This window comes from Pristis pectinata, chromosome 22, assembly GCF_009764475.1.
Source record: "Pristis pectinata isolate sPriPec2 chromosome 22, sPriPec2.1.pri, whole genome shotgun sequence".
NCBI classification, from domain to species: domain Eukaryota; kingdom Metazoa; phylum Chordata; class Chondrichthyes; order Rhinopristiformes; family Pristidae; genus Pristis; species Pristis pectinata.
In genome coordinates this window covers 24,604,719-24,676,807 of record NC_067426.1, presented here as the reverse complement: position 1 = coordinate 24,676,807, position 72,089 = coordinate 24,604,719, and the positions used below count along the sequence as shown (strand labels likewise).

The 72,089-nt window shown below is 40.4% G+C and overlaps 2 protein-coding genes across 3 annotated transcripts; both read left to right on the top strand.

The window, feature by feature from the left end:
* Nucleotides 1-19,690: 19,690 nt before the first annotated feature.
* LOC127581701 (gap junction beta-3 protein-like) lies at nt 19,691-33,813 on the top strand. The gene is made up of 3 exons (XM_052036347.1): nt 19,691-19,830; nt 20,106-20,155; nt 29,271-33,813. The coding sequence occupies exon 3, from the start codon at nt 29,297-29,299 to the stop codon at nt 30,092-30,094; it is 798 nt and encodes a 265-aa protein (XP_051892307.1). The 5' UTR covers nt 19,691-19,830; nt 20,106-20,155; nt 29,271-29,296; the 3' UTR covers nt 30,095-33,813.
* Nucleotides 33,814-50,045: 16,232 nt separating this feature from the next.
* LOC127581809 (gap junction beta-3 protein-like) lies at nt 50,046-59,287 on the top strand. Of its 2 annotated transcripts, none has more exons than XM_052036549.1 (2): nt 50,046-50,170; nt 55,485-59,287. In XM_052036549.1, the coding sequence occupies exon 2, from the start codon at nt 55,513-55,515 to the stop codon at nt 56,179-56,181; it is 669 nt and encodes a 222-aa protein (XP_051892509.1). In that variant the 5' UTR covers nt 50,046-50,170; nt 55,485-55,512; the 3' UTR covers nt 56,182-59,287. The 2 variants fall into 2 exon arrangements, with proteins under 2 accessions (XP_051892509.1, XP_051892508.1); XM_052036548.1 differs by lacking the exon at nt 50,046-50,170 and adding an exon at nt 51,151-51,290.
* The last annotated feature ends 12,802 nt before the right edge of the window (nt 59,288-72,089 follow it).

Here is a 72,089-nt window from a genome sequence, read left to right as displayed (position 1 = left end):
CCAGTCAAGCCCCATAAGAATTTTGTATGTTGCAGTGAGGTCATCTCTTTTAAACTTGAGACAGTATAAACTCAGTCTGCCTTATGTCTCATTATAGGATAAGACATTCATCCCGGAAATCAATCTGGTGAACGTTGTTGTACTCTCTCTATCGTATGTATCTCTTTCCTTAGATATGGAGATCAGACCTGCACACAATATTCTTCGACCTGAAACATTAGCTCTGTTTCTCTCCCTCAGATGCAGCCTGACCTGCTCAGCATTCCTTCATTTTCTGTTTTTATTGTAGATTTTCAGCATCCACAGCATGTTTGATTTTGATTGTGAGATTTCCAAGTCTGTTTTTACCAGCACCTTACGTAATCAGAGTCAGAAGTCTTTACTCAACTCCTCTTGCAATAAGCCAGTGGACCATTTGTCTTCTTGTTATAACTTCAAAACCTGAAAATAACTCATTTATTCCAAATGAAAATCAAAAATCCACAGATGAAGGAAAACTGAAACAAAATAAGAAAGTGCTGGAAACACTCAGCAGGTCAGAAAGTATCTCTAGAAAGAAAATAGTTAATGTTTCAGGTCCAAGACCCTACATCAGAACTGGGAAAGAGGGAAGACACATTAATTTTCAGTAGCAATGTGCTTTCTCCCTTGTTCTTTTCAGATGAAGTATTTTTAACCTGAAACATTAACTCTTTTCCACTTTCCCAGATGCTGCCTGGTCTGCTGAGTATTTTCAGCTTTTTTGTTTTTGTTTCAGACTTCCATTATCTGCATTTTTTCATATTATTAATAGATGCTTTCTCATTGTACAATATTAGTTCTAAAGTCCTTCAACCCACTGATGTAGAAACCCATCTCTTACTGTATACTGTATACTCTGTGAATTTGCTCTCCAGACTACTAATGAGACTTTGGTTTGCTCAGTCTAAATGCAGATTGAATCCATGATGATTACCATATGACCCTTGGTACATGAGCCTCTAATATCCTGATATACATAATGAGCTACTTTATCATTGGTGTTTGGGGCTCTTGCTGTTATTCTTGCCGTTTCTTACTTCTGCCCAAACTGATTCTACTTCTTGATTTTCTAATCTAAGTTCCTTTTCTCCAGTGCCTTTATTATCAAGGCTAGTCCTTGTTCTCTTCTGATTTGCCTGCCTCTTCTAAAAGTTAAGTATCCTGGAATATTTAATTCCCAGCTTCGATCATTTTGCAATCATGTATTTGTAGTGGATATGAGATCCATTAATTCATCTGTCTTACTAGGAATGCTGAATGCATTCAGATAAAGAGCCTTTAATCATGCCTTCTTACCATTTTCCCTGCTCTGATTCTAATTCCAGGTATACTTTCATGTTTAAATATGACGTCTTCCTGACAGATTCTGATTATCATTACCCATTTCCCTATTCTGTACTATCCGCCTACCCCACCCTCCATATCATTAGTTTAAACTGCAGGTGTACATTATACACCCCTAGTTACTTGATTCATTGCAATACTGATCCTAAACCAATTCGTTTGAAACTTGCCCCAAGAGAACAGCTCCTTTGTTCCCCAGCATTGGTTCCAGCTCTCCATCAAATGAAACCCATTCCTCCCACACCAGTCCTTGAGCCACACATTCAACTCTCTGATCTTGTTGACCCCATGCCAATTTGTATGTGGCCCTGTTATAATCCAGAGATTATGAGTTCTGACATAGGGTCTTTGACCTGAAACTTAACTCAGTTTTTCTTTTCACATATGCTGCCTGACCTGCTGAGTGCTTCCAGCAACTTCTATTTTATTTCAGATTTCCAGAATCTTCAGTTTTTTTAATTTTCAATTCAGAGATTGTTACCTTTGTGGTTCTGCACATTTTTAAAAAATTTGGACCCTAGTTGTTCAGACTCTTTCAAGAGAACTTCATTCATGGTTCTCACTGTGTTGTTGGTTTGCAAATGGACCAGAACAACCAGGTCTTTCCCCTCTGACCCTCGTCCTCCAGAGCCCTGAGGAGTTGTCAATCCCAGCACTGAGCAGACAAGAAAGCTCTCAGAAGTCACGCTTACAACTGCAGAGAACAATATCTATCAGTCCAACCATACTCCCCTCGATCATCACTTCATCTCTTTTCATTTCCCCCAATCTGTACAACTCCCCGTACCATGGTGCTGTGGTCAGTTTACTCATTGTCCCTACAGTCCCTGTACTTTCCACATAGGCTGCAGAGTTGTTGGGCAAGAACAAGTTGCTCCAATGTGTACTTCTGGATCCTCATACTTGCTTAATTCATAGTTACACTACCCTGTCTCTCATGACTGATCAATTCTGCAATACCTAATCTGAGGATGTTGACTTCTTCCTGGAACAAGTGTTCAGGTAACATTCCCTCTTCCTGATGAATCACATTCGCAGAAGTTGTTTCCAGCTCATCAACTCTGAGCTGAATTTGCTTGTGCTGTAGATATTTACTGCAGGTGTGGTCACATCACATTGGTTTCCACACCACCTGTAACACCTGTCTTATTTTAAAATGTGATATACTTAATTCTTCAAACATAGCACAACACTATTATCCTTAATTCCCCATGTCCCTTACTCATCAAAGTCCACACTTGGTAGACACACTGCACGCTGTGCTAAAACCCACTGTGCCCCACAAACATATATTCTTGGGTTCCACCAGATCTGATTCAGGTGACTTCCACCCTAACAGGTTACCCATTAACTGACAAGCTGCACCCTAGTTGCTTACCACTTTATACTACTTGTATAAAGTATACACTGCAAATGAAAACTCAAGGTTAAGAGAATCTAATAGTTAGCTAAAAAATTAAATATATAAAATTAATCTTCCCTTTCTAAAGTCCACATTCCGTGAACGCAACACTCAGTGGGCACTGAACTCTGTGCAACAACACATCGTGCCTTAGCAAAAACTATAAACCTTTACTCTCAGGTTCCACTAGTTCTCAGTCAGTTGAGAACATCACATGGGGCAAGGTTTGTATTTCATGAGAGTGGAAAGAAATAGCTTTCTTTGTCATCATTCTTTGATGCAAGTATGCTTGATATGTTTTGAAGATTTTGACAGTGTTGCTCTCGGGTCAGAGAGTTTGGTGAAAAGTACAAAGTACATAACCTGGTATATTGCTTGGATTTAAGAATGCCTTTTGTACTGTTACACCTTTACTGTTGCAACATTATTTCAGGTAGCTATGAAAGTGATTAGACAAGCTGACCATTCCACACATTGAACTAAGAATATGGTGTCCCATGAATCGGAAAATTCTTGACCTGAAAGTAGATCTGCACTTCAACACATGAAGTTAGAAGAAAGTGAATGAAAGTAAGTTATTATTGGTTGCCAGACCACCATAATTGAACTGAGAAGAAGGCTCATAAGGAAGAGGTGATCATTTTGGTCCTGGTGATTGAAAATGAGAAATTGCCTGGATCACTATTGAAGAATCATGACTAAGGCACTGCTACAAATTAAGTGAACCCTGTTGGTAAGCATAAAGAAGAATAAGCCCTTCTCTGTCATAACCTCACATAATGAGTTTTCCACTTTACTGGAGTGTCAGAAGCACCAAGCAGAATTCTCCAGAAAACGTGAGAGAAAATCACAGAGTGAAAAGCAACCCCTTTAGGATACACATCAATTTCCAGGACTCCATGTGGGTGTTCAAGTACAGACAGCATATTTTGTCCTAGCTTTGTTTAGAATGGGACAGAGCGGTCTGGTGGTTGAAGTCAGGGAGTGATGTTTGTTGGGTGGTGATGGCGTGTATAGAGATATCAATGCAGAACAGAACGCAAGAGATCTGAATGTCATTGGGCAACGGGAATGATGCAGAGAAGCCAAGAAACAGAATACTAATCTGGCAAGTATTCATTTACTTCTCAGGTAATCCTGACACCCAACTAGATCCTCCACCTGTTCAGCTGATAGCAGCTGTCTATAGGCAGGGACCTGAAGGAGTGGTCCTTCGTCATGAGGAAAAAGGTCCAACAGGATCAAGATGTGGCCTTTGGAGACCTTTGGGCCTCTGGGTGGAACATTCCTGATGCTCCAGGCCAAGAAAGAATTCTCAACATATTACTTCTTTAACACCTTTGACAGTGGCCACCCTCACCAATTTTCAGATGTGGCATCTGTTGTGGTTTTTCAATGTTCACTAAACTCCTGATCTTTTGCAGGCATTTTGTTGATGATTTGCAACTATAAATATGTAAACAACCTGGAAGGCAGTTGTTAAGAGCCAGAAAGGATAATCTTTAGATTTTAATGCCACTCACACAACATTCCTCCTGAGATGGAGAGAGGGTGGTTAAAACCAGTTCTGTCAATCAAAGACATTGGGACCAGTGGTGAATGAGTGGAGCAAATGCTAGAAGCACAAGAGATCGAAGTAAATGGAACAGCACTGCTTTGCTATTATATATGCTTTACCAGCAGGCATTTTAGCAATGTTAGCAGAAAGAAGCGAAAGCTTCAGTTAAATGCATGATGTGTTTTTCTGAAGGTTAGAGCAATTTTCCATCCCCTCAGTTCAATATAATGTAGGATACTCCCTTTTTCAATCTGAAAAGAACTGGAAGGGAGTTTCACCATTAGTCATAGAAGCCATTTTAATGCACAATGCCTTTGTTTCTCAGGGTTGCTTATTATTATCTATCAGAAGCACTGTGGCTGCCTCAAAACTCCAGCCACTCGGGTTCGATCCTGACTTCTGGTGCTGTCTTTGAGGAGTTTACACATTCTCCCTGTCAGCATCTGGCATTGGCATTGATTTTTATTATCACATGTACCAAGATACAGTGAAAAGCTTTTGTCTGCATGCCAACCAGACAGCCATAAATAATTACATTGAGGTAGTACAAAGAGAAACAGAATGCAGAATAAAGTGTTCCAGGTAAAGAGAAATTGCAGTACAGGCAGACAAATAAAGTGCAAGGGCCACAATGAGATAGGTTGGGAGATCAAGATATCATCTTTTAGCATATGAGGTCTGTTCAAGAGTCTGATAACAGCATTCTTGAGCCTGATGGTTTGTGCTCTCAAGCTTTTGTATCTTCTACATAATGGGAGAGGGGAGAAGAGAGAATGACCAGGGTGGGTGGGGTTGATTATGCAGGCTGCTTTCCCAAGACAGCAGGGAGTCAGTGGAGGGGAGGCTGACTTGCGTGATGGACTGGGCTATGTTCACAACTCTAAAATCTTGAGGTCTTGGGCACAGCAGTTGCCATACTAAGCTGTGATGCATCTGGATAGGATGCTTTCTGTGGTGCGTCTGTAAAAGCTGGTGAAAGTCTCCAAAGATATGCCGAATTTACTTAGCCTTCTGAGGCAAGTAGAGCATTGGTGTGCTTCCTTGGCCATAGCATCCACGTGGCTAGACCAGGACAAATTGTTGGTGATATTTACACCTAAGAATTTGAAGCTCTTAACCATCTCCACCTCAGCAGCATTGATACAGACAGGGTCGTGTATTCCACCCTGCTTCCTGAGGTCAATGACATGCTCCTTCATTTTGCTGATATTGAGGGAATGGTTGTTGTCTTAACACCATGCCACTAGGCTCTCTATCACCTTCCTGTGCTCCATCTCATCATTGTTTCAGACCTGGCCCACTACAGTGGTGTTATCTGCCAACTAGGGGATTCCAACTAGGTGTATTGGTTTCCTCCAACATCTGGTAGTGGGTAGGATAATGGGCCACTGTAAGTTCACCTAGTGTAGGGGAATTCAGGGTGGAGATGATGAGCATGTAAGAGAGAATAGGTTACAGGGAAATAAGTGGGGGATTGATCTGAGAGCTGGCATAGAGTAGATAGGCCAAATGGTCTCCTCCTATGTTGTGAGAAATATAAAATGAGATCTTTGACCATGAAGAGTCTGGTGATTCCAACCATACAACTGTACAGGATAGGAAACTACGTGCTGTTTCTGGCCATAAATTGGACAAATGGAACTGAGCAGGATCACTAACAAATCAGGCTTTCAGGAAGGTGCATACTTCAGCCTTTTAAGACCAGTTCAGGGTTTGAAGAGTAGCTGTCAAAACCCATTGACTTACATCGCAAAAATGGAGGCAAGAAACAGAGTCCATGGAAAGGCCAGCACCCAAAGTGATGTGGTAATGTATGAGTTAAGTATGACAAGAGCTGTCATATTTGACCCATGAAGGCATCTTTCTTGGGAAAAAGAACTAAAGCCTTCCTTGTTGTAAAGATAGCTAAGGAGACACAGACATTCACTAATTCTAGCCCAGTGGTTCAGACTAGATACTGATATGCAGGACTACAATAGGTTCCATGCAGAAAGATTTAAATGGGAGAAAGTGATTGGTGTGCAAATACCAGCAATGGATTGGTTGGGCCAAATGCACTGTTCCTGCGCCATACATCATATGTGATCATGTGTAGAGGCTCTTCGTGAAATTAAAGGGTATAGTGGATTCAAAACTGAAGTGCGCCATGATCAGCCAAAAAAGGTAAACTTTCCTGAAACACTTGAGAACTGAACAGGTCGATATGTGATAGAACATCCTCACAGTCTTCCAAAGTGGGGCAATGTTATACTAAGAACACAAGAAGTAGAAACACAGATCAGCTATTCAACCCCTCATACCCACCATTCGTTAAGATCACAGCTAATCTTTCACCTCAGTGTCATTTTCCTGCACTATTCCAAAAATCTGTCAAACCTTGTCCAGAACATATTCAGTTCTGAGCCCTCACAACCCTCCTGGACAGAGAATTCAAAAGACTCACTACCCTCTTGGTGAAGAAACATCTTCTGATCTCTGTCCTGAATAGTTGATCAATTATTTTAAGACTGTAATTCCTGGTTTTAAATTCCTCAACCAGGGGAAATATCATTCATGCACCTAATGTGTCAATCCCTGCAGGAGTTTTGCACAGTTCAATGAAATCACCCATCATAGCTTAAATCATTTGGCAAGAAACCAATAGGAATGGATGGAAGCTCTGTTCTACACCCTGTCCAACGTTACTCTCAATTAACTTCAATGAGTGAACAACTAGAATTGCAACCAACTAGCATGTGCTCATTGAACCTGTCAGTTTCTTAAAAAGTGAGTTAGGTTAAAATCATCCCCTTATGTCTAACATAAGCAAAGGACTTGACTCAATCCCGCTATAATGACAGGTGAAGATTGGCCTTCTGCTTGGTAAAGCAGTCACAGCACTGGCCTCTCCTGACAACGGTTTCTGAGATGTTGTTGGTAAACAAAGCTACAAATTCTATACAACCTCCACTCACAAAGTCTGCTGGCCCCACTGCTTTTTATTTTCTAATCTTTTGTTTTAATTATTTACATCAATTTTAATAGTTTGTAAATGCCAGAGAGCATGGAGTGGGCCAGAGAAATCAGCCCTCTGCATCTTCCCTTGGAATATGAAGTCATGTGGAGACGGAAGGCAGTGATGCTGGACAGTGGGCCAGATTCAGCATCATCCATAGCTGTTTGTGTTAGGAAGGGCTTTGATATCATTTGTTGATAATGTCCGATAACTTCTACAAGGAAATCACCAGACTATAGAATTTCTGTACAAATTGTACATCAGAAGTTTATCTTTTGATCTCTATATTCCATGATAAACACTGAACAGGATTCTGAAACATGTTCATTTTCCAATCCAACGCAGTAATTGGTGCCTAATAGACTTGGCATACAATTTACTTTTTAATATACGTATCATTCACATTAATAATTTCCCATTGGTAAGATTGTAGTATAAAGGCTATGATGCAACTTTCAAATTTTATGACCCCGCTTTTTAAGTATTAATCCTTTTATAGTGGCAGATAAGATGTTGGTAAAGGGTTCATCTCTTCCCACTCTGGTGGTGAAGTCGCCCAGGAAAAACGTATTGTCTCCTTGTGGAACTGGACCAGGATGTTTTCAAGGTTGGAATAGAGGTCTTTGGCTTTGTCAAAGGCTTCCAGGGTTAGAGTGTATGCACTGAGGACTATCATGTGTTGGTCCTGTGTTAGAGGGAGCTGAAGAATCATAAGCTGTCATTAGGTTGAGTTGCTGAGATACCATCATTCTTGATGGCAAAGTCCACTCCATGAAGACGACATTCCTTTTTCATTTGCCGCTCCAGAAAGAGTTATACCTACTGCATTTTTCTTTAAACTGGCCACTTCCTGCCCTTTGTATCGCAGGTTTGTTGATGTTTGTTGATGCCTGCCCTTTGCTGATGTTTATATCAACATCAATGTCAAAGCTTCTGATAGGGGAGCCACTGGGATCCTCCTTAACTGCTTTCTCCCAGTGGCAAAAGAGCAGCTACTTGATTCACAAGATGGATTTCTTCCATCCAGAGAGACAGTGAGCATTATCTTCATCAATGCAGGGAGCAGCACCAGCCGCAGACATGGCCTTTTGTGACTTCAGCAAAGCCTTTGACTCCTTCAATCAGGAAGGATTGAGGAACATCATCCTCAAATTCAACTGCCTACCTAAATTCACCTCCATTTTACATTTGCTCCACAATGGCATGCAAGCCATGATTCTAACCAATGAGTCTACAACAGAATTATTCACAGAGAAGATTGGTGTCAAACGAGGCTGTGCCCTTCTCCAACACTTCTCTCAATCTTTCTTGCTGCAATGTTAACATAACATAAGAAATAGAAACACAGATAGGCTACATGGCTCTTCAGAGCTGCTCCACCTTTCATCAAGATGATGGTTGAACTTCTACCTCTCCACCATTTTCCAGCACTATCCCCCAATCCCTTGGTAAGGAGAGAAAACAAATAGGAGTAGAATAAGCCACACATCCACAAGACCAAGGTCCTCTACCAAGGGGCCCCTGCTACACAACACTGCCCTCCGACAATAAATGTTCACAGTGAGATTATGGAAAGTGTTGACCATTTCCCATATCTTGGAGCCAGCTCTCAGCAATGGGGACATCAATGATGAAATTTATTATCGCCTTCAACGCGTCAGCACAGCCTTTGGTTGATTGAGGATAAGGGTGTCTGAAGATCACAACCTCAGACCTGGCACCATCCCAGTGTTCTACCAGGCTGTAATGATCGCTGCTCCTCGACATGCTCCTGACTACATATAGCAGGCACCTCAAGGCACTGGAATGTACCACAATGCTATCTCTACAAAATCATCCAAATATGCGGAAGGACAAGCAAATTAGCATTTAGTGTCTTCTCGCTGGTCAACGTCCCCAACAGTGAAGCCTTAGTTCCACCCAGTCAGCTGGGAGGAAGGCTCCATCATTTGCATTGCCCACATTAAACTCTCAAAACAGACATTCTGTTCTGGGCTCTATCATGGGAAGAGATTATTGGATGGACTGAGGAATTGATTCAAGCATGTGGTCAAAGCCTCCTTGAGAAGATGCAATATCTCCACTAATTCCCAGGAAGCTCTCATACATGACCATTCAAAGTGGAGAAAGCGCATTCAGAATGGTATTGAGAACCTCAAGGCTATGATCGGGAACACAGAGTCCCTGCATAAGCAGCAGAAGGAGTGGACAATCTCACAAACCACCACTCACTCACCTTGTCAACACCTCCTGTCCCATCTGTGGAAGAATAGTGGTTCCCACATTGATCCTGTTAACCTGCTCGGAATCCACAACTCCACCATCCCAAGAAAGCAACAATGACTCCACAACCAAAGTACTTTAATAACTGTGATGCACTGTATAATCCTTATGAGATCATAAAATGCACTAAATCCAAGTCTTACTTCTTTCTAAACTGGTCATATTCATTTCTGCATCCACTATTTCAGAGAAGGACAGGTTGTAGTAAGCAAATTGAGGCTCATATTAGAACAAGCAACACAGGTATGAAGTATGAGTAACCAACATGTTTTCCTCCTATCATCGCCAACAGGTGTGTTTTCTTAAAATAATGATTGAGATGTGTAGGAGATCTATAGATTTATTTTGAATTTGTAAAACCAAAAATAGCCTGAAATTTTGGATCTTCATCCTTAGTAGATGCAGAATTTCAGAAGATTAATTAAAAGTATTAAATTTGTAATATACAGGATTTCCCCCCATTTCCGAATGACCTGACTTACAAAAATCTGACTTTATACAAATTCTCCCATACATTTTTAATGCATTTTCAAGCCAGTAATAATAATAATAATAATAATAATAATAATATATGTTTCATGGTATTCATTAATGACTAAATATAGTACATCTTCCATTAGTTTAATTATGGATAGTATTTAGGGTGAATATTTGAAGAAATGAAAGAATTATCACAAATGTAGAGCAATACGATATGGTTCACTTTAGAAAATGGAAGATTCTGACTTATAGAGAAATTGGCTTACAGACAGTTCTCAGGAAAGGAAACCTTATGAGTCCTAGGCACTGTCTGTATACCCTATTCATTGATGCAAAGGTGTTTCATTGTCAATAGGTGTTCCATTTTATTGTCACTTTCCATTAGCGCATTAAGTCATCTCTGAAAGACATATTCAGACAAATGAACCCTTTCAGCATGACTCATTCTGTGGTGTAAGGTTTCTGCCTGATACCACTGTCCTCTCAACTTCCTTCCTCCACTTTGATTTTCCTCATTATTTTGGGTTACATCACAAAATCTTGGGGACTGTTAATCATCTTAGAATCTATTTGGTAACTCAGCCTAATTTGCTTTAAACAATCTTTATGATGCAAACATCGGAAGGAGCATACAACTACACAAACCTATCTTTACGAGTTTGCAGTCCCCACATCGGCCTCATCATCCACCTCAGAACCCACAATAGCAACATGGAGGCAAGTCATCCTTTGCCTGAGAAGAAAGACAAAGTTTGTAATGTTAGCAATAAATTCATGTAAATGGCTTTTTAACGTGGCAAAGGTTCCATGCAGGAGAATTCATAAGCACAAAATGATAACAACTGTACAGGTCATAGTTCTCTTTATAATATGAAGAAAGATCTGATTGTATGGGAGAGGATGTAACGGAGATTAATGAGGAAGCTGTCAGGCCTGAAATTTCTTATCTATAAGGAAAGATTGGATAAAATGGGATTGTTTTCTTTGGAACAAGGAGGCTGAAGGAAGACTTAACTGAGGTGTGTAAAATTATAAGGGGCTTAGACAGATTAAATAACAAGAACCAATTTCCCTCAACGGAATGGTCAAAAATAGCATAGGGCATAGCCTTAAAGTAAATAGCAGAAGGATTAGAGGGAGATGTGGAATATCTTTTTCACTTAGAGCCTCTGATACACAGTGCTTTAAAGGGTGTAGAGGAAGAAATACTCATCTCTGGTAAAAAAAAGTCTTTGGACAGACCCTTGAAGAGCCATGACCTGTAGGACTCTGGGCCTTGTGCTAGAAATTGGGATTAAGCTGGATCACTCCATTGCACTGACACAGTGGGGCAAAGACCTCCTTCTGTGTCACAACTTTTCAACAAATCTGAAATCACACAAGGAGAAATTGGAGGTCATGACCCTAACCTTGAATTTAAGTAACATCTTAAAGTAGGAATGAGAGGTAGAAAGCTTCAAGCAGTGAATTTCAAAGGTTTGGGTTTTGGAAGCTGTAGACATACAAACTAATGATAGAGTAAATGAAGTTCAGTGGTGAGTTGGTAAAGAGAGGGAAGATCATGGGCAGAATGAGAATCTTAAAATCAAAGCACAATATGCAGATGAGGAAGCAGAGAGATTACAGGTGAACAGGACATTGGAACAAGTTAGTTGCTGAGTTATGGATGACCTGATGTTCACAAGTAGTAATGCATGGAAGGCTGGCCAAGAATAATCGGGTGCAGAGGTAACTAAAACATGGATGAGAATTTTAGCAGAAGATAAGCAGAGGCAGTGGCAAAGTTGGGTAATGTTGCAGAGAAGGAAATAGGCAGACCTCCAGAAGGCATGGGTATGTGCGCATCCCGTCTTCCCCAGGATTTTACCTATTTTTGTTAAAGGAGTTTTTCAATGTGAGAACAAGCAAGGGAGGGTGGTGTTGGTGGGATTGTTTAGAGAGAGTGAGGGGATGTACTGGTTGGGTATCTGGTTGAGGGAAATAGCTGGAGGGTTCACAAACCATCCTGGTGCAACCATTCAATCAGTAACCTCATCTCCATCTTACACCTGGATGGCCAGAGGGAGTGGAAAGCTTTTAAGGTGGTGCCTCAGAGGTATGGGTGGTTAGAGACTTGACAAAGGAGAAAGAAAACAGTTCTAGTAGAAGGAAGTAAATTCTTTGGGACGAGAACAGGCTGATATGCTGAATATACTGCAACTATTCTGTTTGTGCACTTTATAAAGGATATAGAAACAGGCTGAATTATTTGATGACTATGAGATTGAAGGCTATGAAGGAAGATGGGGTCAGTGACGGTTTGGGGAAACAAGGGCCTGATGTGTTGTAGTGGGGTTCACGAAGCATGAGGAGTTATATTCCTCTAGATGATACACCATGCGACAACAGTGTGGCTTTATCAGCAATTTTAATGATAATGTTAGAATTAATTGTCAGTGAGCAGGGTGCTGGAAGCTCAGTGCGGGTAGGTTAGAGTAAGTAAATGAAGTGAAAAAGTTAAAATGCAAACAGAAAATGCCAGTCAGGAAACAACTGCGGAGAGACTAAAGTAGAGTTTATGCTTCAGGTTACTGAACTTTCATCAGAATTGTTCTGATGAAATGTCGTCAAACTGAAATGTTAATTCTACTTCTTTCTCTTGAGATGCTGTCTGATCTGCAGACTATCAGAATCAAGTTTATTATCTCTGACTTATATGTCGTGAAATTTGTTGTTTTGCAGCAGCAGTACAGTGCAAAGACATAAAATTACTATAAATTACAAAATAAATAAATAGTGCAAAAAAAAGGAATAGCGAGGTCGTGTTCATGGGTTCCTGGACCGTTCAGAAATCTGGTGGTATAGGGGAAGAAGCTGTTCCTGAACCACTGAGTGTGCGTCTTTAGGCTCCTATACACCTCCCTAATGACAGTAACGAGAAGAGGGCAAGTATCTTCCTTTTTTTATTAAAAGCACCTGCAGCTTCTTGGTTTTGGAAAAATTGAGATGATCGATGTACCATCAACAGTTAGTGATGAATAGATCTGGAAAGGGTAAGAGACCAGAGGGAGAGGCTGGGGTGGTTTGGGGATTCTGAAGGCAGGAGAAAGGATCCACTGTATGGGATAAAGACCCCAGGCCAAAGAAATCAGCACTTAGGCAAAGACTGCAGAAGAGGAGCTTGATATCATGTTGGGCTCTAATTCATCCGATGGGGATATTTGGGAATGAAGCTGAGGTCTCTGCTGATCATTTAACACCAGCGAGGGTAAGGTTAGAAGGGACAGTGAAGACACAGCAGGGGTTGAGACTGGGAGGATGATAGGGTCAGAAGCAAGAGATGAGGCAGAGGATATGGAGGAGTGTTTGAATTTAAGAGTTGCTGAAATTGTTGATCCTGGACATATGAATGGAAGGAAAGAAGTATTTTGTTAAAATGTGACCTGTAGCAAGTGGCATGGAACTATGGGCCAGGACTTTGAGAAGTAGAAGGTCAGTGCTGCTGGGGAGAGAGAAAACAGAGCCTGCATTTGCCAACCTGTGGCAGTAGGTGAGGCTTTATTATCCTGTTTCTTTTTAACATCAGTGACATGGCAGTTTGGCCCCTTACCTGAGTTTCCCACCGTAATCTAAGAATTTATATGTGTTCCTCGACAATAAGAAAAAATCCTTGTTGCCTTGTTGGGAAAGTACAAAAAAAATTGGATGAATCACCTCTCAGTCAGGTTCCAAGTATTAAGAGCTTTGAGGAGTGAGGCATTAGCTGTGCCCTTCCTGGAGCTGTCAGCTCTGACAGCATAACAATTGACATTTGTTTATATTGCACTGATTGTTTACATTGATTAACTCATTAATTAACTCTGATTGTTTAATGAATCACCCATGATACTTTTCTTAAACGCCATATTTTATAACACCCATGAAATGCGCAGTTGGCTGCACCCAATTGACGCTAAAAAGTGACTGATGGGTAGATTAGGAGATCCATGCTGCTTCGTCTGGGAGTGGAAGTTCACCCATGTGATGCAATCAATAACTGCGATGGAGAAGAGAAGTGCATAATGGAGGGAAGAAAGAAGCAGATGAATATGGGCAAATATAATGCTCTAGGGGTTATCATTTGTTTTATTGTGCAAGTTAGTTATGAAAAGTAATCAAATAAAACCACAGCAAAGACAATTGATGTCAGTTGATTATAATATTTTATAGTGTACAATTCACATACATACTTGAAATGTCAGTGTAGTAGTAATCACTAGATCATTGATAAAACTAATCAGACTAAACTCACCAAAAAACTTTACTTCTTTTCCAGCTGTAACAAATTTCCACTGATCCTATACCAAAGATTAGAACACAGGAAGTATCACGAGAGCTTAGGAAAGGGTTAAGCTGTTTAAAGCTCAAGCCTATCTTGCCATTCAAAGTAGATCAGAGCTAATTTATTTTATCTGCAGTTACGCACTTTGATTTCTTGACTCGTAATCTTCCTACCCAATGAAAGGTTATTAAGCGAATGCTCACCTAGTGAATGATGCAATATTTTTGTTGTCATCGTGTAATTCGGACTACTGTAAAATAATATAGATTGCTTGACGAAGTGATCATGAAAAATCCTTTCGTCAAAGTTTAACAGAATAATGAAATGACTGTAGTACATTCTATTGCCACTCGGTCGTGAATCACTCTAAGATGGTGCTGCCACCATGAATATTTCTTTTCCTTAGAAGAAAATTCAATATATGTTGTAGGGAATTTAACATGATAGATATGCCCCTTCTCACTTCCTTTCTCCTGTGTACATTTTTAACAACAGGTAAATTAGCCCAAAGAAGTTAAAAATACAAATGTTATTCATGTAAAGGCAGCCATCTTGAAAAGTGCGTCTGGATGGCTGGTGTGGAAAGGATGAGTTCCAACTTACAATGGACAGACACCTAAAATGGGATACAAGGGAGTCGTGCCATCAGGCAGATTCCCTCAGAGCTGGAGTGGCATCTGTGTCCAAGCAGAAAGGTTAACTAGGGTTGTCAATAGTGCTCAAAAACCAACAAGATGGGGAGGCCTATGGTGAAAACCTGAAGGCGATAGGTCAAATTATAGAATGAGAGCAGCATGAACAGTCAGCAGACAAAAAGCAGCATCAAAGAAGGCTTAAAAAATAAAGGAATATGAACTATTAATGATAAACTAAGTCGCCCCCAGAGCTTCGTACATAACATCCAAAATAAAACTGGAGCTCTAATCTGTAGAGGGGAAACAGATATTGTTGAAATAGTTGAAACATTTAAGAGATAAGATAGAAGATATTGTAGTTACAACATAAATTAAAATATTAGGAAAGGAAGAAGAGACATCTTTATTGACAACTAATAAACCAATGGGGTGGCATTGGGGAATAACCAGCAGGAGGTTTAGAAAATGACACCAAGTGAATTTAAATAAAAGATAGATTTAGATCAGTCACATTAATAGAGGTTTAGCGCAGTTCCCCTAATACTGGAAAAAGTAGGGGGAAATTACAGAAAAGCATGAATGGAGCATAAATAATTGTCTTGGATGATTTGACTGCATCATATGGACAGGAAGAGGTAATACAAATCAGCACTAGAGGGAGAACTACTAGAAATGTTGTGCAACAGGTCAAGTAAGAGCTGTAAGTGTATTAGAACATCTGGACAATAGTGATTATAAGATACTAAGATTTTATTGAGAAGAAAATGTAAAACTGAAATGATAAGTTGTGAGATGCGATTTATTTGGTATTAAATAAAACAATGGAAAGTAATTTTTTTTAATGATAAACATTGAAAGAGAATATTGGAAAACATTTTAAACAGTGATTAATAGAATCCAGGAAAACATACCCCACCAAAAAGCAAGGGAAATCTAGCTGATAATGGCACATCTTGGGTGAGCAAGGAAATAAGAATAAAATTGAATCTAAAGGAAGATGTACATGCAATGTACAATATTTACAATGTACAATATAGACAACCAAATAGAGAATAACAAAGGGAAAATTAGTAAGTGAAGAAAGGCAGGACAAACAACAGTATCATGGAATATATATATATAAAAATAAGGCATTCAACACACTCACAAATGACAAAAGAAAAGTGTTTTGTAGCTGAGAAATTGATTTCACCTTCTTGCTATATTTATAACGCAAAAACCCAATTTGATCTGGAAACATTTGAGAAATTAGGCAAAATACATTAAAGGTAGCATTGTGATAGTTGACCCAGAGATTCATGCACTAATCAGAACCTGTACAGTTCCCATTGGGAGCACTGTACCGAGCTCATAGTTGCTACATCATGGCTGTGCTAAGAAGCAGGTCAGCTCTTAAAGAACCCCTCCTATTCCTCCCTATTTTGACAGCAGAAAGGGCTGTCACAAAGGTTGGGGAAACACAGGGAAGGGGACACATGGTGATCTCCAGTGTATCTATATATAAACCTATGTAGCTGAATAACCCTATTGACCCCACAAACGTCCCCATGAGCTGCAGGTTGATCAATGGCCCAGTGATTGCAGCATGCAACTCACCACTATTTTTTTAAGAAGGCCTGCAATCAACAGTAGGAACAACACTGATTCATTCTCCTTACCGCTGACAAGATGACACTGAAACTGGGAACAGATGTGTGCAAGACATCCATGACACAGTGAAGGCCTTGTTATCACTGTCTCATTCCCAAACTCCAAGATGTGAGCTCCTGGTTTCTCTGTGAACAGTGAAGCGTAAGTTACTCCCAAAGGGTCCAATTTCTTGGTTGGATGGATGACTTCCATACGCATTAAAAAAAAGATAGGGAATAGATAGCAGGTGTGTATAATAATTTATTAGAATAGAGAAAATTGACATCCGGACAGCGAATAAAATTACTGTTCAAGAACTTAAGAGGCAGGAGCAGGAGTCAGCCATACGGATCCTTGACCCTGCTCCACCATTCAATAAGATCATGGCTGATCTCATCATTGTCCTCATCTCCACTTTACAGCCTGAACCCCAAAACCTTGTGGTGCAAAAATCTATATAAAATTATTGTCAAAATTTAAGAAAAAATTCATGACAATTGCTTCTTATTCTGTCTACCTGGTGCCAATAAAACAAATCTTAATGCTAGCAACACAACACAGTTGGCCCTGGCTGCCCCTCTTGTAAAGGGATATAGACACGTCATTTGTGATCATTAACCTGTTACTGTGATGCTGGGTAGGAAAGATGATAGAATTGTTCCTTAAACATATAACGGAATAATACACGGAAGCAAAAAATGTGAAAAGAATAGGCAGCATAGATTCCAGAAGGAAAATTATGGCTGTCTGAACTCCATGAAGAATTAATTGGATTGGGCAGATAAACGTAATGTAATTGATGTAATATATTTAAATTTCCCCAAAACCTTTGATAAACTCCCGTATGGAAGAGGTGTATAAGATCTAAACACTTAAGCTGAGAAATTCTATTGCATTTTGTTGTTTTCCTTGACAAAAGAAAATATTTTTTTTCTTTTCAGAAGTAAAGCACAATAATGACCACTTCCGATAATTTCATGTCACTCCAGAAAGTCCACCAGGAACTTCCTGGTATGATAACCATTGTAATTTGGATTGTAATCATTGTAAAGGTATGCATATTCCCCATGCAGAAAGTTCCCCATTCTCCCAATCCCTTTCCTTCTCAGACCTGATGCCCACAACACAAAGTTCCAGTCTCTGTGCAAATATCAGTTTTTCCCTTCCCTAATTCCCTCAGCAGTGTTAGTCTGTTAAATGTATGCTGCCTAATATTCTAATGAATAATCCCCATGTTTTTCATTGGCTGCTCACATCAGCAAATGCCAGATGCCTGGAATGCTTAGTGCTACTTAAAATTAAGCTGTATCTCTTCAAAAGGACATCCATTGTGGCTGTAAGGACTAGTTAGAATCAACTGACTGCTGAGTTTGAGCTCAGATACTTTGATCAGTATCCAACCATAGGCAAAATGCATAAGACATTCAAACTCCTTACTGGAAGAGATAGAACAGGAGTGAGGTATTCAGTATCTACAAGGGACAGGACACTTTCTAACCCCATGGTCAAGCCACAATGGGAATTAGTAGCTGAGATTACTGCAGGAAGTGTTGCTCTAATGTGGACATATTACAGGAAGAAATTCAATGATCAATGTGTTGCCAAGTCTTCAACATCTCAGGTCGAAACCCTGCATCAGGACTTAGAGTGGAGAAGGAAGATGGCCAGTATAAGGCAGTGGTGAGACAGGAGCCCGAGGTGATTGTTGGACTGGGGGTGGGGGGGGTGATGGTGGGGGAGGTGGTGGTGGTGGTGAAAGCAATCTGCCCTCATGACAACCAGCTAGCCAATCACTCTCCTCATCCTAGTTTGTACTTTCTATTGGCTGATCCAAGGAGAATCCTGGACCTTTACATTCCCACTGCCAAAGGTCAAACAGAACTCAGTAGCCCACCTTCTTAGGCTTAGCCTCCCCATCAACACCATAACAACTTCCCAGTTAGTCTAAAGAAATGATGAACTAATTCATTTGCAGAGCAGATTTTAGGACTGATGGGATGGAAAGTTTGGAGGATTAAGGGATTAATCAGAAAACTGGGATCAGAAGTTGAAGATTAGTTTGTGGAATGTCATTGGAAATATGTTCAAAGGGGTAGAATTAAGATTGTGAAGATTTAACTGTTGCAAAGGATCAGGATCATGATTTAGGCTGAGGAGAGGTCCTGGGATCAGGAGTTTGGTCCAAGAATGAGATTCTGAGGTTAGTCTGAGAGAAAGATTAGAAGTCTGGAAACTGTTTGAGGATTGAGATCAGGACTCGGATCATGATGTTATTCCATGATGTGAACTCAAGGGAGATTTATCTGAGTAATGGGATCAGTTATGGGGATTTATTTAGTGAAGTAGGAATAGATATAAGGGGGTTGGATTAATTAGTGTGCTCAAGGTTAGGGTATTACTTTGTGGAGTGGGATTAAGATCAATGCTGAGCAGCTGGATCAAAATTCAAGGAGAGACATTGGGGTAGGCAGGCAGTTCATGCAGAGAATTAGTTATTGTAATTTTTATAAGCATGCAGTGTTACTTACCATTTCACAATCAATTAACATATGATATTCTCCTCCAACCACCTGCAGCACGTAAGGCTTCAATGTTTGCATCTGACAGAGATGACCAAAGCATTTGTCATCACAACACAATAACACTGAGCAGGTACACTTCTCTCTACTCTTAAATCCACATCCACTCAAGAAAAGCTTAAGAGTGGGAGGTAGATAAAATATAGGTAACAGTTCGGATCAAACTTGAGAAATTTTTCCACAAAATGGAGAGAATGACATTTCAATATGAGTCTGGAGGATTTAGCATGCCAAAGGACACGGAGATTAAATAATCAGATATGCATATTAATGCAGCACCAGTGGTCATATGTTAATCTTGGGGAGTGTGAGAGTGGTGGGAGGTACCATGCCCAGCGGAAACAAAGATTTAATCATCTCTTATCACTCCAACGTCAATGTTCCTTTAAGGATTGCTGATAATGTCGTCTGTATAAAGGCAGCATTACTTAAGAACGCCCCACCCCAGAAAACAAGAATAAACTGGAGAGTCAGATTGCCTCATGCAAAGTTCAGTTGAGCAGGCTTGTTAGGAGAGTCTGCTACAGATTCCTCTGAATTAGAACTTCAACACTGCTTCCTTCTTCTGCCTGGGGATATTAAACTTGTAAAGATTTGTTTACTGGTAAGTCTTTCATTTTACTTTCAAAACTCATCAGTATATTTCATAAAATGTAAAAGTTAACTATTAAAAACTGGAAAGAATATTACAACATTATTTTGGAAGTATAATTTACTATCTTTGAATTTATATTGCTGGTGTCATACATACAGGAGTAAAAGAACTCATATTTATACTTCTTTCCCCCACGGTAGTTAATAAAACTATATTTTCAGTTATTGTTATTGTCCTAGAATACATTCAATTAATTCAAAATAATTTTTACTTAATTTTATCAGGCAAACCAGGTACATAAAGGATCTTCAAATTAAAGGCACAGTTAATACTGGTAAGAAATATATCTCAATACAAACTAATTTATTTTAAGGAAGTTTAACTATAATTCTTAAAAAAGACATGTTGAATCACAAGGAGAGTGGAGATCAGGAAATCCATTTCAGAGAGTTGAAAGTATAATCTGTTGTCTAACAGACATGGTATTCTCAATTTTGCGGAAGGAACTCTCCCTGTCATTCTAGTTGTATGTTACAACAACTCATTGTCCTTTGACTGATAATTTTAGTGAGTACCGTACCTTGATGTTCAAAGGGAAATAGTGGTATTGGTATTGGTATTGGTTTATTATTGTCACTTGTACCGAGGTACAGTGAAAAACTTGTCTTGCATACCGTTCGTACAGATCAATTCATTACACAGTGCATTGAGTCAGTACAGGATAAAAATAATAACAGAATACAGAGTAAAGTGTCACAGCTACAGGGAAGTGCATGGTTTATTTTAGTGAAATTACCTTTTAAGGACCGAATGTTTATTCCTAATTCTATTTGTGTTTCTATTTTGAAATATTTGTGCTGTGAAATTATCTCTACTGGAGATATTAAACTTGAAAAGATTTGTTAACTAAGTCTTGCATTTTATCTTGAGAATTAAAAGCAGTAAAAGGGAGCTCAGCAGTATATGTCAAGAAAGCCGAAGGTTAAACATTGGAAGGACTAGGCAATATTTCTTTGGAAATAGAATTTGCAATGTTTGAATTCATACTATTCATAAACTCATTGTATGGTGATCTTCTGGGAATGACACTGGCATGGAGTGCCCTTCAGTTCCATTCAGGCTGACTCTTCACGCACGTTGATGTCAGTAAGAACACAATAGACTATCACAAATGCAATTTTAAATTTCTGGCCATGTGCTTTGTCCAACATGGTATAAAGTTCTGAACAAGCCAGCAATGTCCAACAGAATGAACAAGGATTGGCATCCTGTTGCAGTCTTGCAATTATGTTTGTGTTTGGTACAGTACGGGAGAGTACAGGGAAATCTCATTTCTTGAAGGAGCCTATGTTATAATATGGCACTGGAAGTACCATAATATAACATAAATTATATTGAGCACTAGCAACAGGCAGGCCTTTTCAGCAACACTATCACAACAATTTTATACAACATCCTCAATACTGATCTCATTGCTCATTAAAATGTTCAACTGCATTTCACCGATCCATTAGGTAAAATGGACACTAAGTCAACAAAGGGTTGACCAAAAGTTTGGTTTAATGTAGATTGGTGGTTGCTATTAGAGATGTTTCAGAAAGGAATTCCAATTCACAGCTGTCAGTGATGAGATAAGCGGATGGAAACACATAAGCATTCAGGGGAATAGAAAGGTGGGATGATGATGAAGAGTTATACAACTGGATTAATCCAATACTAGCCTTGCCAGTCTCCTAAAAGCTTGAATCATCCTGTTCTTAGTCCTGCTCACATTAACCTTTCTTGCCTACATTGGTTGCTTGATAGAAGTCTATGGAAAATAACCCAGAGCATGGGATGTTAGCATTTGAAGATGCAGCCACTAATGGTAGGCCAAAAAGAAGGAACTATTCAGAGGCTGGAAATGGAGGAACAGAGAGTAGGAAGGCACAAGAGATTCTGAAAATGCTGCCACACACACAAAATGCTGGAGGAACTCAGCAGGTCAGGCTGCATCTATGGAGGGAAGTAAACAGTCAACGTAGGAAGGGTTCTGGACCGAAAAAGCTACAGATATCAAGAGCAGTAATATGTTTGAAGGGTTTAAAGATAACGATGACAACTTTCAATGAAGCATAGCAACTAACGTACATTGGTAATTATAGTATGATGCTTGGGCAGGACTTGGTCCAAGATATGACAATGGTTGTGGATTTTTAATTAATTTAAACTTATAGTGTGGAAGAGGAGAAACTGACAGGAAGAATATTAAAGTATTTAAGTTTAGAGGCACTTCCATTATGGTTTCACCTGCAGATGGCTGGATACAGAGACCAAAGTGGGCAATCTCATAGAGGTAGGAATAAGGAGTCCTCGTGATGAAGGTGGCCTGGGTTCATGTTTGAATAAGACATCAACACTGACCAGTCTGCTCTGGATAAAACAAAAACTGATTAGGGAGAGAGATGGATTGGTAGCTAAAATGTAAAGTTGATGGCTTTGCACTACACAGCCTGGAGAAAGTTAAGACACACGCCACTCTACATCTTGGACAAGCAAAGTGGCAAAGCTGGTGAAGGTATTGAAAAATGGAGGAGAGTCTGAACTGGCTGTTGTAAGTGTTCACAGGGAACCTCCTTCCATTTCTGCAGATGTTGTCAAGGTCAGCTTGAGGAATAAGAAACAGCTAAAGTAAATCCCTGGAAGGTAACAAGATATGTACTGTTGGCAAATCTTCAGTTATAAACAAATAGGCAAGGGAGGAAACATCGGGGAGAAGCATTGGCACCCAGCGTGGATATACTGAGTAGAATGGCTTCCTTGTGTGCTGTGTCTGTGGTTCCACAAGGAGAGAAAGATCTTGGAGAGATTGAAATCACATTTACGGAGAGTGCCTTTAATATCATTTGGAAGAGGCTTGAAGCTGGATTGGAAGTATTCAACAGCTAGTGGCTTAGAAATGGAAGCAGACAATATAGTTAAAAAGCTGGAAAATGGAAGGAAGGCCATATTCACAATCTGACATCACGGCCTCAATGAAAATATACCAAATTTCAATTCAGTCTTGAAAGTCAGATTCTTAAAAAATCACTGGTATGTGGTAAAATAAAATACGTACAAGATATTTTCCCCCAAATATAATTAATACACTGGACAAAAGGAATGGACAATACTTAAATGTAACTTATGAATAAATAAAGCCTACAAATTAATTTCATTTAGATTAACAGATTTTTGAGACTGAGATTTTAATTCTTTGGTTAATGATTGATTAGTTTATACGTTTATTACCTAATGTTTGTCAGTTGCTCTAACTGGCTTGAAGGTTCATTGGTTTGCTAGCTGAATATATTACTGGCTTGTCAAGAAAGCAAAATTTGCCAGCATCAAATTATTTGAGACACTCTTAATTGTTTAGAAAGCAAAGAATGAATAACCAATAAAGTACTTTCTCAATGGAGAACAGAAATAAGGAAGAATGTTTATCTGGTATTTAACATTTGCCATTTATAAAACTTGTTATAATCTTAGTTATGTATCATATTTATGCAAAAGCTTGCAGCAGTCATTTCAATAACTTGGTTTTAATCATAGTTATTGGAAATTCCAGCAGTACAGCCATGTTCCACCTTGCCATATGAACTTATATTTGAGGAACATGGAGTGAAAATTGTTGAGATATAGATCAGCCACAATCTAACTGATTGGCAGAACAGGGCCAATGAGACTACTTACAGTCAACCTGTACTTCTTAAAGAGGGGTTGCTCATTGGTGGGACTTGCCAAATAGCTCATGGCATATCACAGGAGAGAATGGGTTATGTATTGTTCTGATTTTGCACTGGAGCTCTTGGTTTAAGAGGTGGAGAGGAGAGGAGAGGAGAGGAGAGGAGAGGAGAGGAGAGGAGAGGAGAGGAGAGGAGAGGAGAGGAGAGGAGAGGAGAGGAGAGGAGAGGAGAGGAGAGGAGAAGAGAGGAGAGGAGAGGAGAGGAGAGGAGAGGAAGAGGAAGAGGAATGTGCTGTACTCACAGTGTGAGGAAATAGTTGTGGGAGTGAATGTCAGAAGTCATGTCCTCAGGATGTGAATGTAAAGCTGCAAAAGGTTTAATGACTTTGACCTTGTGGTCCAGTGCAGAGAATCCTATCAAGGGCACCACTAGGACACTCAATGTTCCACATTCTCAACACTCACCTATCAAAGAGCACTATTGATAAGGCTCATGTCTAATGTTCATGAATTCTATCACACCCGCTAACACTTAGCACTGCTGAAAACCTCAAGCCTATATCTCACAGCTTTCACGAATTTCACAAATATTCAAATAGAAACAACACATCTCCTAAACTCATGACCACTACTCACCAACACAGCTAACATTCTTGTAGAATAAGGGACAACAATACCAAGGCAGCAGTTCACAGGCAGGAGGTGGATAGAGGGACAGGCAGTGTGGTGTAGGGGGCTATGGCAGAGAGAATAGTCACCATAATTGGAGCATTTATTATGAAGTCTTGAGCCAGCAACAAAGTTGAAACCATTAAATATAAGAAATCCACTTTCTCTCATCCCATCCCATCCATACCACAACCTAATCTGATTTATCTTTTGCCAGTGACATAAGCATGTAGTTCTTATTTTTCTCCTGAACTCCCAATGACACAGTCCTACTCTTTGAGGGTTACTGAGGCATTGCTTCAGAAGATGATGGTGTTTCTACACAGCATGAATCTGATCCCCTCTCTCAGGATCACTGTATTTGTGATCTTCCCATCATCTTTCATCATCCAAGACCTTGCAGTGCCCCTGTTGCAACCTATAGAGTAGTAAAGGGTGGGAGCACAAGACAATGCAAAGGCACACAACATAGATGAAATGCACAAGAATAATTAGTTGCCATTGGTAAATTTGCTAAGCTTTGATTAACAAAGTAGACTTAGAATATTTGTTTTGGGGCTTTACTTTAAGAATTCAGCCAACGATGGTGAACAACTGAGCAAAGATGAGGTATGGGTTTGTTGGTGAGTGTGGAATTGGAGTTGTGTTTATTGGTAGCAAAGTCAAATGATTTGATCTTGAACCTACTTGATAAGGGACTGTTTAAGTTTCCTCCTTTCTTATTTACTTCATTCCTCTCCTCCCTCAGAGTTGTTCACCTTATAGCTGGCTGTAAGTTCTGAGGCCCCATGATGAGAAGGTTGTGCAAAATCTAGCAGCTCACCTTAGAGTTGGAGTTTCACTTCTTAGAGCAAGGTCCTTCACAGAGATCTAGGCAGTTATTGAATGCAAGTGATCTGTGCTAGCAACTAATGCAACAGTATGGCATTTATTATGACCTTGTACACATAGGATACCAGCCACCCTTCGGTTTTGTGGTATAGCTCAAGTACATACTGGTGCAAAGCAAAGGCACTGTAACACGGGTCAATAAACCAGGCAATGATCTGCATGATGTTCTGTGTATGGTCATGCACCAGCTAGGTGTGGAATCAGAATTTGTTTTTGGTTATAATCCTTTCCCTGGTTCACTTCAAATGCCAAAGAAGCAATACAGCACCATGGGGCAGCCCACAATTCTCATGAGGTCACAAGCTAACTAACTACTGCTCCCAAACAAAGGAAGATGAAATGGAGACAGAGGGGACTGCAGATGCTGGAATTTGGAGCAAAAGAACAAACTGCGGGAGGGACTCAATGATCAGGCAGCATCTGTGGAGGGAAATGGACAGTCGACGCTTTGGGTCGACAACCCTCATCTGGACAGAATGAAATGTATTCAGTTCTCTAGGGCGGATTGTGACAGTGATCATCACTATACAATAGTAGCCAGCAAAATGTCATATTTTGCAGATACGTCCAACTCCAGCCAGGAAGGGACCCAAGAATGCAAATTCATGGGTTTGATGGTTGTGACAGCCAACAGCAAAACACTCCTCGCCCTGCTCCAAAACTGCTGAGACAGTTGCCATATTATACTTAGGACATCCTCGCTGACGTACAGAAGCCACACTTGCTGAGAATTTCTCCTTGAAGATCTCTGCTGTGACAGGGTCCTGCTCAGACCCCTTTCCCCTTCCTCCTGCTTCTTCTAATGACTAGCCCTGCTCTGTCTGCATTCTACTCATTATCCCATTCGTGGTGTACTCCAAGGGGAATGTCCACTAATGCACCCACATCTGGGAGCAATTGATTGGTGCAAAAGTGCAATGTGCCTTGTAGATTAGTCAACATTAAAGGACTTTACAAAGAAACAAACTTTTGTTGAATGGTAATAGCAGTCAGGAGAAATCAATCAATAACTAATAGGCAAGTGGTTGATAATCCCTTTAAACAATTGATGGAAAGGAGGTCTTCCTGAGCTTAACCTTTGTTCAACTGTGCAAGTTAAAGAGTGAGGGTGCCAGCTGGAGGACTGAGTATTGCTGGTGTCAAATCATGTCACCTACTGATATATTATGATCTTTCTACTCTGCATAATTCTGGGAGCCAATAGTCTCATATGGCAGCCAATGCAAATCATGCCAACCACATCTGGCACTATATGGAACAGAGTGTGCAGTTAAATTTGGCAGATATCTTCAATTCCCTAATTAGAATAGAAAGTACAACATTAATATGGTTTCTATTGGGAGCTTTATAAAATACCTTAGCTGAAGTATCTCCTGCATTGGCATTTGTACTTTTCCGATGTAATTTATTTTGCAATGAAGTATTAAGTGATGTGAAATGATGAGGGAAATCTTTCAGCAATACCTTCCTTCCAATGGGTGTCATCTCTTGCAAAGTGAGAAAAGTTTAGTTAGAAATCTGTTTCTCCTACCACATCAAAATTTTAAAACATAAGCATCTGTAAGGAAATGGATTACAGGGTGTGTAGTGATATTATACAAATTGCATGCAACCTGAGATTTCCCAGTGATTTACCTTTAGCATTTTATTCATGGGAGCACACTCAAATGCTGCCAAGTGTATTTAATTGTTCGTAGTCATTTCAGTCTGACGTGTCATTGACTAATTTAAGAAACCCCTGTAAAGTATGAAAAATGTACTGATCTTATCAATATCTCACCAGAAAGTGCAATGTGATGACATCATTCCAGTTGACTGGGTGGGGATACAATAGTGGTACAAAGCTGCATCTTCTGTTCTTCAGTAGATCTAAATAGAACTGTTACACCTCCAGTCTAAACACACTCTACCTCAAGCTCTAGTAAAATCCTAATCAAGTCAGAAGCTATCACACCATATGGTTTGAGGAATTTTATCAACTATATATCTAGGTTGCAACACAATTATGCAGATATTGATCTTATTTTCAAAAATCACATTTTTATTTTGATATGCATTGCAGATTTTAAAACATGGCCGCATTGATATGGAATTTATTACAATCCTTTTGTATGACTTTGACTTTGACATGAAAGAGTTACTGGGGCAAGTTACATTCTCTCTCCTCTCCTCTTCCATCGGGTAGAAGATACAGGTGCCTGAGGGCACGTACCACCAGACTTAAGGATAGCTTCTACCCCACTGTGATAAGACTATTGAACGGTTCCCTTATACAGATGGACTATGACCTCACGATCTACCTTGTTGTGACCTTGCACCTTATTGCACTGCACTTTCTCTGTAGCTGTGACACTTTACTTTGTACTTTTACTGTTTTTACCTGTACTACATCAATGCACTTTGTACTAACTCAATCTAACTGCAGTGTGTAATGAATTGACCTGTACGATCAGTTTGTAAGACAAGCTTTTCACTGTACCTCGGTACAAGTGACAATAATAAACCAATACCAATACCGATTACTTATTCAGTGGTTATCATTCCATTTTATCATTTAAAAGTACTGTTTGGAAGTATGATCATACTGGTGCGTGTTGATCTGATCTGATCACTTCCAAAATCCTGCACATCATAACATTCCAGTTCAGGCATGTGTCCTCTTGCACAGCTGGCAAATGCTAGATGGTAGTTATTTTTCTTCAAGCAGGAAGGAAACATTCCTCAAAAATATCCCTATCCTGTCTATTTTCTCAGCCACAGAACAATAACATGTGAAAAAAGTAGAAAGATTGTTGTGGCTTATTTCATAATGAGAACAAATTCCTGCTCTCAACCAACAATGCTGGGAAGAAAACACATTTAAATCCATGATTTCCTTCTTTCAATCATTAGTGGGCATGGCTTCAGCTCTGGACTCAAAGCTCCAGAATTTCCTCAAAAAAATCGCACTATTTATTCACCATACTCTCCTTTTCTGGGTGGTTCCTTTAAATCTACCATTTTGATCAAACTTTGGTCATCAATCCTAACTTCTCATCAATAATTCAGACTCAAATTTTGCTTAGTTATAATCCTGTGAGGTATTTTTAGATGTTAAAGTTGCAATGTAAATGAAACTTATTCATATAATAACTAACACTGTAAAGATCCCACAGTTAATTGAAGGGACCAGAATTTCAGTTGTGGGATTGCTGCTAAACCCTTAATCCTTCCCTGCTGACTCCTAGGAAATGAGACCAATTTAGTTCCTCTATAGAATCTTTTATGCATGGATGTAATCTGGCCTGAGGTGCATTGTATATATCTCTTCCTGGCACCTTAAACTGATTCTATGCATAGAAAGTCAAGGAGGACTGTGATCATATTAAACACAAGATGCAATGCAGTGTCAGCTGTAGCATTGGACTCAAAATCCTTCTGCAATATTCAGCAGATTTCAAAATGGCTGCTCTGGGGAAGGGCAACCTCCTCACAAGAGTCCAGATCGCTAAATCTGATTCATAAAGATCCTCTCTCCAGTTGCTGTTGGTGGTCCTAACCCAACAGCCAATAATAAAGCAGCCAAAAAAAGCCATATCCTTCAGTGAAGAAAATATTTATTGTTCTAATGAAATAATTGAAAAGCCAAAAAGCAGAATTCTAGTTCAATCATTTTCAGATATAAGTTCCTTTAACCCTTCTGATAGAATATTGTGTTTACACTCCACACAGCTTGGTACTAATGAGCGGCTGCAACACCAAGTTGAAGTGGATCAAAATGGCCCCAGGGCCCAACTTATATCACAAAAGACCCCAATATGTTTGTCTTAATAAAACCCCCAGGATATGCTGTAATTGGCTGGGCCCTGATCCCAGACCAAAATGGTAGCAGGTGTAACAAAAGTGGGGAGAAACCAGGAAATCATAATCGTATATTTTATGTAATGTTCATCACTTGATATACCATTTGTAGACTGTTCAACGTGTGACACACCAAACAAAACAACTTGTACTGGGAAATTAATTTTGTTTTGCAAGAGAATTGAAGCGTTCTTTCTATTTTCACACAACAGTCTAATTCACTTCATAGAGTCCATAGAGAAAATATATAGAGAGTACATTGTTTGAAACAAAATTATTCTGGTACATTTATATGGAATGAATAATTAGGTGGACTTCTTTTGTGTTTGCTTTTTTGTTGTAGATTGAAGGTTAATACCGCCAGATAATATGGATTGGAAAACGTTGCAAGGTGTCCTCAGTGGCGTAAATAAATATTCCACAGGATTTGGTCGGATATGGCTGTCGGTTGTCTTCATCTTCCGAGTGTTAGTTTATGTAGTGGCAGCAGAGAAAGTATGGGGTGATGATCAGAAAGATTTTGACTGCAATACCAAGCAACCTGGCTGCACCAACGTCTGTTTTGACCAATATTTCCCCATTTCCCACATCAGGCTCTGGGCTTTGCAATTGATCTTCATCTCTACACCTTCCTTATTGGTTGTCATGCACGTAGCCTACAGAAAAGACAAAGAGAGAAAGTATCATATGAAGCACCCAGACTCCAACACTAAACTATATGAGGATGCTGGTAAAAAGCATGGTGGGCTTTGGTGGACCTACTTGATAAGTTTATTTTTTAAAACTGTGATTGAAATTGCATTCTTGTATATTCTCCACAAAATTTATGACAGTTTTGATATGCCTCGTCTAGTCAAATGTGATGTTGCACCTTGTCCCAATGTTGTAGATTGCTACATTGCCAGACCCACTGAGAAAAAGATCTTCACCTATTTTATGGTTGGGGCATCAGCTCTTTGCATTGTAATAAGTGTGACTGAAATGATCTACTTGATTGCTAAAAGGTTGTTCAGGTGTTGTATGTTGCATTGTGGGAAAAAAAAATCAGTATTGATCAAAAGTAAGGCAGACTTTCTTGGCCACAGCTTGACTCATACAAATTACATGCAAAATGGGAAATCATTGGACTTCATTCATGCTTCAGCCCCAAATCTTTCTTCAATGTAATGCGCTTTTTAATCTGTAAGTGATATTACAACAGCATTGAACATTGTACGAATGACACACTTGATCAATTGGATGAGTGATTAGGGATTTTTTTTAGACGTGATTGGATTCTCTAGTGTGGGATTTGGAGAGAAGGAACTTTCTCATACCTGTCATTTGGGCATCTTGATGGACAATTAAAGACAAGTTTTGCTGGAGCGTTATGGATGTATTCATGAAGTAGGGTCTTCCACCTTCACACTCAGGGAGCATTTACAGCTCCCAGATGTATCTTGCTTTTCATCGCAGCATCAACAAAGTATGTCAGGCAACAAGGTAGTGTGGTCAATTTCTTATTTATAATTTGTAATATCTTTCCTTTTTCATCTACAAAGAGCAAATAAAATGAAAACCTACCAAAACGGTGCTAAAGAAAAAGTTTATGAGTGTCAAATTATGAAATTAGACTAAAAATTATTACCTTTGTTTTTAAACATTTTTTTCATTTATGCCTGATAATTCAAAATCTTGAGGATAATGTCACTAGCAGAATTAGTGAAGATGGGTTACTGAATCCAAAAGTAGGAATATAAATTCATTCATGTTGAAATAATGTGATGGCTAAAACATTTAGGTTCTGTATCAATTTGTCTCATTTCAATTCTGCCATAATCTTCACTTTTCCAGTCAATAGCTCTGATAAAGTCACCAAGATTCAGTTCTTAAAACAAGATCATCACAAGCTCAATTATTTGAGTCAACACTTTAAAGCTAATCTTTTTTTGTGCCATTACATTTTAAAAAGAATCAGCAGCAGGAGACCAACACTTAAAATAGTAGTTGTGATGACTTGGCTTAGGATCTGTTACAACATCTTCTATGGTAATTTTATCTGCAAGCAGCCATTCAAAACAATAAATAAGAGTAAGGTTGTAAAGTACAAAATAATTGAAGTTCTGGCTACTGGTTTAATAGAATTTAACCGTGGCCACCTCCACTGTTATCACCCACATATGAAACTTGTAACTACTTGTCATGCTAAAATTGCGAGATACTTGCATGTTGAACAAAGAGAAACAGAAGCAAATGAACAAAATATATCTTTTCCAATGGCTGAGAACAAAGGTTGTTTTATCAGGAGAAATAGAACTGAAACGTTAAATTGCACACAGTCTTCCACTATCCAAAAGCCTTTTTGGATCAATTAAATCTTATAATAATGCTCTTTCTCACAGAAATAATACTACCTAGATTTTAGCATTTATTTGCAGGACAAACTGATCCTTAAAACATTAAAAATTACTCATTTCTCAATGTTTGATAGAGAAGCAAACAGTAGGATATTGCACAGCAAGTACTTTAGGGTAATGAGTGCAAGAACTGGAGCAATTGCAACATCAAGGCATAGGAGAGCCAGAACTGTGCCGTTATCCCAACTCCATGTTTTACAACAGGTCAATTTCTTTATCTTTGATGGTAAAATTTCATCCACTGACAAGATACATTTTAATGGATAATCAAATGAATTCTCTAAAACCTTATAGATTTCATGTACTCTTAAATTATTTTGTTAGCAGGCTGAAGTGTAAGTTTGGTATATCTTTTGCTTATTTTAACTTCTGCAAACATGCTGTTGTAGCACATGATAATCAAATACAGCCACTCCATCTGTAGATAATTATAACCCAATTAAGGTTCCCAAATGAATTTATAACTTTAGCTGGCTTAATTCAATTTAATCTTGTTTGAACCAAAGGAAAAAATGATGTTTGCAATTCATTAACTGTTTACATAGCAGCAATATGCATTAATGCTTTTGACATCAATGGTATGACATTAACAATACCTGCTGCAGAAATACTAATGTGTATCATTTCTGGAAGAGAAAATGAATATTTCATAGTTTATGTTAATATATTATGTCGTGTACTTCATCAAATCTTTTCTTGCATTTTGTTATGAGGTTATTTTATTAATTGTTAAACTTATGCTGCCAGAGTTTACAAAGAATCTAAAAATAGTATATTTCATAATATTTTGGCCTATATGAATAAGAGATAAACATTGAAACAGGAACTTGTCCTTAATAATTACTCAAGATCTGTCAATGAGTTTTAAGTCATCCTTATGTTTCAATGCAGGAAAATTAATTGATGAAACATATCATTGTTTGTTACTGTAAAATACTATTATTGAATGTTAAAATGGGAAATTTTATTTAAGTCACACTTTAAAGGTAAGATTGACACAAACAAAAATAAATTAATAGGTTGCAGATTAATTTTCAATTTGCAATCAAGTATGAAACTGGAGATGCAAATCAGACCTTTCGATCTTCATTTCCAATAAAAGATCCTCAAGGGCAGTTTTAAACTGAGGAGCAAGTTAAAAATCTACCCTTGCACTTATTAAATACAAGCATTATTTTGGACAAAGCTATCAGCTTTGGTAGGGCATGAAGGTCAAATAAAGGCTTTCATTTAGAAAAGGGTTTTCATATGTTCAGGATATCCCAAAACATTGTATGTCAAATTAACTTGTTTTGAAGAGCTATTACTGTTGCACGGTCGGAAACATTACACATTGGAACTCAATAAACCTGCCTGATTATTGAGTTGAATGGAAATCCCAAGCTAAAGAGTGCACACTGGCAGATTACCTACCACTGCCTATTTTCTATTCCTGCTGAAGCTAAAAGTTTCACTCATCGTTTCTAAGGGTACTGGTTGTTTACACGCACATCATACTACCTATGACAAGAATGGTACATGGACAACGTCAGGAGTATGAAAAAATGGTTTTATTGTTCACACTTCAAGAGAAAATGATCTGTTGAAAGCATCTTGTGTTTTCATCCCTTTTTTTCATTACATGGATCAAATGTTTTATCTGTGGAGATTAATGTATTATTTATGTCAAAACTTTCCATGGAAATATTGTTATTGAAAGAAAGCATTTGGCAAATTTTCTGCAGTTCTCTTAAATTGTTATGCACTGTATTCCATCCCTTATTTATATTGTGTACATTTTTGAACAAACTAATAATTAATTAAAATAAATATTTTCAAGTAAATAAATGTGTCTTATTTAACCTTTAATTAATCTGAGAAAGAACAAAATTCTTTCCTCCTTTAGAAAACTGATTATTCTCTGCTTGTTTCTCTAAAGCAGAGAGAAAGCCAGCCAACAGATGAGCTATATATCTTATTCCAAAGTTTCTGCCCATATTTCTCCACAGAGAGATGCAAAGACATGTACACAAGCTGACAAAGATGACTCTCCCATTCCTCCTTATCGCCAGCCAGGAAATCTCTGTTGCCCTAACTAAAATTACTGATCTGTCATGTTCAAAGTTGCAAACTCATTTCCACTTCCTTCTTCTCTATTATTCAACTGGTTCATAAAATAAACTAAATGCAAGTAGAAATGTATAATTACATTCTGGAAATACATTGATCTTTCTATCATTAATCCTAATATACCTGCAGACAGAGCAATCACTAAGTACAATAAATAAAGAGGATTAGAAGCAGATAAAACCAGACAAGAAATCCAAACCAGCCTAAATCAGACTGGTTGAAATTTGAAACCGCAATGTGCACTGTTGTCATGAACTCCACATATACTTTGGTTGAGACCTCAAGGCAAATCAGCATGACCATTATGAAAGAATAATCACTCTTGACAGTAGAAATATTATTATAAATATTCATACTATTGTCCCATTCCTGATCTATTTTTCATGGCTGGATATTTGGAAATGATGAGTACATATGCCGGTGTGGGGAACACTGAAACACCTTTCTCCACAATGTTGTTGCATCCGTCAAGAACTCTGTACAATTCCAATTGCACAGTCACACAATAAGTTGCTTGAAGTAAAAAAAAATGGCAGATGCTGGAAATCTGAAAATGCTGGAAACAGGTAGCATCTGTAGAAAGGGAAAGAGTTAATGTTTCAGGTTCAAGACCCTTTGTCAGAATGAGCAAGAGAAAACAAGTTAGTTTTACCCCAATGTAACTGTATGGCATGAATTTTCTATGCAACTGTTGTGTTGGTCTGTTCCCTAATTACATGCCAGGAATATCTGAAGCGATACTACTCCCTATTCTCACTTGGAGTTTTTGCCAGCATTCCCTCCCATGTCCACAGTTGCCAGTACTCACTCAGGGTTAGCTACTGCTAATTTCAACACTGCTGCAGCTGCCTCACGTGGCCCCTGTGGTCACCAGTGCCATCCACTTGCAGGTAAGTCTCTTCTTGCTTGACTCAAAGTCCATTTTTTTTCCACACAAGGTCCATTCTCCTTTCCTCTTCACACATGCCCTATTCTTTAATCCTCATCACCAACTTATAATGTTCATGTGGTTCCCACTCCTAACTGCTTGTAGTACCTGAAATATATTGAATCACAAAGGACACGGAGAGCTGCTAAAATTCATGCATATTATTTATTCCATTCTCTCTATGCACGTAGCCGTATGTCATATATATATCACATATTTAGAGACACTACCTGCATAATGGAGTCATGGAGTCATAGAGTAATTAAGCACAGAAACGGGCCTCATGGCCCAACTTGTCCATTCTGACCAAGATGCCCATCTATGCTCATCCCATTTGCCCACATTTGGCCCATATCCCTCTAAACCTTTCCCAGGCATGTACCTATCAAAATCAGGTAGATAGTCAGAGGCTTTTTCCCAGGGCTGAAATGGTTGCCACAAGAGGTCACAGGTTTAAGGTGCTGGGGAGTAGGTATAGAGGAAATGTCAGGGGCAAGTTTTTTTACTCAGAGAGTGGTGAGTGTGTGGAATGGGCTACCGGCAACAGGGTGGAGGCGGATACGATAAGGTCTTCTAAGAGACTTTTGGATAGGTACATGGAGCTGAGAAAAATAGAGGGCTATGGGTAAGCTTAGTAATGATTAATGTAGGGACATATTCGGCACAGCTTTGTGGGCCAAAGGGCCTGAATTGTGCTGTAGATTTTCTCTGTTCTATGTCTATGTTCTATGTCTTTTAAGTCCTGTTATTGTATCTGCCTGACATTGCCCCTCAGGTCCCTTTTAAATCTTTTCCCTCTCTCCTTAAACCTATGCCCTTTTGTTTATGATTTCCTTTCTCTGGGACAAAAACTGTGTGTGTTCACCCTATCCATTCACCTCACGATTTTATAAGGTCACCCATCAGTCTCCTATGCTCCAATAAATAAAGGGTTAGAGTGCCCAACTCTCCCTATAACTCAGGCCCTTGAGTCCTGGCAACATAATCTCCCAGGTGAGCAGAGGAGGGAGGTAATGCAGGACACTCAGCTAGAGGGATTCTTCTCCCATGTAGCTTGCAAAATCATAATCCCCAATGCTAACCCCCTCCATATTCCAATCATTACAACAGATTACCACTACTCCACTCCTTGTAGACTCATGACTGCATAACTATACTCTGCTCTAACACCATCTATGTGTTTTCAGATGACACCACCATAGTGGGGTGAAGCTCAAATAATGATGAGTCAGAGTACAGGAAGGAGATAGAGAGCCTAGTAGTATGGTATCATGACAACAACCTTTTCCTTAATGTTAGCAAGACAAAAGAGCTGGTCATTGAGTTCAGGAAAGGGGGCGGTGCACACACTCTTGGTTACATCAACGGTGCTGAGGTCGAGATGGTTAAAAGCTTCAAGTTTCTAGGAGTGAACATCACCAATAGCCTGTCCTGGTCCAACCCGTAGAAACCATGGCCAAGAAGGTGCACCAGTGCCTCTACTTCCTCAGGAGGCTAAAGATATTTGGCATGTCGCCTTTAACCTTCACCAATTTTCATCAATGCATCATGGTTATGCATCATGGCTTGGTATGGCAACTGCTCTGCCCGGAACAGCAAGAAACTGCAGAGGGTTGTGGACACAACTCAGCACATCACGGAAACCAGCCTCCCCTCCATGGTGTACACTTCTCGCTGCCTCAGTAAAGCAGCCAACAATAATCAAAGCCCCACCCACCCCAGACATTGTTTCTTCTCCACCCCCTCGCCCATCAGGTAGAAGATACAAAAGATTGAAAGCACATACGAACAGGCTCAAGGACAGCTTCTATCCCACTGTTATAAGACTATCGAACGTTCCCCTAGTATGATAAAATGGATTCTTGACCTCACAATCTGCTTCGTTATGGCCTTTCACCTATTGTCGGCCTGCACTGCACTTTCTCTGTAACTGTAACACTTGATCTGTATGGATGGCATGCAAAATAAAGTTTTTCACTGTACCGCAGTACGTGTGACAATAAAAAAACAAAGTATCACTTTACCAATTTACCAATAATCAGCTGGGAGAGCCCCATTGTTGCAAAATATTCTTCTACATCCTGCTTTGTAATTCCACCTCTACTGATTGTAATGCATGAATAAATGAATCCTTGTTCTATTTACCTAAATGGCTTGTTACTATACTCAGTATTTCCTGAAGAGTGGGCAAAGGTTAAAGGACTCTGTCCTCCACACAAAATATATTAGGCCGATCTCCACTTTACAGATATAAACCATTATCAAGAGCTGCACAACATCGGTGATGGCTATTTACCATTATACTTGATGCAATGGACATCACAATATTTTGATCAGATTAGCACAAAGTAGGGAGATGCATTGACAATCTAAGTTTTTAAGACACATACGCAAGACCACCCTCACTGAAAAATGCTCCATGGATTCGAAATTTTAAGCCGTTTTACTAATTGACCATTGTGAGGTGCACAATAGAACAATGGAAGTAGGGTGACACAGCAGCACAGCGAGCAGAGCTGCTGCCTCACAGCTCCAGTAACCTGGGTTCAATCCCGACCACCAGTGTAACCTCTTTGGAATTTGCACATTCCTCCTGTGACAGCGTGGGTTTCCTCCCGGTGCTCTGATTTCCTTCTAAGTCCCAAAAACATGCGAGTTGTTAGTTTAATTAGCAATTTTCAATTGCCCTTTATGTACAGATAAGTGGTAGAATCTAGGGAGAGTTGATAGAAATGTGAGGAAAATAAAATGGATTAAGGTAGGTTTAGTAAAAATGGGTGTTTGATGTTTGGTGCAGATGCAGTGGGTCAAAGGATTGGTTTCCATGCTGTATCTCTCTGTGACTCTTTCTGTTGCTTTCAATCCTGTGCTTAATGAGGGTTCCTGAAGAATGAGTGATACAGAGCAGGTGTTTAGTTTAACCGTGCAGCTTTGCTCATATTTCACAGCCTCTCATCAGAGGTTCCCCCACCTCTCCACAGATGTTGCCATAAATATTGCAAGAGCACTCCAAGTGGGAAGGAAAAATTTCAAGATTTGACTCAGCTTCTCACTACGTCAGACTCATACTTTACCAGAATAGCAGGCAGCTCTGACTTCCACCAAACCATGTCATTACCACGTACTGCACTGTGGTGAAGCAATCATTTTCATTGGAAAAGTATTATTCACAGTGTAGTGACAATCAACATTTTCATAGAGTTAGGGCTTTTCTCTTTGCAGAGAAGAAGGATGAGAGGTGATTTGATAGAGGTGTACAAGATGATAAGAGGCATAGATCAAGTGGAAAGTCAGAGACTTTTTCCCAGGATGAAAATGGCTAACACAAGGGGCCGTAATTTTAAGGTGATAGGAGGAAGGTATAAGGGGCAATGTCAGAGGTAAGTTTTTTACACAGAGAGTGGTGGGTGCGTGGAACGCACTGCTGGCAGAGGTTGCGGGGGCAGATATATTAGGGACATTTAAGAGACTCTTAGATAGCCAGATGAATGATAGAGAAATGGGAGGAAAGGGTTCATGTTTGAGAGGGAAGGATTAGATAGATATTAGAGCAGCATAAAATGTCGGCACAACATTGTGGGCCGAAGGACCTGCACTGTGCTGTAGTGTTCTATGTTCTTTGACATGAACTGCATGATACTGGCAACCTCTCCAGCTGAGACATTTTGGGGTAGACAACGATGCCAGCAGCTGCCACACCAACCTGTCTTATCTGAGAGAACTGAAACTGAACTCAATGAGAATGTATTTGAACGCTATATTGTATTGAGAATCATTTATGTCAAAGCAGAATCAAATAATACATGAACAGTCCATTATAACATTTGTCTGTAAATTAAACACCTTGGTGCCTTTTTCTTTTCACAATCTTATTTGTGGATTTTGCCATCCTGGGGTAATATTGCAGTGTTGCCTCTATGGCAGCAGTATAACTGCTGGACGCTTGCTCCCTTTCACTTTGATTTTTTTATGGCTATGCTTGATGAACAATGGGAAGCTCTTGCCCTGGATGAGTTGGCTTTAAACTGCTACCCAAGGCCAATTGATGGAGCAGTCCAGATTGGTGACTGTGGAGCACAGGTGAATATGCTGAATGAAAGGCTGTGACAGAAGGTTAAATGGCATTCTCTCTTGTTGGGTCAATAATGTCCTAAACTTGCACACCAGGCAATCTCTCTGGTGGACACACAAGAGACTGCAGATGTTGGAATCTGGAGCAAAAAACAAGATGCTGGAGGAACTCAGGGGATCAGGCAGCAACTGTGGGGGGGAAATAGACAGTCAACATTTTGGGTCGAGACTGTTCATCTGGAAGATAGTAATCAAATGATCTGCTGCTACCCAAACCACACTATCATCATTTCAACCTCCAGACCTGGACACAACCCTGAATAACCGGTGTCAGTTCCCTTTTCCTTAAGCACCCTGCAAGTCAGAATGGGACCCTGCTCATGATGAAGAGGTGTGTGAGTGGGAAGGGGGGGGAAGCAACGTACCTTTGTTCTGGCTAGAATTAACTGTAACAAGGTTTTAGTGCAGCAAAAGTAGGAACAATCAAATTTCAAGGACCATGTACTTGTCTACATTAGAGATATTAATTTTTCATTGTATGTAAAGTATGTTAAGGTGTTCATAAAGACAGAATAAGGTATTTTAAAAATGTGGGTCTTTAAATACTATTTTGAACACCACAGTGTATTAATGATTTTTAGTGAACACTACAATGCTTTAATGTTCATGAGCCTTGTAATAGGGCCAAAATTCCACTGTACGTACCCTAAATTGCATCATCCTGTGTGCATTTATCATTCCTGTGTGCATTGGTCTATATTGCTTCTGCTCCGGCAACCGCTTAATTTTAACATTCTCATCCTTGTTTTCAAATCCCTTCATCGACTTGCCCCTCCCTATCTTTGTGAGCTGCCTACGCCTGTTTAGCCTGCCATACAACTCTGTCGTCTTTGCTCTTACAATTCTGGCCTCTTGTCAGAAAACAATAAGGTGTACAGACAAAGAAATCAGGCCAGGAGCATGAAACTGGTTGGAAAGTACCTTTAATGATCACCCGTAATGGGAGAGCCCAGTAAGCTTGATTAATTATTAATTACATGTTCACCCACGAGTGAATAACATTTTTGGCAGAATGTGTTTAATCAGATATTATTTGCAAAAAGCAAGTGTTAGAAACAATGATCTTCACAGTGTAACTGGCTCATGCTGCAGTTCCAAGACTTGTGAAATTCCAGTCTGCTCCATTGCCAGAATTTTACACTGAACCTGACAAGTTGTAGTTGTACTCAACTAATGAAACTAATCTATCAGTTAACAATTTTTGTCTGCATACTGTTGACAGTTTTTGCAGCATCCATAAGTCTATTAAGGAAAATGACAGATAAGACAACCGGGTTTAGAAATGTGCGGACTCTGTCTTACACTCAGGGAAGTATCGCTTAGTTTTGTCTGCGGCAAACAGAGTAAATAGGTAGCTTGGCTTTGAAGCCAGCTTGAATGTCATTAATTGGTTCCATTTCATTCTAGCCCAGTGTCTGTCTATCAAAGATCAGGCCAAATCCACTGAAGTGGAAGACAGCTTTTAAGTAGAATTTGTAGAAACGAAGAGTGATTTTTGAGTAATTGGTTTTGGTGCTTTGGGACATGAACGATATTTAAGCACATATAAAAGCTTCACAATTTTATTGTGCAGTAAAATTTTTTTAGACAGATCTTATCGGAAAGCTGCTTGCTTAGCCATTGGGTACATACAGTACTTTGTCACCAACCAGTAAAACGGATCACTTACATTTTTTGTACTAATCATTTTTCTGATCTTTTTTACTGTGCATGCTCAAACAATGAATACCACAGGCCTTAGCTATCATAACCCTACCTGACTTGTCTCCAGGGAACCCAATAGTGAAGGTTCTCTGAGGATCCGCTGATCTAAATTCCTACATTCTCTTCACATCTTCCATTAACCACTTCCTACATCTCAGAATCAGTCTCTACTTCCTTCTGATGTCCTCCGTGGCTCATTGGATCTTTTCCCACCAATCTTCAACCTGTCTCCACCACATTGATCATTTTCTGCCCCTTTCCATGATCTTCTCAGAAATGTCCCAGTCTTCTCCTCGAACACCTGATCTCCTCGCCAACCTCTACCCTGAATTTCTCAGTGTCCTTCCATTCTCCTCCCAGCCCTCAAGAGCTCCTCCCTAGGCTCTCCAGTCACCTTCCCAGCATATTCTAGTGATCCCCCCCAGGCTCTCTGATCATCTCCTAGGCCTCCATACTACAATCTTACCACCAATTTCCCTGAGTTATACTCTACCGCACACACTCTCTCGTGCCAGAGAATCTCTCCCCACTGATCAACTGCAGCACAACCATTACCCCCCATCACCGGTCTTCTCCTTATTGCCCCATGGCAGTTGAAGACTGCAGAGGAAAGGCCTCCACAGGATAGGAAGATGCTGTTGAGAGGCAAAGTCTTGGTGAACAACCCTCCTGGAATTGGGAACAGGTAACAGGTTGCCTCCCACCACCACCATCAGCAACCACATGCCTGCCATCTCACACACAAAAGGCAATGGTTTTAGACCAGATACGCTAATGTGTGTAAAAATGCATGTTAAAGTGATAATGGTTTGGAGGCCCATGTTGGTTTTGTGCAAAGCTCCCAAGCTTTCATATTTTACCGCACATAAGGATAAAGTTGTGAGAAGAACAGAACCAAACAAATATGCACAAAGAATTTTCCTCCAGGATCTCCCACCACTAGGGAGAATGAAGTTCATGGACAAAGTGTTTTGGAAAGCAGAATGAAGCGTTAGTAATGGGTACATGATTGAGGAGTTTTAGAGACTGTTCCATTGTGTCTCCAACCTGAAAAGTTAACTGTTTCTCTTTCCACAGATGCTGCCTGACTTACTGAGACTTTCTATCATTTTCTATTTCTATTTCAGATTTACAGCATCTGCAGTTTTTGATTAACATACAAAATGTTGCATTAAACAGATAATTTCAATGTCTTAAACTTTCATACAGATACAGAGTAAGTGGACTAATGCATATCATATTGGTCATGAATTTCTTAATAACACCTAGAATCAATGGATTTAGTAATGTGTAATGGACTTTATTTAATAATGGTCTAATGATGTTTGAGCATTTATCTAACTGCAATCAGAATATGATTGAGCATACGGAAGAAACACAAAGCTCTTACTGAGATTATAGACACTAGTAAAGCTGACTATAATGCAATGGAGACAGAGATTATCCACATTATACTGAGTAGACTTACACGTTTACAGATTCCTGCAATTTTCTGATAAGCAGCTATGTGTATCAGACCCTACCAATATCACAGAGGGAGCATTATTCTCTAAATAATATCTCACAATAACATTCATGAGTAGCACACACCGTCTTACCTGCACAAATGTGTTTTACTCATTATGAGCTCTCATTTACATCGTTATCCCTTTGATGATTCTCTTAATAAATCAGTATTATGGACTGTGTACCCAGAGGAAATTGGGTTCATTTCCTAAAACTCTGCAAACCTTTTATTTTAGAAATTTGTGCTAACCTCAAACCCAGACATGAGGAATACTTGGACGTTCTGTCACCAAGTGTTCTGTAATTACATGTACACAATACATAGGTGGAGTTAAATTTCTACAGTATTACAGAGCCATTGTTAGATATGCTAGCAACCAGCTTTTGCTTGTCAAAGACACGTCATGATGAAGAGCTCTTTTTGAGGTGTTTCACCAGTTATACTGGACATGTTTCCTTGAAATCACTAGGCAATAAAGAATATCTGTGAGTTCTGGAATAATAAACAAATTCATGCTCCAAAGGAATTGTAAAATCTTGTTTGACAACTAGAAAATGCATTTGTTCACCTACAAACTGGGGCATGACTATTTGCACTGTTGTCATCTACAAAAAAAATGCTTTGTAAGTCCTATGCCAACCAAAGCAAGAGGAGGAACAAAAGAAGCCAAGATTCCAAATCAATCTGATTGATAAAACTGACGAATGGAAATGTTATGAAGTGACATCCTTAACCCTTATATGACATACATGTACCTAGAATTTAGAACCATTTGCACCTGAACCATTCTGCACCTTCTTTGAAGAGTTTGTGTCAATTTACTGTTGAAGTCTTGCCCGTCAAGAAAATGGACCAAGCTCCTCCTGCCACGATTCACCCTGACACAGTGTTTATTCCATCGTCGTACTGTGTGCATGAACATGCAGGGCCATGTCTTAATTATTTAGCAACACAGGTTTGAACAAAAGGACTTACAGCCTTTGTAAATATCTCACAATAAAATGAGGAGTACCTCACAATAAGCGTAGTAAATTCTGCATGATTAAAATAACATCCCCACCCTCCCCATTAACCACATGCATGCAAGCGCACACACGCACGCACACACACACACACACACACACACACACACACGCACACACACACACACACATCATTTTTATTTGTGAAATAGCATCCTCTATCATTTTTATTATAAGGAATCAGTGCTGGTAGTCCCCTGTAAAGATTGAAGAGTCTGTAAGCTGGTAAATGCAACTCATAGACCCATTAATCCATGATCCTGTTATACCCCTGGACACCTATGAACACAGAGCTCAATCACACCCATTCTATAGTCAGTGATATCAAATCCAGAATGCGTATCCCTACAATTATTCCATCCCACCCCTGTTTACTCCCTCCATTTTCCACAATCCAACCACAAGCCTATCCCCACCATTCCCATGCCAGCTAAGGCAGCCTTGGAGAGATCTCTTGAAAAGCACCAACCCACTTCCCAAGGTGTGCAGGTGAATGCTATTGCTGGTGCAAGTCTGGTGCGCAGCTGCCATCTGTGAAACACATAGGCTGGGGTTTAATGGAGGGGAGGAGAATAGCAAGTCCCAGGAAGGAGAACAGATCTTTCTTCAACTTGGGAGCTGGCACCAGGCACAGGACACATTTAGAGTCCTAAAAAAAGACCTAAAGGCCAATGTCTATGCATAAGAAAGTGATTGATAGCAGTAATATAATTCAGGGAAAAGAATAAGCAACCGTGAGGGAGAAGTATTCCAAGATCATCTGCAGTATTAAGTTACAGTCATTATAAGAGCTAGCATCAAAGGGTCAGGATTAGGAGGGGGATCGGCAAATACAGTTGGGAAATGGATGGTGCTGGGACATCACCTGGAAACACCACAGGAACGTGGCAAAAGTGATTGTTCAGTACGTCTCCAGAAAGCGAGTCAATCGGCATTTGAGCCTTGAAGGCGAATGATCAGAAATGAGATTTTGCCGGTGTTCATTTTGAAAAGAAAAGCTGAAATAGGTACAGTATCTATGGAAACAACAGCCAGGAATGGATTACAGGCTGTCTTCTCTTATGGACACCCCCTACATATGAACGAGGTCCCATAATATTATTAAATTCAAAAGTCCGACATGCGTTCATTCCTACTAACTGCAGAACTAGTTTCCTCTCCCTCTCTCCACTTTTAGTAATTGTTCTTTCTTATCAGTCTTATGTACTTTTGATGCCATTCATTACAGTACTGTGGAGGTATCCAGTGATTTTGTGTATTTTCTGACATATGGACAACAACGCCTTAAGGCTGTTTGTAAAAATGGAGCCCATTGGTAACCTCAGAACGGCCTGTAGCTGGTCCAACATGCCAGGCTGCACTCTTCCTGCTGCAGGCTGGAGCACCTTGGCTGTACTTGTCCAAATCCCCCCAGCATGTAATCTTCTGAGCAAGGCAAACTAAAAACAAGAGACAAAGACAACACCAGTAGGGGTAAAGAAAATAGCCAAGAAAGTTTCCTTCCTTCTCCCTCAAGCAATCAAAACCAGTTCAGGAGATTACGTTACCTTTGTTGTGGCAGAACCTAAAGTCTGAACCGTGAGTCTGATGAAATCCTCCATTGGCGCAATCAATAAGTTTTCTTTCCATAAATTTTAAACTAGCTTAAAATAGTTTCCACCATCCAAGTCTGTGAATATCCAGCCCAAATTCCTGCCTCTGCTTCAGGCACAAATGTAGGTGCCCGAAGAGGCCCAGGAATTCGCAATATTGTCTTACTTAACTAACACAGCTTCCACGTGCTGACGGTCCCAGGAACTGTCAGAGTGGAGCCAGAGGCGCAGGATAGTTGGGAAAGTAGCTCCCATGTCTTAAAGGGACACCTACATTGATTCTATTGTAAAAGTGTAGTTGTCGGTCACTATTGCTGAGGTTTGGAGAGTGCCAGAGAAGAACAGGAAGTCCCAGGGAGAGAACAGATCCCTTTACAGACACAGCGCAGAGGCAATGTAAAGGATGATTGTACTTTTAGCTTGAAAGGGATTAGGCTAATGGTTGCCATATTAGATAACAATGGATTGAACAACAAGAAAATTCACTTTGGAAAAGAAAATGCAATTCAGCAGTTAGGAGGCCCTCATCTCTTTTTACTTATTAGGGATCTAGCTTGGCCCATATCCCTCGCAGGGTCACTTCAGAACACAGTTAATCCTCACACTGCTGTAAGTACAGAATCACATGTCAGCCACATTGGGTAAGTCTGAGAGATTTCCTCTCCTGAAATGAACAATACTTTTTATGATGATGACACAGCTTTATATTCACCATTAGTGAACCCATTTCTTTATTTCAAATGTATTTAATTATGTAGATTTAAGCTCTCCCAGCTACCCTGGCAGGATTCAAATTCATGTCTCCAGATCAATGGACCTGGCCTCTGGAAAGGATTTCAGTGAACATGTTACCACGTAATAATTGTTCCCACTGTTCTGATGTGGCATAGCAGCACACTTTCAAAAGCTGTATCCCCTCCACACTCTGCTCTAAACTAAGCATCTCGTTTTCATACATGACATCCTTATCCAAGGAAACCTTTCCATGATGACAGAGTACTTTAAAACTCCTCATCAACAGTAACAAGCATTTTGAAACTACTTTTACTCATCTTGGGGATTCAGAGGGAAATCATATGGCATAACAGAGCTCAGCTGTGATGGACAGTTCACTAATCTTCATGATTGCAACTACAAGAACACAGATAAGATGAGAGAGATATCTTTATTAGTCACATGTACATTGAAACACACAGTGAAATTCATCTTTTGCGTAGAGTGTTCTGGAGCCCGCAAGTGTCACCACGCTTCTAGTGCCAACATAGCATGCCCACAACTTCCTAACCTGTACGTCTTTGGAATGTGGGAGGACACTGGAGCATCCAGACGAGAACATACAAACTCCTTACACACAGTAGCCGGAATTGAACCTGGGTCGTTGGTGCTGTAATCGCATTATGCTAACTGCTACACTACCGTGCCTGCCCAGGACTGAAGCAAGAGGTTGGAAACTGTATGTGGGACAAGTCAAGTCGAGTTTATTGTCATATGCATAAGTACATTGAGGTACCGGTACAATGAAACACTTGCTTGCAGCAGCATCGCAGGCATGTAGATTCAGACAACACACAGACCTAAATTATACATAAATTATACAAGACAGTGAAGAAAAAGACTGTGCAAAATAAGACACACTAGTGTGAAAAAAACACAATCAGGTAGCGCAATAGGTGTCTGTAGTGTTCCAGTGCTGAGGTAGGGTTAGGGTTCTGCAGGTTGATTCAAGAACCTGATGGTTGTAGGAAAGTAGCCATTCCTGAACCTGGTGGTGTGGGACTTCAGGCTTTTGTACCACCCACCCAACAGTAGCAACAAGAAGAGGGCATGACCCAGATGGTGGGGATCCTTGATAATAGGTGCCACCCTCTTGAGGCAGCCCCTCCCGTAGATGGTGTCAATGGTAGGGAGGTCTTGCCCGTGATGGACTGGGCTGTGTCCACCACTCTCTGCAGCCTCTTGCATTCCTGTGCTTTGGAATTGCTGTACCAGGCCATGATGCAAACGGCCAGGATACTTTAAATAGTGCATCTGTAGAAGTGTGGTAGAGTACTTGGTGACATGCCGAATCTCTTTAAGTTTCTAAGAAAGTAGAGGCACGGGCGTGCTTTTTACATCATTGCACCTCTGTGTTGGGCCCAGAACAGGTCATTCAAGATGTTAACGCCCAGGCTCTGAGCCTATTTTTAAATTGGAGATTGTATGGGAGCACAATCGATATGAACTAATAAAGCTCACCATTGTTTTACCAGTTTTAATGACCTCAGTACCTCCAAACAAATATATTACCTTTGAATTATCTCCACTAATATAAGATCATAAAACTTAAACCAAGGTGTTGTCTACTTGCTCAGGCATTTGTGAAAGATCCCTTGGCACTGTAAGGAGAATTGAGTTTGTTTGTTTATGATGGATAATATTTATTTCCCAATCAGTGTAACTAAAATAGAATTTTCAGTCAGGGTGACATTGCTGTTTTGGCAGATTGCTGAGTACACTGTAGCTCCCATGTTTCTAGACAACAACCACTTCACTTATAGAGTCATAGGGCGATACAGCATGGGTTCAGGCTCTTCGGCCCAATGAGTCCATGCCAACCACAGTGCCCACTCAGCTAGTCCCAATTTCCTGCATTCAGCCCGTATCCCTCCAAGCCCCGCCCCTCCATGTACCTATCCCAGTGCTTCTTAAATGATACTATTGTACCTGTCTCAACCACTTCCTCTGGCAGCTCATTCCATATACTTACCCCCTCTGTGTGAAGAAGTTACCCCTGAGGTCCCTTTTATATCTTTCCCCTCTCACCCTAAACCTATGGCCCCTAGTTTTGGACTCACCTACCCTTGGAAAAAGGCTGTTACCATCCACCTTATAATTTTCATAATTTTATGAAAATTCCTCTCATAATCTTAAACATTTCTATCAGGTCACCCCTCATTCTCCTGCATTCCAAGAAATAAAGACCTAGCCTGGCCAACGTCTCCATATAACTCAGGCCTTCTAGTCCTGGCAACATCCTTGTAAATCTTTTCTGTGCTCTTTCCAGTTTAACCACATCTCTCCTATAACAGGGTGACAAAAACTGCACACAGCACTCCAAGTGCGGCCTCACCGACGATTTATGCAGCTGCAACATAATGTCCCAACTCCTATACTCAGTGCCCTGACTGATGAAGGCCAGCATGCTAAATGCCTTTTTCATGTCTACCTGTGACACTGCTTTCAATGAATTATGCACTTGTACTAGGCCCCTCTGTTCCACTACACTTCCTAGTGCCCTCCCGTTCATAGTATATGCTGGGTTCACTTTCTAAAATGTATCATCTCACATTTATCTGTATTGAAATCCATTTGCCACTCCTAGGCCCACTTCCCTAACTGATCAAGATCCCCCTATAATCCACGACAACCTTCTTCACCATCAACAACACCTAATTTTGTATCATTCGCAAACTTACTAATCCAGCCTTGTGCATTTGCATTCAAATCATTTATATAAGTAACAAACAACAAGGGTCCCAACACCAACCCCTGTGGCACACCACGAGTCACTGGCCTCCATTCTGAGAAACAACCCTCAACCACCACCCTCTGCTTCCTACTTCCAAGCCAATTTTGAATCCATCTAACTAGCTCTCTCTGGATTCCATGGGACCTACTCTTCCAGACAAGCCTATATGTGGGACCTTGTCAAAGGCCTTGCTAAAGTTCAAATAGAAAACATCCACTGCCTCACCCTGCTGCCATTTACTGTATACCTTCCTCTTACATCTGACCTCTCAAAGTACAACACCTCACTCTCGTCCAGATTAAATTCCATCTGCCATTTCTCTGCCCATATTTCCAACATCTATATCCTGCTGTATCCTTTGACAACTTCCCTCACTATCTACAACTCTACTATTTTATTTTTGCAGAGTTTGCATGTTCTCTCCGTGACCATGTGGGTTTCCTACCACATCCCAAGGGTGTGCTACCAGGTTAACTGGCAACAGTAGATTGCCTGTTGGAGGAAGGGGGAGAAGTATTTGACATAAAGAGGGAAGTTAATGGGAATATAAGAGTGAACACATTAAGATAAGATACTTATTTATTAGTCACATGTTCATCGAAACATACAGTGAAATGCGCCTTTTTGCATTACTGAGAACGTGCTGGGAGCAGCCCACAAGTGTCGCCACTCTTCCAGCGCTAACATAGTATGCCCACAGCTCCTAACCTGTACATCTTTGGAATATGGGAGGAAATTGGAGCACCCGGAGGAAACCCACTCAGACACGGGGAAAACATACAAGCTCCTTACAGACAGCAGCGGGAATTGAACCCAGGTCACTGGTACTGTAATAGCGTTACGTTAACCGTTACACTGCCATGCCGGCGTTACAAGGCTACAAGATGAGGGAGAGCAAAAAGCAAACTGCTGGAGGAACTCAATGGGTCAGGCAGCATCTGTGGAGGGAAATGGACAGTCGACATTTCAGGTCAAGACCCTTCTTCTAGACTGTTTTTTGGTATCTGTTATCACTTGTGTCTCCAAGATGAGGGGGAACTAGATTGATAGGATTGCTCTCTTGAAGCTGGTATGGGGTCATTGGGAAACATTACTTCCAAACTGCCTCAGTAAAGAATTGTCGAGCAGGATGACTCTCATCTTATTTACATGTTTCAGGGATCCTAAATAAGCTTCATCCATAACTGAGTCTATCCAGCCAGAAAGTACCACTCTACCTTTATAGCCTTCTAATTCAGCTGTTGATCTTTTTGCCCATCTGTGCTCACCATTCATTTATGTGACCAGTCTATCGGAGCAGAGAAGCCCTTCACTCCCAACATGATTGAGTTCCTATGGGTGGCATTGCTGATCAATTGGAAGTCACTACATGCAACAGCACCACCAGCAGGAACGATGCAATCTTTGCAGCAGTGGATTGAATATACTTAAAGTGACTTTGCATTTATATCATATCTTTCACAACCTCAGAAAAATCCAGACTGTTTTACTTTTCAAATGTAGTTACTGCTGGAGAACAGGGAATTGTGACATTCAGTTTGTATGCAGCAAGTTGCTCAAATGGCAGGATGGAACATCATTGGTTGTCCTGTTTCTCCTGGTGTTACATAGAGATACCGCATAGAAACAGGCATTTTGGCTCTGCACCGACCTCAATCACCCATTTACACCAATCCTACATCAATCCCATTTTTACTCCTCACACATTCCCATCAACTCCCCCCCCCCCCCCAATTCTACCACTCACCTACACACTAGAGGCAATTTACAGTGACCACCTAACCCATCAACCCGCACAAATGTGGGAGGAAACTGGAGCACATGGAAAAAAACCCACATGGCACAGAGAGCAGCCAAGGTCAGCATTAAACCCGGGTCTCTAGTGCTGTGTGGTAGTGGCTCTACTCGCTGTGCCACTGTACAGCAAGGGGTGGAGAAGAGGATGTGGATATTATTCAGGGCACAAGGAGAACTCTCCTAATCAACTCTCCATGATGTTTTTTCTCTGAACTGAGAAGGCAGAGAAATACTCCATTTACAAAATAATCAATACAACTTCATCTAATAATAGTGCTTTCTTACTGAATACTTCACTGAAATGTGAACCTCGATTATGAGCTCAAGTCACTGGCATGACTTCTGGCTCAGATATGGGATTACTGCTACTAAGCCCACACTGACACACTTAAAGGTTTTTTTTCACTTCCTGGATCATTCATCTGTTCCTGAACAGGGACTGGCAAGGGATAATTTCAGTTCCTCAAGGATTCTGAGAACAAGAGGAAGCACACAACAATGAACTTAAAAGGAACCTAGTAGAAGCCACCTGTAGAATCTGATACCTGGGTAAGTTATTCATGTTACAACAGCGTTCTGAATTTCAGTGGGGTCAGACTGAAAAAATATCTTGGTAACTGATAGCCCTCTTAACACCACTGTTCCGCAAATGAAAGTTGAAGCTTTCTTAAGGTCTCTAAAGTTAAACTTCTCCTAATTCATTAACAAAATACAGATTACCGATAAGACTTCTTTGTGCTGTTTGAAGAGGAAGTGTATATTTTTGAAATAGACTTGCTATTGTAGCTTTAAATTGAAAATGTGGAAATCAACATAAGTTCTTTAAATTTTAGGATACTGACATGTTTCTGTTCCTTATCTGCTGCTTGTAGCAAATCTAAATGCTATTGGCAGTCTCAGACAAAGGGGAAAGATCCAAAGCAATAATTAAATGCCACATACTCAAACCTATGTTTCTCCATTTGCTAATTTGAAAGAAAAGTACAGAGACAGAGGTACTATAGGGGGAAATTACCTTGTGCTCATCTTCATTTGAATGGTAAAAATGGGAACTGTAGATTGATAGTAAAAGGATGGCAGGTTCAGGAAATAAAGATGGTTAACCGTCATTAAAGGAGGGCCTCCTTTTGAAAGTGGATTTGCTGCATTTTTGGACAAGGTAGAGGAATCTTTGTCAAGCATTGTATCACACTATCATTGAACAGGGTGTGTTTGAAACTACTGCTCAATATAAAGTGTTAATCGTGAAGATCGAGCAGCACTAAGACTGATAAGATCTCAAACTATTGCATAAAAATATATATTTACAGGCTAATTTAACGGTCAGCAGTTTCAATTGTTCATTTCTGTAATCTGAAGCAAAGAAACAACTCATGAGACAATGAGTTCGAAGTGGAATGCAGGGAAACGACTCATGCTAATGATGATATACGCACATTTACGTAATGCTTTCGAAAACATTCTCCATTCTCTGTCCCAACCCAAACCAAAAAAAAACATCCAGACCCCACCCTATTTTAGTGCAGGTGGTAACATGAATAAAACTGAAAGTCAGCCAATAGATTCCCAGACAGCAAAGAAAATTGTAGTATGCTGCAGTTACTACTTATTTAACTTGGTGTCTGTGCGAGGCTGTGGAACTGGAAACCTGTAGCTTCTAAATTTTCTGGTAAGTTTCCCTCAACAGCCTTACTTTTACGTCCTTCAAGCTTCCTTCATTTGCTTGGGGCAAATAAAAAGGAATAGTTCTGCTTTTTGAGTCCAGATGCTTGTTTAGCTGATGTTCTAAATTCTTCTAAACGCTTCAATAGCTGGCATCGCCACACTAAAGTAGTAATTTGAGAACAGAAGGTTAATGTTTACTGAACCCAAAGTGTCCAATCGGTATTTTAAAAATATCTGCACACTCATGTCTAAAACCCGACTGTTCAGTGAGTTACAGTGTCATACCAAGAGAGTGTTGGAGGTGCTAGAATTCAGAAAAGATCTTGAATTGAAGCTCTGCCTGCTCTCTCTGACAAACAATTGTTTTGAAAAAGAATTATACATTTATAAATGTCTGCCTGTTAAACAGATTCTCCCGTTGAAATGATTCCAAAAATAATTTATCAATGAAATGTGAGGTGATTCATTTTACAAACAATTCCCTTTAGCTATCTTGTTCCTTTCATATCTGTACCTCGTTAGAGCCAGCTCTGGAAGCTGATGAAGGAATAAACTGATAGATAAAGGATGTGGTACGTACGCTGATCATCATTCTGTTGAATAATGGCTCCATTTTGTAAATATACCGTTTAAACAAACTTCTCAAGTATTGAGTACTTCTTGAGTATTCTGTTTTAGCGATTTAAAGTCACAACATTAAGTCAGTAAAACTACAATTCATTTACTGACATTACTTTAAAGCAGGCTGATGGGGAATGTGTTCTAGTGAACCAGGAATAAGCTCAAAGACTAATATTTCAGTCCCTGATTTAACCCTTTAGTCAAACCAGAGAAATTGTCGGTGTTTGACATCTTGGTAGAACATTTCTCTCAATATCCACGTCGTATTGTTAATGTTTAAAACGCTATTATTGAAGGTTTTTTGATAGTGTTTGAATAAATCTCCTAATTGTTTTGACCTCCCTTCCCTCAACTTGCAACCTCTCTGCATTCATTGAGAGGGGCTTAATTTAACATTTTTAAAGATAGTTAACGTCACCATTTATCCTGTATTGAAGAAATGGCATTGTCCCTTTGCACCTCCTTTACTCCCTTGCTACCACACTGGCATGTCAGCTGAGATATTTGTGCCTAAACTGTTGGAGTGGGACTTGAACCCACGAGCTTTTCACACAGAAGCAAGAGTACCACCAACAGAGCCACAGCTGACAGGCAACAACAATGTTAAACTCTACATACAAAGAAAATAACTGACTTTTTTCCATAACAAACATCTGTACACTCTACTGTGATTGTACTTGATATTTTACAGTGGCTGGGGTGAAGATGAGAGCTGGTGAGATGACAAAAAGGTTACACCTGACCTGGTGTATAACCAAAATTTCACAGTGGCAAAAAAAAGACAAAATTAATGGGAAGACAGTAGTATAATTTGGACCAGAGTGAATTAACCTTAAAGTGGAATGGAATATAGCTTCAGTGTAATTGAGAAAGACCGTGAGTGAAAACATAACCCAGGTCCTGTCAACATTTTGCTAAACTTCAGTCTACTTCAGCATGTCGACAATGTAAACCTCTTTATACTATTGTTGCTGGGTAGGGGTAGACTCGAAGGCACACCTCAAACAGCTTAGGAAAAGGTGTGGGTGCATTTCAATTTCAATTCACCTGTTCTGCTCAAATAAATCACAAAAAGTTTCATTTCCCTTTTTGTTAATTTTAGCTAGCAACACAGGAACAGGCTATTCAATTTCTGGAGCCCATTCGATTTTCCAATTAGATTGTGGTTCAGCTGTATCTTTCTCATCCTCATGGTTCTGTATTTCTCATTGTTTTTGCCAAGCAAAACTCCATCAAATTCAGTTTTGAAATTTTCAATTGACATAACCTCCAAAAGATTTTGGAGAGAGAGTGAGAGTTTCAGAGATTCGTAACCTGTAAGGTACAACTCTCTTTCTTTCCAATGGCATCACATAGTAACTTTCAAATCTGTGAGCCACTTTAAGACTTTATCACACAATGTGCAGATTCAATCTCACCAGTCTAGGCATTTGGGATAAATCCATCTTCCTTTCAGACACCACAGTTATGATGAAGCCAGCAAAAGTTGTTCATCTTATGATGTGCTCCTTCAACATGACCACAGCCAGTTCTCAGATTGTTCAGGCTTGCCCGTGATTATCTGTCGTGGTCATCTCCAATAGGACATTTCAATCAGTGTTGTAATGAAAAGCTGCGCGAATAAGTCATGTTAACTCATTCTGTTGTTGCCTATACGTGTAGATTTCCAGATATGTCCAGGAGTGTATGTACTTCGTATTTAAACAAGTTGCAATGTTAAATCTCATGGGCATCCTATGTTCAGGTCAACAGTTATCAGTTGATAGTTGAAGCGACTTTCATCACATCTAGTTGTTGTGGCAAGGAAAACCATTAAACACTGTCACATATGTCACTTGGTTTAAAGACTGAGGGTAGAATGTGTGCAGATGTATGTGTGTAAGCTGTCTCAGTGTGCTGCCAAGTATGATTCAAATTTTGGAGTGTGAGAACTTCTGGGGCTTCTGCAATGGGAGTTGTGCTTGTTCTGAGCACTTCACCAACTTGATCATCAGCAAAATTACAAATAACTAGATCTCTTCACATCTAAACCCTGTTTTCAGTTTCCTTCAATAACTATTAGTAATCACTCAGTAGATTCATCAAGACTGGGGTGTAGATTTTGATTTCATTGGTTTGGGTTGGACTCAAACACGAATTTCAGAGGTGAAGGAACTTACAGAGAGAAAACTGAATATAATTTGTCCAAAAAAAGTCTGCTCATTTCTGCCATCTGTAACATATTCCCTGCTGTAACTTTCCATTGACATCAGCACAAGTTAAAATTGTGTAAGAAATAAAATGAGGAACAATCTGAATCAGTTTTTTTTAACCAGAGTCAAAAGTCGAGTTCATTGTCATATGCACAAGTACATGTATTCACTGGTGCAATGAAAAACTTGCGGTAGTATCACAGGCACATAGCATTAGAGACACAACATTCACAAGAAAAACATAAATGAAACATAAATTATACAAAATTATACAAGAAAGAACACAATTAGAACAGAAAAAGAAACAAGTCCATTGTAGTGCAAAGAAGTCAAAGTGGTCATAGTGTTGCTATACTAAGGTAGTGATTAGGGTTGTGCAGGTTGGTTCAAGAACCGAATGGTTGAAGGGAGGTAGCTGTTCTTGAACCTGGTGGTGTGGAAATTCAGGCTTCTGTACCTCCTGCCCGATGGTAGCTACAAGAAGATGACGTGGTCCAAATGGTGGGGATCTTTGATGATAGATGTTACCTTCTTGAGGCAGCACCTCATGTAGATACTTTTGATGGTGGGGAGGGATATGCCCATGATATATTGGGCTGAATCCACTGCTCTCTGGAGCTTCTTACATGCTTGCACATTCGAATTGCTGTACTAAACCATGATGCAACCATTCAGGATATTTTCAACAGTACATCTGTAGAAGTTTGTTAGAGTGTTCAGTGACATGCTGAACCTCCTAAGAAGCGAAATACATCGGTATGCCTTCCTTGTGTTTGCGCCTATGTGCTGTGCCTGGGACAGTTCATCCAATATGTTAATGCCCAGGAATTTAAAACTGCTGAACCATCTCCACCCTCAATCCACCAGTGTAGACTGACACATGTTCGCCCTCCTTCCCCTTCCTGAAGTCAACAGTCAGCTCTATAGTTGTATTGTTGTTGTGGCACCACTCAATCAGGAGTCCTATCTCACTCCGATGATTCATTCCCCACCTGTGATTCGTCCAACGCCAGTGGTGATATCAGCAAATTTGTGCATTAGATGTGCTTAGCCAGACAGTCATGTGTATATCGAGAGTAGAGCATGGTCTAAGCACATAGCCTTGAGGTGCACCTCTGCTGGTGGTTAGCGGGAGGAGATGTTGTTAGCAATCCTCACTGATTGAGATCTGCTGATGAGAAAGTTGAGGCTCCAGTTACAGAGGGAGATACAGAGGCCCAGAATCTCATAGAAGCTCAATTATGATTGTTCTCTCTCTGTTTTTAAGATGTCACTGCAACACCCAATCTGATGATTAGATTTATTTGTTCATAGATCCTGCTTAGCTGTTAATCAAATAAAAAAATGAAAAGCAGCAGTAAAGTCTTCTATTTTTTATATTTTAGATCAACAAGTTGATACTTTCCAAGTGCCATGGACTGGGGCACGTTACAAGGTGTGATCAGTGGAGTGAATAAATACTCGACTGGATTTGGGCGGATCTGGCTGTCTGTGGTCTTCATCTTCAGAGTTCTGGTCTATGTAGTAGCAGCAGAGAGTGTATGGGGCGATGAACAGAGCGACTTTGTCTGTAATACCTTGCAGCCTGGCTGTTCAAATACTTGCTATGACCACTACTTCCCCATGTCCCACATTAGACTATGGGCCCTGCAACTGATTTGTGTCACCACACCTTCATTGCTGGTCGTCCTGCATGTGGCCTATCGGAAAGAAAGGGAGAGGAAACACAAGATGAAACATGGAGAAAATTGCACCCGACTATACAAAAACACAGGGAAAAAGCACGGTGGACTCTGGTGGACTTATTTGATAAGTCTGATATTTAAAACAGGTTTTGAAATTGGTTCTTTGTATATACTTCACAGCATTTATGATCGTTTTTATTTGCCTCGTCTAGTCAAGTGTTCTATGTTCCCTTGCCCAAATATAGTTGATTGCTTTATTGCCAAACCAACTGAGAAAAGGATCTTCACATACTTCATGGTTGGGGGGTCAGGTTTTTGTATTATCCTCAACATTTCTGAAATAATTTATCTAGTTTTCAAACGATGCTTTCAATGTTGTAAAAAAAAAGGTCCATGAAAGAAGAGGTGAGCATGTCAAAGAGAAAAGGAAACATGATTTTCAGAAACAGTATTGAGAAGCAAAGCCAAGAAGAATATAACCTCAATGGTTGCAATGTCTTAAATTAAAATAAAAGGCATTATCTATTTCATATGTTGAAAAACTGTAACATGATCAGATCAAACATGACATTATTGAAAACTAGGCAGGCTTGAGATCTGTATGACCTGCTCCTGCTCCTGTTACTAATGTTCGTGAAGAATATTTGCACTAATCTGCTCTCATATTTCTATACCATTTCAAATGCTTCTGTTGTATTGACCAAATACAACTTGTATCTATAAAACCGTGCCTTCACAGGTGTTTGAGCTTACTCCAGCATCAAAAGCCAAATTCAGATGTTTATAAAGCTGTGAGTGACATGATGCCATGGAAGCAGCAGGAATATTGGTATGACTTGGTGTCACTGGTGTCATTCGACCTCCAGAGGCACGAGTGGAGGTGACACGATCATTGAATAAGTGGGAACATAGGCAGATCCAATTCGGCAGTAGACAAACACTCAAGGATAGAGGGAAACACATTCACCAATTGACCGACAAGAACATAGTGTAGGTAGTTTTCTTTTATACCTATCCCCTGAGTTTAGCCGTAACATGTCCGACTGGGTAAAATCAGTTGGAGCTCAGAAAGTAGCACAAGGCAGAACTCACTTAATAGTATATTAAAGCTGAGCAAATGCTACAAAGTAAAATAATTACAAGCTCAACAAATAATGTAAAACATTATATGAAATAAGTGAAGATAGTAAAACTCCTGAAAAAAGTGTTGTACACTATTATGATCTCTCTATTCTGTCTCTTACACAGCTTTAACCCTAAACTGTCTGCATTTATATACCTCACTCTGACTCTGTAAGGTTTGCTGGGGAATGGCAGATATTCCCTTCCAAGCTGTTCGTTCACATTAAACATTGCTCATTCCATATGATTTAGCATTTAACTCACCCTGACAAATGTAGTACTGTTCTGTCTGCAGCCTCCAGCAAGTTGCCCAAGCTTGTCATGAAGCCTCTTTATTTTATATTGTATCAATTTGATTGATGTATCCTTTCATTTTGCTTGCACCATTTTCATCCTGTTGGATGTTAGAAGACCAGTAGATGAATGTTTGATGTCCTACCATTAGCGCAAAGATGCTTTGATGGGAAAAAGGATTGAGATTTTTTTCTGATCTCTACCACTTTCAAAAGCTTCTTGGGGACAGGAGCAGACATGCAGAGCCAATTTGTTATTTATGGGATGATTTGTAACTTTTGGTGACATTACCACAAAGTAGGAGGTCCCAGAGAAATGTTTGTACATGAATAAACAACTACTTCAAGATTTCCTTCCAGCTTACAGCCTGTTTGGAAAGGTCAGCGCTGACACTCTGGGACCCGTATAACATGCTTGGATGGAGTTTTCAGTCAATTTCCATTCCCCATTGAGTTAATTATTTCTTTCTATAAGTGTCTGACTACCATGGAAAGACCATGCATCATCACTATGTAAGCAGAATGATCACCACAGCAGACATCTGAGCTTTTAGAATAAATGAAATTAAGATCCTTGAACTATTGCAAGGAAATAGAAAAGTACTGCGAGCGATATCGATGAAAATAAATGTGGTTTTTATTAAATAATGGACAGAACCACACAGTATACCAGAAAAGTCTTTCATTCTATGTCTGCTGCTGGATTCTTTTATTAATAAGAGATACACTGCCATAACCAAATAACACTAGGAAAGCAAATGCTGTTAATAGCCTTGTGTATCAAGCTGGGCAAGAAAGAAAAATATTGGCATGAAACTAAGTGCTGTGTTCATATTTTTAAGTCACTACAGTTGTTAACTATCCAGGAAAGTTGATACAAATGGATGAGAAAGCAGGGAAGGATGATTGTGGCTAGGTGAGGTGATGAATGAGGAAGTGGACATTACTAACTGCTCCAGTCATCTCTGGGCTTGTTAAGCAGGAGGTTAATGCCCACACCAGAGACAGTGCAGAAAGAGAGGCACATATCATCAGATCAGGATCTTTTTTGTTAATTGGGAGTGATACAAAATAAACAGTTGATTTGCTTCACAAGTTTAGCAGTTAAATTAACCCCAAAGTCAATCTTTATTGCACTCTCTTTTCCCAAGTTCCATAATTCTTAGGACAGAGTATGATGGTGTGATGCAATGGTATAATTTGGCCAGTCTATTGTAATGAGCTGAGTTGCTGCCTTTAATAACAGACATTTAACTATTTGTGTGATAAGCTTTTACTCTGAACTGTCCTACTGCTGCAAAGGCACTGGAAATTAAATAATGTCATTGCATTTTATACAAAGCCACTTCCCTTTCTTTTGTGCTTAGTTGAGAACTTGTACCATTGCAATGCTGTCTCTGCAGTTTGTGCCATTATTTCATGACAGGAAATTCCAGAGAAGCTTGGTGGGTGTGATTGCACAATATTAGTATCATCCCTTGCTGCATTCTCCGGCTCGTAGTTCGTCACGCAAAGTTTGCATTCAGAAGCACAGCCACGTAGCAAAGTTTACTTGCCACTGATGACTTGTATGGATTATAACATGTACATTCTGCACTATGAGCATAAAATGTCAATATCTATTAATCAAAGAGAAAGAAAAAGTAAAACAAAATATTTAATTTTACAACATGGTCTGTGGAGAATCAAATATAAGGTGAAACTGCTTGGAACTGAAAGAGGTAGAACTGTCGACCATCATTCCTATCTTCCATTTGAAGTGTTTATGTCTGTATCCAAGTGTGTCCTTCAAAAGCAACAAACAATTTGCTGGAAGAACTCAGCGGGACGAGCAGCATCTGTGGGAGGAAAGGAATTGTTGACATTTTGGGTCAAAACCTTGCATCCGCAGTCTCTTGTGTCTCCAGTTTCCTTTCAAAGTTTGTATCAAAGGAATCCAGAGATTGTTGCAGTGTCTGAATTTGAGATACTGAAGACAAAGACTCTTAAAGTACTTATATTGTATTTTTCTATCTTGTTATATTTTGCATTATTGTTACATTTGTATATATGTTAGGAAAATGTCTAAATAAATGCATTAATTTGAAATATGTGAACGTTAGTGTTACCTTTATACTAATTATCTAGAATGCTGTGACAAATGAAACTTGCCTCAGCAATGTGGCCTTTAGGATACTACAACCCCTTTTTTTTCGCTCCTGTTGTTAATCAGTGTTCTGCCCCTACTTTACCTCTTTCAAGTACCATACTTTGTTAGCATAGTCCTGATATATGTAATATAGTTGTTCTGTCCCAAGCTAACTGTACTGCCAAGTACAACACTACAGTCCCACAATCTAAATTGGTGCTTTGGCTTACACAGCACCAATTGTGTGTTTTAAACATAATTCTGTTTCAGCACATTCTTTGCAGCTTGCATTATTTTTGACTTAACCAACCATGACATGATAAATAATACTTAGTTTCATTGGCAAAAATGGACAAAGAATTTTTTTAGCGGTCCTTTCAAATATTTCCACCCCATAGATGGTAATAGATAGTATTGCCTCTCCTTTGTTTTCTGCTGTCTGTATCCAAAATCTCTATCACTTTTAACTCCCAACTTTGATTTGTCTTTAAAATATCCATGTTTCAAATTGTTTCAAATTCAGCTTTTTCTTTATTAATGTATTGATAGTTTAAGCAATTATCTTTTGTCTAAGCCACAGTAACCATTAATTAAGTAAATGTTCAATTGATGTCTCAGATTCAGCCTTTAGTATGTTGCTTCACTCACAAACAATTTCACATTCACTGCAGTATACCAACATCATTTTATTGTGCTATGAAGTGCAAGTCAACCTTTGGCTTTCAGGTGATCTACAAAAGAACAGAAGGGGTCTGGAGATCTAGGATTGTCTCCCCAGGTTTCACACAGGATACCAATGTATTTCTCTTAAAATGGTCACAGACAAAGAAAGAAACTTCAAGAAGGGGCTGTACTGGACCTGGTCGTTGGGAATGTAGCTGGGCAAGTGGTTGAAGTGTCAGTGGGAGAGCATTTTGGAGGAAGTGACCACAATTTTGTAAGTTTCAAGCTAGTTATGGGAAAAGGAAGATGGTCCAGAAATAATGTCCTGAATTGAGCAGGTTGAGACTTTTTTCATTGCAGCGTAGAAGAATGAGGGGTGAACTTCTGGAGGTATATAACATCATGAGGGGCATAGATAGGATCAATATGGGTAGCCTTTTTCCCAGGGTTGGGGAATTAAGAACTAGAGGGCATAGGTTTAAGGTGAGGGGGAGAGATTTAATAGAAACCTGAGGAACAACATTTTCACCCAGAGGATGGCCAGTATATGGAATGAGCTCCCAGAGGAGTTGCTTAAGACAGGTACATTAACAACATTTAAAAGGTACTTAGACGGATACATGGATAGGAATGTTTTAGCGGGACATGGGCCAAACCAGCAAATGGGACTAGCTTAGATGGGAATCGTGGTTGGCCTGGACCAGTTGGGTTGAAGGGCCTGTTTCTGTGTTGTACGACCCTATGACTAGTTGGGGAAAGGCCAATTTCAATATCATAAAATAGGGCCTAGCAAAGGTAGACTGGGTGGTTAAATTGTGGAATTCCTTGCCAGGTACAGCAGTGGAGGCCAGACCATTGGGGGTGTTCAAGGAAGAGATAGATAGATATCTAAATAGTTGGGGTATCAAGGGATATGGGGATAAGGCTGGAAATTGGGATTAGAATAGTTTTTTTTTTCTTCCTCCCCCCCATTTCTCATTTCTCATTTTTTCCCTTTTCCTTGGAGTAGACTCGATGGGCCGAATGGCCTGCTTCTGCTCCCTTGTCTTGTGATCTTGTGACTTGCAGGTTACTCTACATCCAGTGTGGAATTCAGTCAAAAGTCCTGTAAGGGTAAGAGAAGATCTAAGGGGAGATAGGAAAGGTTATGTCTGTTTTCCCTGGAGCAGAGCAGGTTAAGAGGAGGCATGACTGAGGTATATAAAATTATGAGGGGTATAGATAGGGAAAACTGCAGGAAACCTTTCCCTTTATCAGAGGTGAATAAAACTAGAGGACATAGAATTAGGGTAAGGAGTAAAAGGTTTAGAGCAGATCAAGAAGGGGACTTTTTTCACCCAGAGAGCGATAAGTATCTGGAATGTAGAGTTGGAGGGTTTGGCGGAAGCAGAGTCACTGACAGCATTTAAGGAGTGTCAAGATAAGCTCTTGAATTGCCTAGGCATAGAAAATATTGTAAAAAGGATCAGTGTATGTCAGTGCTTGATTGCCATTGTGAAAATGTTGGGTCAAAGGGCCTGTTTTTGTGCGGTATAAATCTATGACTCTATGCCTCTTGTAATTAGTTATACTTAACTACACCTTTCAAGGCTTTAACTTCAAAAATAAACCAATATTAGTTCAGGTATTTAGGTCAATTAATCCCATTCAAAATCACTTTTGGAAAATTTCCCAATTACGGGGTTGTGATCTGTAATGTACAACTGAACTCACCATTCTATCTGATTCAGGATCTGTGGAACATCTTTACTGTCCAATACAGCACTTCCATGAAAACATTAAAACAGTTGGTTCCTCGTGCAGTCTTCTCTTATTATTTAAGTCCCCAGAACAGACAAAAAAAGTCCTAATTTGCTGAGCCTTTGTTCATTTTTCCCATTCCTAAAATAATCAACTTCTCATTGGACTGAGAAAGTTTTGTCAAAGTTCAGCTCTGTTTCTCCAATCAAAACTTCATTCCAGGATGTGCAACAAAACCCCATAAGGCATTTCTTTTAACTACAACCAATGTTCGATTATTCCCTCCGACAAGAAAAATTCTCTTTGTATATGTGGCACTAGAAAATAGCAAAAAGCCCTGAATGTATTAGGCACAAGTCCCTGACAGACAAAGTGTCTCATCGTTGCATGTTTGCAGACAAGTACTTAAATTTGTAAAGCTGCTGGAAGTTGCTAGATATCTTGCAGTAATTCTTGCAGCTCAAAAAAGTCATCATTACCTGGTTAAAAAGAAAAGAGCAGAATCTATTGTGGTTCATTTTAAGAGTTCAGGGTATTAATTTATCGCTGTTAAGTTTATGCAACTTGAGCAAAAGAGCTGTCAGTGGATTAAGCTCTCTGTGTGTTTATTCATTCTGGCAGCATTCCAAGTTGTTGTTCAGAAGCAGAATGTAATTACAATAAAACTATTCTATTACAATGCCTTCCGATTTAACATCTACATTAAGGATTCAAGTCAAATAGAACATCAGAAACCACACCTAATATCTTTGTTCACCTAAGGGAAGAAAACATCCTCATTATGGAAAACAATATTTAAGATTATTCCCCAATTGTTCCCAAACTACTTCCCAAAATACCAATGCAACTTGTTTACTAATTGCCAATGTTTAATATATAGAGATCCCACATCCAGAATTAGAGATTCTCACATAACCCACATCAACAAGAATTACAATAGGTTAATTCCTCGGATGAGAGGGTCATCGTATCACAAGCAGCCGAACAGATTAGATCTCTAATTATTTGGATTTGAGAAGAATGAAGGGTGACCTTATTGAAACATATAAGATCCTGAGGGGGCATGCCAGGGTAGATGTCAAGAGGCTTCTATGAGTGAGAGAATCTTGAACAATGGGGACATGGTTACAAGATTAGGGGGTGGTCATTTTAAACCCAAGTGCATAGGAACTCTTATCTTGCAGAGGGTGGTGAATCTCTGGAATTCTCTACCCAAAATGTGGTGGAGACTAGATCACAGAGGGTATTTAAAGAGGAAGTAGATAAATATTTGAAAGATTGGGGAATTGAGGGCTATGGGGAACTGGCACAGAAGAGTTGATAAGGCCTGGTCATTATGATCAGCCATGATCATAATGAACGGCAGAGCAGTCTTGGGAGACAGAGTGGCTTACTCTTGCTCCCATCGTTTTGTGCCCAAGGCCATTCTGGAATTTGGGTCATATTTCATCCTAAATTCATTCACATCAATATTAATTAACAGATAAGTCATGAAGGACATAGAAAGAAAGGTGGGCACAGAAAGGCAGGGAATGCATGGTTGTGAACAAACTCAGCAAATTATAAGTTGTTGCTATTGTTTCTTCAGTTGCCTTAGAGATACTTCAAAATCAACGGAAACAAATCTAAATTACAACTCAAAAGAAAGTAATTGTCAAGTTAACAAACCTTAACATCCATGTACAAGTAAAATTAAAACAGCAAACAAGAATACAAAGGGTTAACAACTTCCCGCTCTCAGCATCTGCGGTCTCTTTTATCTAAACGTTTAACCGGTTCTATTGCTTTAAGCCCACAAAATCCTATTGGACTCACCTAGTCATTTAGTTACTATGTGGAACAATGCAAATTGACAATAATGTATGAATTCCCAGCTCCTACACTTATTCCCCTAAGTTTTCAAATAAACTTATTATCTTTAATGTTTTCAATTTGTTAACAATCCTTAATCCAACTGGCTTTAGGTCTTTGGCCCTCGATTGCTGCACACATCACCCAACTTCTGCTCCTGATCTCAAATCTTCACCACTCTGTGTGTCCCTGTTCCTATTCACATCCCATGTTTAAACCTTCTCTCATGGACTGTTCTTCATGAGATTCCCGACACCATGGAATCTGATAATGGTTTTAGAGTGCTTTATTAAGCCTCTACGTAATTTATATCCACTTAAGAAAACAAATTGCTGGTGTAGCGGCCAGTTACACACTACGAAATGAAGACACAGAGTCGCTGGTTTGAAATCAGAAGTCGAATGAACGACAGGGGCACGGTGCACCTTTAATATCCAAAAACTTTGTGTGCTACAGTTCCCGCGCTGACGTCACGCGTGGGTCACCTGACCTTCCCGCACATGGGCTTTCCTAGCCCGACGATAGGGAAGAAGGAGGGCCCCGCGCCATCTTGGATCGGGGCCTCCGACAACGTTCGCGATGTCGGGAGCTTGTTCGATGCCGGTGCGGTGAGTTGCTACACCGGATTATATTTCAAGCTTGTTGAAGTCATCCTTCAGCAACAGACTGTGTGCAGGCAATGTGCTGAAGTAAAGAGGAGGAGCTGACAACTTATAAAGTCTTGTCAATTTTCACTTTTCCCAACGTAACTAAATGACAAGGTAAATCCAAATAGGACTAAGTGAGGTTAGAGAGACAGAACAAGTTAAGCACAGAATAAAACCACACGTGTTATGTGGTGCAAATGATTTTGAGACTTGAAGTAAATTATGTGCAAACCTGACAGTAATTTGCAACAATCACACATATGCAAATAAAATTGGAAATCTGGGAACAGCTGCCAGTCCTGTAGAGCTCCTCTGCAAAGTTCATGGTAATAATGTCAGAGCATCAAAAGAAGACAGCAGTCTGTGCTAGAGGGAGAACGGCAAGGAGACGAGAAGCCTGAGGATGACGAAGCAGAGCCTGATGAGTAGCGGGAGCAGATTTGATCAGGAGGAAACAGAAGGCTATAGAGGGGATGTCCCTGCTCAGCATCCACAGGCTCATCACCCAGTCAAACAGAAGAGGAAAGACAGAAAGAAAGAGAGAGAGAGAGAAAGAGTGTGCGAGAGAGACAGAGAGAGAAAGAAAGAGAGAGAAAGAGAGAGAGTGTGAGAGAGAGAAAGAGAAAAATAAAGAGAGAGAGAGAGAGAGAGAGAGAGAGAGAGGCTTCTCCAAAGGAGCCTGCAAAATAACATTCCTACTCCAAGTCAAGTGACTCTCTCCACACTCCAATTGTTACCATTGTTACGGACTCGGTGAATGTCCCTTTAAGATAGAGTTAGTTGTGTGTGTGTGTGTGTGTGTGTGTGTGTGTGTGTGTGTGTGTGTGTGTGTGTGTGTGTGGGGCATACTTACGTCAACCAAAGATAAAGGAAGTAATGACGTTGTTGAAGAGGTCAGTCGAAGTCAGTCAGAGGAGAGAGAGAGAGAAAAGAGAGAGAGAGAGACACCAGCCTGCTAGTTCTCCCTACCGATGAGTGAGAAACAATAACTGTGTCTGTTACTACAATCCACGTATGGAAATTGGAAGTAATCCAGTGGAGTTCACTTTGTCGTTAACCTGTAGAGGGAAACAGGTATTTGTGTGGACGGCCACGATTCAGATGCTTTTCAGGGTGAGGAAGTCACTACCGTAAACACTGAAGTGTCATTTGGGTTCCATCGTGGAACATTTGGATTTCGTAATTACTCTCTCTATGTTCTCTACATCTACGTCTTATCTTCAGACAACGGCGGTTGTTGAAGAAGCCTTTGCCCATGTTTCACCTTACGGCTTGCTGAACTGAACTTTGAAAACTATTCCTGGACTTGGAGTTTGGGAATTTGCCACACACACATGAAGAGTTTAGTTTTTGGGGTTAATGTTCAAGGTTTAACATTTTTACTTCTAACATGCTAACATTTTTACTTTTATTTTTCTTATTATCATTAGTTATTAATAAAATAGTCTTTAACACTTATACATCTCAGTGTGTTTCTTTCGTTGCTGGTTCGTGACACCATCAACAGAATACCCCAATAATCAGGCAGCGGTACCCAAGTAACCCATAAAATCCCCTCAGGTCCATCTGCACTGCTTACAACACTTCACTGAATGAATCCTTGCTCAAAGGCCTGATGCAATATCTCTGCAATTCCTGACGAAAGAGTGCAGCAAGGAACACTTCCTAAAGTTTCTAAATTGGGAGTCAATTGCGCCTGATAAGACCAAATCCATCCTTCAGTGCCCAGCTGGGAAACTCTCACCTACCCACCAGTACCTGGCAAGGTCTCAGATGCAATTTAACAAATGATGAAAAGTAAAACATCAGGGGCCTGATGCCATTCCAGCTGAAATACAAAGTGAAGGGATGGGAGGAGAAACACAGACAAAAAATCCTCCATTTACTACAACAAACAAAAGGCTGGAGGACATCAGCAGATCAGGCAGCATCTGTGAAGGGAGATGGACAGAGACCCTTCATCTGTACTGAAAGATAGAGGGGAGATAGCCAGGATAAAGAGGTGAACGGAAGGGGTGGAGCAAGAGTGGGCAAGGGATGTGGATCCAGGTGGGGGTGGTGGGATGTTGATAGGCAGATAGAGGAGGGAAGAGTGAAGATAGCGAGAAGGAAAGAAGCATTGTCGACCCAGGTTGTAAGGGACTCTCTGAGGGAGAGACATTTGTCTGGTGAAGACAGAGTCATAGAGGTGTGCAGCACAGAAACGCGCCTTTTGGCCCAACTTGTCCATGCTGACCATGATGCCTTTCTACACTAATCCCATTTGTCCATGTTAAGCCCATAGCTCTCTGCTCCTTTCCTATCGACATACCTGTCCAACTGCCTTTTAAACCCCATAGTTGTTTCTGCCTCTGCCACTCACTCTGGCAGCTTGTTCAATATAACTACCACCTTCTGTGAGAAAAACTTGCCCTGAAGATCTTTAAATTTCTCCCCTCTCACCTTAAATCTATGCCTTCTGGTTTTAGACTCCCACCCCCTAGGAAAAAGACTTTGACTATCTACCCTACCTATACCCCTCACCATTTTAAGTTCACCCCTTAGCCTTCAATGTTCCAGTGAAAATAGAACATAGAACAGAACATAAAACAGTACAGCACAGAACAGGCCCTTTGGCCCACAATGTTGTGCCAACATAGCTATTCCCTCCTACCTACAGAATGCCCATATCCCTCTATTTTCCTCTCATTCATGTGCCCATCCAAGCCCCTCTTAAAAGCCCCCAGTGAATTTGCTTCCACCACCCTATCAGGCAATCAGGCATCAGAATAAACCCAGGCTATCCAGTCTCTCCTTATAAGTAAAGCCCTCCATTCTGTACAACATCCTGGTGAATTTATTCTACACTCCTTCTAATGTTACCACATCCTTCCTGCAGCGTGGCAACCAGAATTGTACACAATACTCCAAGTGCAGCCTGACCAATGTTTTGTCCTGCTGCAATGTGACATCCCCACTCTTGTACTCAATGTCTCAGCCTGTGAAGGCAAGCATGCTTTCTTCACAACCCTATCCATCTGGGTCACCACTTTTAGGGAGCTAAGGAACTTGCACCCTAAGGTCCCTCTGTACACCTCCCTTCACAGATGCTGCCTGATCTGCTGATCTCCTCCAGCATTTTGTTTGTTGTAGCAAATGGAAGTTTTTTGTCTGTTGAGATCCTTGCCATTTACTCTGTAAGTCCTGTTAGTATTTGATATCCCAAATGCATTACCTCACACCTTGTCTGGAGTAAAATCCAATGCCAAAGAAGCCATGTTTGAGGAAAGTCTTTTCACTTTGGTCACAGATAAACAACGGAAGAGAAAGGACAGAGGACTGTCACATAACAATCATGGTCTAACCTTCCTTCTAACATCACCTGTAACATCTGCATGATGTCTGTGGCCCAAAGAACAACTCCTCCAGTGCCTAAGGCCCATAAAAAAACAAACCGTATACAAGAAGTCATCTTCAGTCCCAAAGGATTGCCACCGACACTGACACCAGCATTGTGTACTGAGTGACACCTACTTGTGGAGCGTAGAAGCAAAGACTTCCGCATCGCATACCCAGCGCCAGTGACAGAGTTCAATCCTGACCCCCGGTGCTGTGTGTGTGGCCATGTGTGCTTCCTCTGAGTGCTCCAGGTTCCTTCCACATACCAAAGACAGGCAGGTTGGTAGGTTAATTGGCTACTGTAAATTGCTCCTGGTGCGTAGGTGAATCTGGGGGGGGGGGGTGGTTTGTTGATGAGAATGTGGGGAGAATAAAAGAAAGGATTAATGTAGAGTTAGAGTCAATGGGTGGTTGGTGGTCAGTGTAGACTCAGTGGGCCACAGGGCCTGTTTCTGGGCTGTATCTCTCTATGACTCTACCCATTCCAGTGAGGACCTCCATTCTGCTGGTGTAAACAGTGGTGGGCACATCACCAAGAAATATCTTGTGAAAACATAAAATTTCTTCCCACAGTCCTCCATCTTGCAGGTATTCTCACTGCCTGAGGGGCTACAATAACTTGCCAGCATCTTCTTCTATTGGGTATGGCAGATCTCATGGCTCTCCAGCTCCACGGCATCTTCCTCTTGGCATTACCCACTGACCAGGATTTCCAAGTCCATTTGAGTGATTGCAGGAGCAGGCTGCCTCTCCTCTGCAGCCTCCAAATCCTCCATGGGAGTCACACATGTGTTTGCTGGAATGTCGTGGGGACTGTGCTTTTAAGGACTAATGCCTTTCTCTGGTCTGTGCAAAAGCTTGAGAGCAGATGCACAAAACTGAGTGAAATCCCATCAGAAATTACGCAAGTCCCCTTCTGGTGTCTAGTGAGGGGAAAAAAGGCACAAGTGTGAATAACGAGAGAGATGAAGACTAAAATAAAAGCAAAAGGGAGGGCATAAAGGAAGCAAAAATTAGTGGGAAAACAGAAGACTGGGAAACTTTTAAAAACCTGCAGAAAGAAACCAAGAAGGTCATTAGGAAAGAAAAGATGAATTATGAAAGGAAGTTGGCACATAACATTCGAAAGGATACTAAGAGTTTTTTTAAATATATAAGGAGCAAAAGACAGACACGGGTTGATATAGGACCAATTGATAATGGTGCGGGAGAGACTATAATGGATGATAAAGAGATGGCAGAAGAACTAAATGAGTATTTTGCATCGGTCTTCACTGTGGAGGACATCAGCAATATACCAGTTAGTCAGGGGTCTCACAGAATGGAACTGAGTTCAGTTAAGATTACTAGAGAGAAGGTACTAGGAAAACTAAATGGGCTAAAGACTGATAAGTCTCCCGGACCGGATGAGGTGCATCCCTGGGTTCTGAAGGAGGTGGCTTTAGAGATAGCGGAGGCATTGGTGATAATTTTCCTGGAATCGATAGACTCCGGCATAGTTCCGGAGGACCAGAGGGTCACAAATGTAGTTCCGCTGTATAAGAAAGGTGGGAGGCAGCATAAAGAAAGTTACAGACCTATTAGTCTGATGTCAGTGGTGGGAAAGTTATTGGAATCGATCCTCAAGGATGGGGTTATGGAATACCTAGAGATGCAAGGCAAGGTAGGTCCTAGCCAACATGGTTTTGTGAAGGGAAGATCCTGCCTGACCAACCTATTGGAGTTTTTTGAAGAAATCACAGGTAGGGTGGATAAGGGAAAGGCAGTAGATGTGGTGTATTTAGACTTTCAAAAGGCCTTCGACAAGGTGCCACATAAGAGACTGATTAATAAGATGAGAGGTCATAGAATTACAGGTAGGATAACAGAATGGGTGGAGCATTGGCTGGTTGGCAGGAAGCAAAAGGTGGGAATAAAAGGATCTCGTTCTGGTTGGCTACCGGTTACTAGTGGTGTTCCGCAGGGGTCGGTGTTGGGGCCGCTTCTTTTTACCTTGTACATTAACGATTTGGATGATGGAGTAAATGGTTTTGTGGCTAAGTTTGTGGATGACACCAAGATAGGTGGAGGAGTAGGGAGTATTGAGGAAACAGGAAGGTTGCAGAGAGACCTAGATAGTTTAGGAGAATGGGCAAGGAAATTGCAGATGAGATTCAATGTTGAGATATGTGCAGTTGTACACTTTGGAAACAGAAATAAACGGGCAGATTATTATCTAGAAGGAGAGAAAATTCAAAGTACAGAAGTACAAAGGGACTTGGGGGTACTCGTGCAGGATACCTTAAGGGTTAACCACCAGGTCGGATCGGTGGTAAAGAAAGCGAATGCTATGTTGGCATTCATTTCGAGAGGTATAGTGTATAAAAGTAAGGAAGTGTTGATGAGGCTCTTCAGGGCACTAGTGAGGCCTCATTTGGAATACTGTGCACAGTTTTGGGCCCCATGTCTTAGGAAAGAAGTGCTGATGTTGGAGAGGGTTCAGAGGAGATTTACGAGGATGATTCCCGGAATGAAAGGGCTTACATATGATGAGCGTTTGTCCTTTGCTGGACTGTACTCACTGGAGAATAGAAGAATGAGAGGGGACCTCATAGAGACATTTAAAATGTTGAAAGGACTGGACAGAGTAGATGTGGCTAGGCTGTTTCCCTTGGTGGGTCAGTCCAGGTCCAGAGGGCACAATCTTAGAATTAGAGGGTACAGGTTTAAAACAGAGATGAGGAGAAATTTCTTTAGCCAGAGAGTGGTGAACTTGTGGAATTCCTTGCCATGTACAGCAGTGGAGGCCAGATAATTGGAGGCATTTAAGGAAGAGGTAGATAGATATCTAAATAGTCGGGGTATCAAGGGATATGGGAATAAGGCCAGAAATTGGGGTTAGAATAGTGTGGGGGTTTTTTGCGCCCCCCCCCCCCAATTCCAATTTCTCATTTCTTTTTCTTTTTTCCCTTTTCCTTGGAGCAGACTCGATGGGCCGAATGGCCTACTTCTGCTCCCTTGTCTTGTGATCTTGTGAGTTTCTCTCAATAAATTGAACTCAAGCTTTGACAGCATAGAGTCATAGAGTCTCCACCGTTCAATAGATGTACAGTGGAGGGCATTATGACTGGTTGCCTAGTTGGAAGCTACAATGCACAAAATCGCAAGAGGCTGCAAAGCGTAGACTCAGCCAGCTCCATCACAAGCACAACCCTCCCCACCATCGAGGACATCTTCAATAGGCAGTGCCTCAAGAAGGCGGCATCCATCACTAAGGACCCTCAACATCTGGGACATGCCTCTTCTTGTTCCTACCATCGGGGAGGAGGTACAGGAGCCTGAAGACCCACATTCAGTGATTTAGAAATAGCTTTTACCCCTCTGCCATCAGATTTCTGAACGGTCCATGAACCCATGAACAGTGCCTTGTTATTCCTTTCTTCAGCACACTGTGCGTGTGCTTGTGAGCTTCACCTTGCAGAGTTGGGAGTTGGAGTGAAATTTGGAGCAGGAACTTTGAAAAAAGGCGAGTCTCTGTGCATGTGCTTGTGAGTTTCACCTTTCAAGAGTCTAGAAGAGGCACATTTGCAAATTGTTAATAGTTGATTGGCTAATTAACAGCAGCAAATAAAAGGAAGGTAGGTATAAGCGGAGAGGCCATTGAGGGTGCGGCCATTGTGTGAGTGTAAAGGGGATAGATGAGGCAGAGTTTGTTAGATGTGTCCAGGAAGGATTCCTGACACAGTATGTGGACAGGCCAACTAGAGGAGAGGCCATACTGGACCTGGTACCCGGCAATGAGCCTGATCAGGTTTCAGATCTCTCAGTGGGAGAACATTTTGGAGACAGTGACCATAACTCTTTGACCTTTACCATAGCCTTGGAGAAGGATAGGAGAAAATGATATGGGAATGTATTTAACTGGGGGAGTGGGAATTATGATGCTATTAGGCAGGAACTTGGGAGCGTAAATTGGGAACGAATGTTCTTGGGGAAGTGCACAATGGAAATGTGGAGGTTGTTTAGGGAGTACTTGCATGGTATTCTGGATAGGTTTGTCCCGTTGAGGCAGGGTAAGGATGGTAGAGTGAAGGAACCATGGTTGACAAGAGATGTAGAATATCTTGTCAAGAGGAAGAAAGAAGCTTTCCTAAGGTTTAGAAAGCAAGGATCAGACAGGGCTCTGGAGAGTTACAAGCCCAAGGAGGGAGCTTAAGAATGGACTTGGGAGAGCTAGAAGGGGGCATGATAATCTCTTGGCGAGTAGGATTAAGGAAAACCCCAAGGCATTCTACACGTATGTGAAGAATAGGAGGATGACTAGAGTGAGGGTAGGACCGATCAGGGATAAAAGAGGAAACATGTGCCTGGAGTGAGAAGAGGTCGGGGAGGTCCTTAATGAATACTTTGCTTCAGTCTTCACCAATGAGAGACACCTTGATGTTTGTGAGGATGGCGTATAACAGGCTGATACGCTAGGGCATGTCGACATGAGGAAAGAGGA

Bases quoted from the DNA above. Each gene is read 5' to 3' on its own strand.
- LOC127581701 (XM_052036347.1), top strand. From the start codon at position 29,297: ATGGATTGGAAAACGTTGCAAGGTGTCCTCAGTGGCGTAAATAAATAT.
- LOC127581809 (XM_052036549.1), top strand. From the start codon at position 55,513: ATGGACTGGGGCACGTTACAAGGTGTGATCAGTGGAGTGAATAAATAC.